Source organism: Akebia trifoliata, chromosome 6 (genome assembly GCF_017979445.1).
Source record: "Akebia trifoliata isolate Shusen 1 chromosome 6, ASM1797944v1, whole genome shotgun sequence".
In the NCBI taxonomy this organism is placed as follows: domain Eukaryota; kingdom Viridiplantae; phylum Streptophyta; class Magnoliopsida; order Ranunculales; family Lardizabalaceae; genus Akebia; species Akebia trifoliata.
The window spans coordinates 9,167,934-9,222,388 of NC_141380.1; the positions used below are offsets into that span (position 1 = coordinate 9,167,934).

The following is a 54,455-nucleotide window of genomic DNA, read 5'->3' on the forward strand; positions in this document are numbered from 1 at the left end:
ATTTATTACTTACAGCTAAGTCCAATTGCAGCCCACCCGAATTGAAAAGAAAGTACAAGTTGAACATGTATTAAGATGGCGAGAATAAATATAGTTGCTGCACAATTACAGCCCAAATTGAAAAGAAAGTACAAGTAAAGTTGAACATGTATTAAGATGGTGAGAATAAATTTAGTTAGGAGTGTTCTTAAAAATACATTTGTGGAAAGTAAAACATAAGCATACACGCACCAAACACAAATGAACATATATTAAGTAGGTTTAGAGAGTATCATATGTGTCTGTATGTGTGTATGTCAGAGGACTTGGTGTTAAACTTGACCATGGGAAGGGGATTGGCAGACAGCTCTCCCTAAAAAGGATGCCAAGACTTGTGAGGATTTTCACAAAGGAACATAAAAAATTGAGACCAATCATGCAAGGATTTAATTTCTTCTATAGAACTCCAATTGACGAATCATCAGTAGTATTGGACTTGTGTTGATATAAGTTCTAAGAAATGTGTGAAAAATTGCACAAAACACAAGGGATTGACGTGATTCTGTAGTGTACCTATGTCCACGTATCCACCGAAGAGAACAAAAACAATCACTATTTTCTCATAATTTTTTTACTATTCAAAAATCTCTATTTATATAATCAAGAGTTACCAAACCATGTAAAACTCCCCAAAATAAAAAACACCCAAAAATAGAAAATCCTTAAAAAAATATTACACGATTACCCTTTTCATACCCTGTAAATAAAATACAAGACATTTACACAACAAAACCCTCTTGATTAGCTCTCTACCTCATCAAGCCTATGGGCCCGGTCATAATTACAAATTGTATGGATTCCACTATTGAATACAGTTTTCTTGATCTCGTTAAATTAACCGTGTCACGATATAATAGAGAACATTAAAACAACCATGACACATCCAAGTGGACAAAATGACTTAAACAAGTTTAAGAAAATCATCAAAGGTCAATGTTGCATGTGCTTCTAATCATGGACAATAATGTAATAGGAGAGGAGACATACTACACATTCATGCTTATCTTTATTGTGTTGTTTTTGGTTGGATGAAAATTTTACCCATGATTAGGGAGCAACTTAAGCATCTCGATCTAAATATTCCGACACAAGAATCTCTGGATCCAAAGAACAAGTGACTCTTAAATTAAACATTTTATTAAAAACAATTATCAAAGAATGAAACCTTTAATTGTATTTGAATGATTCTATTTCCTGTGGTTCCTCTAAAAATGAATCAAAATAAGGGTGTACCTCATCCTTATTCCCTGTCAAGATGAGAATCAAACGATAAAAGAGATGCAAGTTGACTCCAAAACAAAGAACAAATCAATCCTACTTGATATCATGGTGCTTTACACTAAGTCCAGAAATACCCACAATTCTCTCTTCTTTAAAATGAGATTTCTGTTGGGGAATGCCAATGGTTGAAAGAAAAATTGAAGGGCATAATTGTCATTTGGCCCAACCCACCATTCCATATAACTTAATTATTAGCCTTTGGTGTGGACTCACATTAAACCAAATTATGGGTTCACCTTTAATAATCAAGAAAGCTGGTACAACAATACTAAGAAAATTAGCCAAATTTGATTGAAAATTCAGAAGAAATGTTGAAAAGGGGTTATACCAAAAATAAATTGCAATTAATTGACTGTTTGGGAAATACTCAGAATTTATTTTGAAAATGCAAAGAGTAAAATTTTCCCAAATTAATCAAACTAAACCCCAATCGAATCCGAACTTGATTATTATGGGTATAATATGTTGTATAAACTTTTTTCAAATTATATACATTATATCTTATTACAATATCAATTAGAACAAATATTTAAGTTGAAGGTCCTAAAAGATCGAAAAAGAGATCCATAAGAATGTAGATAAAGACAGTGAAAACAAATACAAAGTCGCTCTCAATAACAAAAGACTTAATTTTAAACATAATAGAATGAAGAAACATAATTCTTTTAATAAACCTCAAATCTTAAAGATAAGACTCTGTTGTTCCCGTAAAGATAAAACATGCTTTCTCAACAGATGTATTTGAAGTACTCAATAACACTTGAAAGAGAGAATATGAGATCGAAAAATGGGTCATATTTCCCTGGTAATTATAATCAAATTCACGGGTTGAAAGAATATCAGCACCACCAATCAAAATTGGACACTTGTCGTCGAGGGGTTTGATTTTGAGACGTTATGTTATCAAATATCATCAGTGTCCCTGTCTGCCTCTTAAATACTTAACAATTAACAATTTCCATCTCATAGGTAACTTCCTTAAAATAACAAATACATAATTTTTTTTTAACCAAAATAACGAAAACATGGTCAAAGCTGTAAGATGAGTCCAAGCCATTCTCACGGCCAAGCAAACACAAACTAAAAAACAAAACCAAAATATATTAAAAAATTGAAATCTTGATAACGACAAGAAGTAAGCGGGTTTGAACTAACTTATAAATCATTATAAATCAGATGTAAAAGTTGGTTGAGAGCATTATAAAATTATCTATAAAGAAAAGGTAATTTAGACATACCCCTTCAAGTTTAGTAAATATATAAGATACCCTATGTTTTCAAACAGATGATATAACTAACCCCTTGACCATGAGTTTCAATGAGAGACTTATAGAAAATGACTGAAACATTCTCATCTACGATAAATAAGACTTTTTTTTTTTCCTTAGAAACTTTAAATTTTTTATTTTCATGATTCGATTAACTATTCAATTTTACTTGTAACTGATTTATCAAATAAAAAGGTTCATGACTAAAAATCAAAATTTTTACCTTGAAGATCCAAGAGATTTTGTCAAGAGGTCACTGAAGATATAGGTATTTGGATAACTTTTTATTAGTTTCTTAAAGAAGACCAAGGTCAAGGGTATGTCATAATCATAAGTTTAAAAATGAAGGAGGGGTCTCTTTAATATTCAACAAAACATTAAGGGGTGATTTTTAAATTGAAATTTTTTCATGAAGAGAAGTACTGCAATATTGAATGGGGCTAGTGAACCACATTGAATTCTACATACCCTGCAATTAAATACTTCACAAGACAGACCCCATCTCTCACCTCCTATCCTTTAAAATCCCTATCTGACCCTCCATAAATGCTCAAAACAAATCTCATCACTCTATCTCTCTCTCTCTCTCTCTCAGATCCAAAAACCTTCTTAGAAATCAAAAACATTCAATGGGCAAGAAGATGAGACTCCCTCTTCTCTTCAAGAACAAAGAAACAACAAAACCTTCTTCATGGCAATGGCCTTCTTGTAAGCAACCAAAGACCCACTCTTTTAGAGCTAGTGATGATATATTCAAGACAGTTAACTCGGTTTACTTTGATCAAGGTCATGATGTAGTGGTCACTACACCAGAGTCTTGGTTTACAAACTCGTCCGAGTCAGGAAGCTTTTCAACCGAGTCGGTAGACTCGGGAGGTGGTGAGTCAGTAGAGATGGTTATTCGTGGGTTAAGGTCAGAGAGGCTGTTTTTCGAGCCGGGTTCGACGAATTCGATCTTGGAGGAGGTTAAGGTAAGTGGTTTTAGGTTCAAGGAGAGTGTGTTGTTGGCTATGGAGTCAGAAGACCCATATTTGGATTTTAAGAGGTCTATGGAAGAGATGGTGGAGGCTCATGGGTTGAAGGATTGGGAGTGTTTGGAGGAGTTGTTGGATTGGTATTTGAAGGTTAATGGGAAGAAGAATCATGGGTTTATTGTTAAAGCTTTTGTTGATTTGCTTGTTGGGCTTTGTTCTTCTTCTTATAGTTCTTCTTGTTGTATTTCTTTGTGTTCTTTAGAAGGTGTGGAGGAGAAAGATAGTAAGGTTTCAGGTTTAGAGACTTGATTTAGAAATATAGATAGTTATGTTTTTGTATACTTGTAGGTGAAAAACAAAATCAAATAGTGAAACATTCTCAATCTTCAATGTTCAATCTCTCTCTCTCTCTCTTTTGCACACTTGTGTGGGTGATACATGTGCGTAAATTTCAGGAAGTGTCGGTGAGTAATAAATTTCCCATGGTTTAATTTGAAACTTGTCAAATCAACTCGAAAATCCATCAATTCAACTCATCACCTAGACGGGATCGATAGAGTTATTTTGTTATATATCATAAAGTTTTTGCGAAAAACAAAACATGAACATTTTTATTAATTTCGAATATTAAAAATATTTTTCAATATTTTATTTACAAATTTAATACATTTTTATTCTAATCGACTCACAAGCTTTGGACTTGTCAACTTATTAGATTTCTTGATTTTTCTAATTTTAAAAATATGATTTCTATGTTAGGCTAGCATGATCTGAAATTTTTTTATGCTCAAATGAAAGTCAATTCAAAATTTCACAAAATTCTAATGAGCCCACATGTCTTGAGCACATTCCAAATTTATAAAACTATCCAAGGCGTCGTGCAATTGATCGATTGGGATTATGCGAAATCATGTATTGATTTTTTCGTGAGCAAAAAATTTCTTTCATTCAGGCACAATTTTTATGTCATATGGGCATGGTCTATGATATTGTTGGCCTACCCAAGAAGAACTTGCACAAAACACACACACACACACAAAGAAAAAAAAAATAATCGTGATAATCTAACTACCCCATGTGACATACTCAATCGACTACTTGATGTGACAAGTTCAAGAATCATAGATCTGCATTCCTTGGGATACACGATTCCCTCAAGATACACTTTTTTATAGGAAAGTGCAGCAATGCATCTCGAGAAACGTAGATATACGATTCCTAAACTTGTTAGGTCAAGATAGTCAATTGAGTTTGTCACATGAGATAATTGGAAAGGGGATCACCCTTTCCCTCACCGGACCGCTATTTCTTGTCAAAGGAATATGGTAAAGGTCCGACCTACTCTATTAGCAAAACGAGTTGTAAACCCATATTTGATATATCCATAATGCGAGTTCAAAATCCCATACGTGGGGCGCTACTTAAACGAGTGGAAACTCGATTATCACGATTTGAAAAAAAAAAATGAAGAAGTCTGATTGATGATTCCTAATCATTGATATGGACATTTTTTTTAAAACAGTAAGTAAGATTGTAAGATTGTTAAAAGATGTTTAAGTTATAAGGCCACATCGAAATTGGCTGATTCCAACGGCTAGTATATATTGTCAATCAAGTTGACCGTTGATGTGTAGATTTATTAAGGGTAGCTTTGCCTTTGCATACATGTGCTAAGAGAGCCCCACTTTTGTGCACCATGCGACAACATATAGCACGACGAACATTACGGAAAAAGAAAAAAAGACATGTATGCTAATTGTTAATAAAACTATAAATAAACTAATTAAAAAATAAAAATATTGTCAACTAGTGGCTTTGTGGCTGTGTGCTTAAACGGCTGCCTATTGTTATGGCCTTATGGGTGGCCGGTGGCAGTTTTTCTCTATTTAGATTACTAATATTTTACTTGCCAACTACTATAATAAACATTAATGATGATCTACCTCGAAAATTTTCACTTAGTCAACATGGCAAGTGCATAAAATCGTAAATCTTTTTTCTTGTGTATCTCGAAGAAAAAGTTTATGGTTCTGTGAACTTACCACATCGACCGAGAATATCACAACTCTTATTATGATGAAATAGATATATTATCTATTTCTTCTTTTTTTAATGCAAATAAATGTTGGTAAGTTAGGAAATAGATATATTATTTTAGTGAATGTATATCCGTTCATCAATCAAAATGAACTAGGATAAACCTCGAGGGGTTGGCTCAATGGCAATTTCAGACCGATAAATGGTTAATGCCCGTAGGTCCTAAGTTTGATACCTATTATGAGCATTAATTCATCAAGGGCCACCTGCGAGGGTGTGCCCTTACTTACTTGGTTTGTGTAATGTGCGTATGAGGCACGTGCCCCTGGACTAGTCCTTGGACAAGACCATGATCTATGGACTAGGTAAAGTCCAAATACAGTTCCGATCCATTATTTACAAGGATTCTCAATTATAAAAAAAATGAATTAGGGTTCGAATGCAATTTAATCAATTTTACAAATTTTCAATCTAATACTCATCTAAAATTTTAAAACAATGATTTCAATTTTCAAGGGTTGTTGATAAGTATCCATATCTTTAAAATTAATTTAATCACTTTCAATATAAAAAAATTCAATTGTAAAATAAAATGTCCAGCATGTCACCCATATATATATATATGGGGAGTGTTCGGAGGCCCTAAAGAGAGCCAAACGTTGTGCCAAACATTTTTGAAAACATGGGTTAGAAGCTTCAAAATCGGCTGATTTTTTGTGAGGATGATCTCTCATCCTCACCAAAAATCAACTCATTTCGAATTTTTTTACCTTAATTTACAAGTTGAAGAATCGTGGACCATCCAATTTTTGTTAATTACTTTTGATGAGGTTAGAAATTTTGGAATGGGCTGATGATCTCCTCATCGTAGAGATCATCCTCATAAAAAATCAGCTCAGTCTGAAGCTTCTAACCCACGTTTTGAAAAATGTTTGGCTCACTTTAAGGCCTCCAAACGCCACCCTCTATATATATAAACCGATGATAATCCAAGTCATTCACAATTGAAAACAAGATAATTATTCAAAAATTTAAAATAATTTCAGAATTTAAATACATGTGTTCTCCCTTTTGACGTGTATTTATTTGATTTCTCCGATTCCTTTAAGACCGATTAAGTATTTATCGCTCTCAATGTATCTTACTCACAAAAAAAAAATACAAAATACAAAATACACATTTTTAAGGTTTAAGGCTTAAAGTTCATGAGTATGTAAGTTATGAAAAATCAGATTTTGAAATTCAAAATCCTTAGTTATTTTTCAATCTCTACCACGTGAAAACGGTTATATAAAACCAAAAAGCTAACACCTTCATTGTCTGGGCTTCAAAAACCGAGCAAGATTCTTGTCTTTAAAGGGAAGCTTCTAAACTTTGTGTCATCATCATTAGTTTTGTTTAATCGTCTCACATTCAATAATGTCGTAGTTTTAACTAATTTATTATTAATTATTTTGTTTTTTAACAATAATTTTATTTTAGTTGTAAAATATTGATGATTGTCATTCTCATTGTACCCATTTATTTGTTCTAATCATAGTCATTCAAGTCTGCTCGAAACTCATCCAATTCGACTCAATTCGATTTCCTAGTTCGACTAAATATGATTTCAAGGTGATTCAGCTTCAAAACCTGATAACTAACTCACTCAATTAACTAAAAAATTGTATTTGAGTTGGACAAAATTTTAACTAAGTTATGAGGTTATATTTAATATTTTACAGAGAAAAAATAAACGAATATTATTGTTTGAATATATATTTTTTTAGAAAAAGTATTTTACAACTGCCTATGAACTTAATATACTATTATTTGACTCATCGTCCAAGTCAATTTACAACTCATCAACTTGTCTTGACACGATTCAATTCGATGGTCACTTGAGTCAAGTTGAGTTTTCGAGTTTTAAAATTAGAGTGATTTACTGGGCTGACCTATCTATTCGAATTTTATTACAAAAACTCCCTTACTTTATCAAGTTTGCTACCGAACAAAACTTAATTTTTTACATCAAACTAGGATTACTAACTTATTAAGATTTTAAATTATACTAAGAGTCATCAGACCAATGCGGATTATCAAATTGGCAAATTCAACACTATAGCCTTTTAGATTTCATGGAAAAACTCAGATTCAACGGAAAAAAATATATATATATATTTTGAAAAACGAAAGTTTTCTTAGACGGTTTCTCAGACGGCCCTTGAACCTGACCCATATATATATATATATATATATATATATAAATATATATATAATTTTGAGCTTAATCAAAGATATTGAAAATGGATAATTACCGAACTCTCAAATTTAAAATTAAAATTCAACGGTGAAAATTAACTCTTTTTTTTTTAAGTTCTTAGAGTTTTATCCTTTAGAACCCTGTGGCATCATATCGTGTTTTTTTATATAATACAAATTGATGTTATTAGGATGCACTCCAAGGTATGTTAAATAACAAATTAACCCATGAATTTGAATTTTATGACATGAATCTTCACTTCAAGATTTGTTGGGTAACAAACTTGATAATGTAAGGTTTGGTGAGTTACAAATTTCATAAAATAAAGTTTCCTTGGAATTGTCAGAACTACAAGGGAGTTTTTTTTAATAAATATACAACTAGGTCTGACCAGTAAATATCTCTTAAAATTATGGTGTTAACTTTTAAGTATGTTTTAATTTATTTGAGTTATGAGTTTTGAGGTGGTGGAGTAGGTGGGAGTGGGAATTAGGTTTTGTAGCATTAGTAATGGATGGGGGTAGTTGCAGGGCTACTATTTATTGCTGCTTTTATCTCACTCAAAATTTTGAAAACTTTTAAGGGTCTGGACTGAGATCACAAATCTTTAATATAAGCTAACGTTAAAATCAAGAAATGATGTTAACAAGGTTGGACATTTTTGAAACTTTCACATGCATTAATTCATTTCATGTGTATCTCGATGGTTGATGGTATATATATATATATAGGTTATGGATCAAGGGATATATGTAAAAACAATGTAACATTAATAAATTTTTAAAATATGGTTTAGAAGTTTCGGATTGAACTGATTTTTTGTGAGGATGATCTCTATGTTGGGAAGATCATCCGAAAATAAAAATCAGTCCAATCTGAAATTTCTAATTCCATTAAAAGTGATTTAGAATGTGGACCGTTGATTTTTTGACAATTTTTACCCATAATTTGTAAATCACTTTTGATAGATTTAGAAGTTTCAGATTGAGCTGATTTTTTGTGATGATGATCTTCTCGTCATAGTGACCATCCTCGCAAAAAATCAGCTCAATCCAAAACCTCTAACCCATATTTTGAAAAACTATTATTTTTACATATGTCCCACGAACCGCCTCCATATATATATAAGGATTTTGGATCAACTATGTTCCAATCCGAAAAAAATATGAGACTTATGTGATTGTTTAAATGTATGAAGTTTATTTATAATTTGAATGTAAACTAGATTTGATCCAAACCAAATCCGATTCAATGACTCATATTTTCAGAGTAAAAAATTTGATCTGATTTTAATAAAAATAAAAAATTGACAAGGGTTAATTTTGATTCAATTCTCATATGATGCTTATCTGATTGGTCCCATAATCAAACAATACTTCGGCATTGTTAGGCCCTAGCTTTTGGTCCATATTTGACGGGTTAAATTTTGTACTTTTGCGGACTCAAGATTAAGGATTTTTTTTTATATGACGGGAGTGTTTGAACTTACATTCAACTGGGGGATCAAAAGAGTTAGGACCGGAGCCATAGCCAATGGGTCCCTCCCCTAGGCACGTGTAACGTCCACACATCACACGCATCAGGTGAGTGAGGATGTGCCCTCGCAGGTAGCCCTGAGGAAATACTATTCATATTGGGTATCTAACTCACAATCTACGGACTCTCGCCGCTTATTAGATTCGAAATTGTGATTGAGCCATCTCCTCAAGGTTTCAAGATCAAGGTCTAAACCATTCTTTTTCGGGACAGGTCAGGTTAGTGAGCCTACGGGCTCAATTGACATCGCAACAACTGGTATCATGTGGTAGCAACATTGTATCGTAATATGGTTAGCTACATTATTAGTGGTGTATCTCAAAAGGCACATAAACAAACAAACCATCACTCCCTTGGCATCTTTTTGTCAATATATTGTAGGAAATCAATACAGTTTTGGTTAATAAATTAAATATCTATGTTTTTTTTCTTGTTTTTGGAGTGAGTTGACTCATTAATTAATGACCTTCTGGTTTTCGAGACGTTAGTACCATTGAACATTGAAGATTGTATTTTATGTGTTTGTCCAATTTCTGAATCTCGACATGTGGGTCCACTCCTCCTTCTTATGAGCCAAATATCATTACTTCTACGGTGTTTTATAGACATACCCCCTCCATGTTTTTGAACTAATTACAAGTCCCTTGAACTCATTCGCTTTAACCTTTTAGGCCAAGTACGCTTGATTTATCTTCCCAAAATTAGTAATCTTCAATCCTCCAACCTCGAGAAAAAACAGAAAAAAGAAAAGGATTAAAGGTTTCTACGAAGGACTAAGTCAAGATTAAAAAGTAAATTGAGGTTAAAAAGCACAAAGATGTGAGTTTTGAATTTCGTTCATGCCCTTACATTTCCTATCTAAATTTGAAACACTTCCGTGAAAATGCCACGTGTAATCCAATGAAAAGGGTTCCTTCAAAATTTTGAAGTGGGCCGACCGCTTCAAAGTTTTTTCCAAAAATTGAAGATGACACATTTAGATCAATTTACATTAATTTATATAAATATAGTTAATATATTATTAGCTGACCATGAATAATCACTCAAGTCAACTCAAGTTTTAAAATCTATGGTTTAAGTACGATTTGTAATTTAAATTTGACTTACTTGTATTGTGAGTTGGTCGAGGCTTGTGGGAGTTAGTTTTTGTTGCATTGGTGATGAGTGGTGTTATTAGATACAAGAACCAGTATTTATTGTTGCTTTATAGCTCATTGGAATCTTTGAAAACTTTGATTAATGGTCTTGAAATCACAAATCTTTAATGGAAAGTTGACGTGAACATCAAGAAATGATGTTAACAAGGATAGACATTTTTGAAACTATCACATGCATTAATTCATTGATGAGTAGCATCTCGATGATAGATAATCTATCATAGTTACCATAAAAATATATAACATGGCTTTAGACACACCATCCAACCCATCACTCCGCAGGCATCTTTTTGTCCAAAATATTGTAGGAATCAAAGGTATGTTTTCTTCTTGTGTTTGGAGTGAGTTGACTTATTCATTAATGACCTTTTGGTTTTCGAGACGTAATTAGTATCATTTGAGATTGAAGATTGTTTTTTTTTTCTCTTAAGTACGTCTGTATGTGTCAAATTTCTCAATCTAAGGAGTGTTGTACACCTACTTATGGGCTAAATATAATTATTTTTAGGGAGATTTAGACATACCCCTCCATGTTATGGTAAATGTTTCAAATATCCCATGTTTTTTAACTTATGAAATGCCCCCCTTACCTTTGTAAATTAATAACAAATGACATAGATTAGTATCCTCGCTAATCGATCCCTATCAATTTAGTGAAGGTTCGAAACATTGGTACTATTTAAAAATAAATGACCTAGTTATCATCGTCTTCTTCCTTTAGCCAAAAACACTTGATTTGTCTTCCCAAAATCTATCATCTTCAATCTTCCAACCTCCAGAACAAGATAGATTTTTCGAGAAGTAGAGGACAATGTATTTTTGGATTAAAAATTTATGATTTTCTACAAGAGGTTAAGGCAAGATTGAAATCAGGGAATTAAAGATGATTGGCAATGAGATTGAACAAAATAAAAATAATAACCATTAGAGTTCGAAAAGCATACAAAAGACAAAATTTTGGAAAAAAAAACATAAAGATGATACAATTTGAAAGAAAAATCAAGGGTTTTTGTAGGGGTGGAGCCAGGACTTTGTCTACATGGGGGCAACTGAGACCCTTGCATGTTTTAAAACTTCTTGTAAGGCAATAGCAGTGGATTTACTCATCCGTCCATTTGCAATAGCATATACATCTTTGTAATTTTAAAACTTATTGTGGGGGCAAGTGCCCCCACCCTAAATTCATCCTTGGTTTTGGCTAAAGGTTGAAGATGAGGGTATTTATATCATTTTGCATTAATCTATTGGAAAAAATTGATGGTAAGGGGGGGTGCATATCATCAGTTTGGAATTGCAGGGGAGGGGGAATCCCCAATGTTCACCAAAATGTGAGGTGTGTCTGTGAGCTTTCTTGCCCAAATCCGAGTTTGGTGTGTGCTGTTTTTGACTTGACCCAATGGATATATGAGCCGAGTTTTTAAAATATGGCTCAAACCATGGTTGCAAATCTTGTTCGAGACCAAGATGGTTCGCCCAAGTTATCTCGCATCATTTGTGAATGAGACAAATTTTCAATGTGAATCATTTCGCACAATATCTTTTTATTTATTTATGGGTAAACTGGACTTGAACCCATGACCTCAAAAGGTTTTTTTATGCAATGTGTCAAACCAACTAAACTATGGGTCAAGCTCAATTTCACACAACATCGTATATTCGCATTTGACAACCGAGATGACTCAGACAATATTTTTAAAATCTCAACTAAGTTAATTGGGATTTTGTATTTTTTATTCAAATAATTAATAATTTAAATATTTATTATTTAAGTAAAATATGTTCTTGTTACTATGAACTTTATAATCTACAATATTTTATAAATAAATACATAAATAAAAAAATTATAATTTTTATAAGTCATGCAATAAACCACTTAAATTCTTAAGAAATTATTTGATTTGAATCTCTCTCTCTGTCTCTCGCTCATATAAATCATTTGGGTCATGCACATTGGCAAAAGGACGATAGAGTATGAATCAAGTAAAGTGGTATTATAAATGGTGGAAAAATTGTTCACAAATCTAACATAGATAGTTAAAAGAAATCTAAAGATTTAGAGATGGTCCTTCGTATCTAATGAACTCAGACTCCTAAACGCTTCTTCTTGTGGTGACATTTACATTGGCTAGAATGGATTGCAATCAAAGCCTCTTTTAAGGCTTTAAAATTGGTTGGTAAAATAGATGATAGAAGATATTTTTTTGTGGCTTTCTAAAACATGATCCGATGCCACATCCACAAGGATGTAGAGGAAAAATATTTAAGAATTTTGGAAAATATATATTATTTTTCACCATTTAATTTTAATTCAGCAACTGTCTATTTTCAACGCTTACGATGAACTCAAAACAGTTTTTTTATTTTTTATTTTTTTTCTTTTTGTAATACATTTATCCAAGGACTTGGCCATCCAAACATCATGTTGGAGTTCAACTGCAAGTGCCGAGTTGAAACTCCAACTCCCACCAATTCCTATTGTCAAACAGACCCCTAACTCATTCCCATTTGAAAGGCTCACTCACTGCCTCGCCCTTGGTAAAACACACCCATGGGTACACTTAGGGATGCAACTTGGGCGGGCTAACCCAAACTCAATCCAATTGATGAGTGAGCCTAAGTTGGGTTATATGAAAAACAAGTTGAGCATAGGCTTGAAAATCTTAACCCAAATTGAATTTGGATTTACATATAAATATTTTTATTTATTTTAAAAAATATATATTAGTTCTCTTCTTAAATATATTTGTAAAATTAAGAAAATTTTTTTATGGATTTAAAGGTTGTGTGCAAATTTATTTACTAGTGATTTTATTTTTCATATTGTATTTCTTTTTTAAAATATAAAACAAAATTTATTGATAATCAAAATGAAATTAGGCTTGCTCAACAAGTTGAACCCCTCCAAAGTTACTTAACTTGGGCTAACCCGAGCTCAACCTGATTTTAGAAGGTCAATCTCGGGTTGAGCTTGGGTTAGGGTTCTACAACCTGCCCAGATTGTAGCCCTAAGTCCGTTCGACATCCAATTACCAAACCCATTTATAGTATATTGGCAACCCATTACCAATGTGCTATAAGCCGACTCATGCTGCATGTTTCTTTTTTTCTTTTTTCTTTGTTCTTTTTTCTTTTTTTTTTTTTCTTTTTTTTTTTTTTTTTTTTTGAAGTTGGGGCGCATTTTGTCAAGGGCAGGGTCAAGAATGCTAGCCCATTTTGAATTCTCGGAAATTCATGGGTCAGGCACATTGTATCTTATTAAAATTTTAGGTCCAAATGGGGGAAATCTGAACCAACTAATTGGGAATATTTGGGTGACAACATTGACAACCCCAAAATGTGAACCAAATGTCCATTACTTGAACAACTGTGATGTAATATATCCAAAATACAAAATACAACCACTGAGAGCAACTAAAGGCAAACAACTCGATCAAAAGTAGAAGAGCCCAGTCCAGATATCTGTGAAAGCTTGAACAATGATCTCATGGTGGTAAGGAGAATTCAAAGATAAGAAACAATGCAGAAGCTCTTTCAGATCATCACTGGAGTACATTTCCTTCTCCAAAATCATTTGAAGCATTGAATTCCTAAAATCGAGATATGGATCTTCAGAATCCTTCACAACTGCAAGACTCTCACCAATTCTACTGAACCTGTTAATCGTCTTCTTCAGATTTGAAGTAATCAGGATTAGGGACATGTGGGAAGAGATTTGGACGCTTTTCTATCCAACGACCATATATAATATAAAAAGCTTGCAACAGTTATGATCTTTTCTTGGGATCTCAGATTCGGATATGAGATATGTTGGCTTTTTATTAATGGGTTTAGTTAACGTGTGCCCTAAGTGCACATGTTAATGTTAAGATGCATTTAAAACATCTTCGAAATAATCATTTGAAGGTACTTTTGGTATAAAAATAATTTTGCAAGTGTATTTAATGCATCTTAACTTGTGCCCTAAGAGTACAAGTTAACAGCTCCCTGTGTTAACCAGCCAAAAGTCCAAAACATTGAAAACTAAACCTGAGCCGTTGATCACATGTGGCATAATCTTTAAACCCACCCACTTCTTCAACTCTTTGCCTGCATTAGGGCTGTCAATGGATTATCAGACCCAAAATCTGATTCAATACCTTTGGACCAAGATCGAAAATCCAATTTTATAACCTATCAGATTAGTTATGGATCAGCCACATCTCAATCTGATGGTCCCCGATCTCCTAAAACGCAAGAAGGCTTGTAAATTACAGTATACATTTAAGTTGAGCAAGTTAAAAGGAATGTGCAAGTTGGGATCACATTCCCAATTCGAAGAAATGTGCAAGCTGAAAGCTCTAAAAGAGTAAAAAGAACCCAAAAGAACATGTATCGTAGTAGTCGGTGTGGATATGAACATAGTTGCAATGACAAAATGTGGCTTTGGATATAATTAAGTACCCCAATTTTTGGGATGAGGCTTCGATGATGATGCACCTTTTCCAGTTTAGGGTGCACCTAGTAATTACGAACTCGCCACTAAAGAGTACAGTAAGCAGAGCAGTTTTGGGATTTCATGAACCAATATTTGCAGTTGATAAGAAGACAAGAGGAGAGAGAGTAACACAACCAAAACTTTAGAATAAATATAACCAAGAATGTGGAGTGCAACTTTAGTAACCGACACCTGTGGATAAGAATGTCGAGTGAAATTGATAGAAAATACCCTCAAAAAAACCGTTTTCGTTGCATCAATTAAAATATACACAATGACACAGAGAAGAAGATGGACATAGAATTAGAGCTTCGTGGCACTAGTGCAAGTGAGATCAGGAAGTTTTATAGGAGCAATGCATACCAATCAAATTAAAAGTATAATTTTATAAGTTGATGGGACAATCAAGAATCAAGAAGGCGCTAATAGTCCGAGCATAACAAAGACCAGGATGCTGAAATAGACAAGTGAAAAGATTAAGAATAGATTGGAGGTACAGGATTAGTTCAACTGACCCCAAATTTTTGGGATAAAGCTTCAACGAAGATCTCTTTTCCAGTTTAGGGTGACCTAGTAATTGGAAACTCAATAAAAAAAAGAGTACATTAATTAAAGCAGTTCTGGATTTTCAGAAACCAATATGATATATCCTACTTCATGGTCATCAAGAGTTCAGGTTTTCCCTTCTTTTTTTTCTTTTTTTCATAGATGACTATGCAATTCATGTTCAGAAACTAGAGTGTGAATGAAGGTAAAAACAATTATACAAAGAATATATATTGTTCATATCAATATCATTGACCATAGTTCAATTTCCATCTCTGTATTATTTTCAGTTATCAAATATAATCATCATGGAAGTTTTAATCAATAGTTTCAAAATCACGAATGTCCCTACCTTGCAATGACCTATATAAACTTCGGATGAGCTCTTCTCTTCACTAAAGGCCCTGCATCAACATCACACACAAATCCATCACCCTTGTTTACGTCAAGACAGTAAAACCATAGTTGCTATTTAACATGAATTCTAGTTTTATGAACTCGATCTAGGGCATTTAGGTTTTTAGCATCCTTACCAAATATAAAGGGTTAAACAGAGCAAAATACTAGAAACCAACATTGCTTACTAATCAAAGAAAGTGGATGTTATCGTAATACTGAAAGGGTCAGAAGGCCGGAACCTGACCTTACCAGCTTTTACTTGAAATTTTGATACTTGATCAAGTTTACTACATGGTTGGCAACCCATTCTGAGCCAGCCGCAGAGCAGGAGAAGGAATGAGTGTGGCCCTCCCTTTCAATTGATAAAGCAACACCTGTGACCTGCTTGGAAATCTGCAAATGCACAAGAAAATGAATAAATTAAAAATTAAAAAAATCAGTGGGAACTGGGAAGGCAACTCGAATTCAAACAAGCTTTGTGATCATGATGTTGAACATGCCCAGAGTTGATGTCTGTGTCCATGTATCAGATTTGTGCAAATCCCCGTCTTTTATGTGATTAGTAAAGTACAATGTCACAAGATTGGAATTTATCAATTTATCAACCATACAAGTGATAGCTCATCTCAGGAGTCTGGACCAGGCAACTAAAAGGCAGGCAAGCTCATTAAATTGTGATATATACCAAAGATCAGATGTTCCTAAACCAATGAATGATATTTTTTGTTTTAGCAGTGCACAACAATTTGGAAACCCTTTTTTTTTTTTTTATTGGTAACAAACCAAAGTTTATTAAAGAGAATAGTGGTAACTTGCCGAAGGAGATATAGAAAATAACAAACTAAGAAGCTAGATATCATCATGAGTTCCATGCTAGTAGAGAAGATGATTTTTCTAGAATCCAGCAATCAGCTATGGCTCAAGAGAAATTAACAGTGTGTTTGGATAGAGCTTCTTGACGACTTCTGCTCCTGCGAAGAGCTAACAAACGTTTGGATAGGTTTTTGCTCTTACGCGGAGAGGTTTTTACTCTTGCGGGGAGAGATTGAGCTTTTGCTCTTGCGCGGAGAGGTGCATCCACACAGGGCCAAAAATTCAACATGACACATCATCCCTGGTTTTTTTGTGAGAAAATCTCCATACACCATCCTTCCATATCCCAACCCAATCACATTACTAATTCCCCTCCACAACTATTGCGTTAAGTGTATCTCCTGGACTTCCTCAGCTCTTCAACGACCTGCAATGCTTTGCCTTTATTAGCATCACAATCCCCTTCCATGATAGATGAAGGATTCTCAATTCTGTCTGCTTCCACTCCCATAAGATATTCCCCCTTCTAACAACAAAGCCTTAACCCAAATATTTGGCACAGCTAAACAAATCTTGTTCCTCCCAAATGCTTGTAAAATAGCTACCAGAGAACTCTTCAAAAGACCAACTCCAACTACCAATACTGCCCCATGCGCCAACATGATATCAACTCCAAACTGCCGAGAGGGACAACTTCAAGATCGAAAGGTTGATACATTGATTGTGTATCTAACTACCCCCCTTGCAGTAAAATGATTATTCAACATCCTATCTTCCTTAAATATTATTTAAATGTATGTAGACACGACTTTGTTCTTTCTCCTTCATTAAAACATATTGCATGCATTTATCTTATCAAGAGACTACCAATAAAATGCTTTGACCTTTGGAGGAGTGATCGAGCCCATTCTTGTGCAAAAGAGATAAGGTGCCGGTGGTGGGGAAATTTAAGACGTAAACAAACAGATTTAGAGGAAAGAAAATAATTCAGATCAAGATGCCGTATAAAACAGAAAGAAAGTAAGTAAGCTTCAACTAATATTTCCAGTTTTCAAAATTCAGTAATAAACCAGTTGAACATGTAAGACAGCAAAGTTATCATACAAACAAATCAATTTTGGTCCAAGAGGTCCCCAAGGTGAGTCCCCTAAACCCACCATCCACCCCTTGTTAGTTGTTACACAAAGTATAAGCATGCGAGCACACGCTCACTCAGAAGTATGAGTACATATTTTAATTTAATATTTCAATCCCCTAAATAGATAATAGTAAAATCTAGCACTCACCTCTTCAAACATAGACAATGGGCCCCAGTGATCTTCACTGCCAAACAAAAAGCTGATTTGGTCTTGTTTTTCTCTTATGAAAGTCCAATCTGGCACTTCTGCAAGCTAATTTTGAAGTACAATGGTCAGCACAAGGTTGTTCTACTCCACGAGGCCCTTATGAGCAATGGAACTACATCCTAAATGGTAATATATAGATCTCTTGTTGATACAGATAGCCAGCTAAAAACTTGTAAGCCATTAAATTCTACAAGAAACACCTCAATCATTTATGTGATTGTGTGCAGAAACTTGAACTCAAGTAAATAATAGATACAATACAAGTAAATGGCACAGCATATACATTGTTATATGAGAAGGACGGAGATTACAAAAATGATCAAAGCAACCGTTATTGAAGAAACCCAAACCGATACCCATAAAAAGCATTTGCCATGCTCAATTGCGAGAAATCCCTGAATATATGCATATATACAAGAACAGACAAGAAAAATAGAATCACAAAAGGTATTAGAAAGGATTCAAATGAATAGGGGAAAAAATCAAGGGCTTATTTGGTATTATCCTTATTATTATTTGTTTTATAGATAAAATCAAATTTTATTAAGAAAAAGGAAAATAAAAGAGGGGAGGCAGAGCGAGCCACCCAGATACAGAAGGCAAAGAAGAAGAAAAGGAAAAAAACAAAAAAACTCGATAGCAAACCACATCTTTTTAACTCTAAGAAAAGCATCAAGATAATTGTTAGAATCATGCTTAGTCATTATTTTATGTTGAGTAGAGTGGTTTTGGCATTTTAGTATGCAATGGGTATAGTCTCACACTTCCTACAAGTTACTTTTGTACTTTGGCGATCCTTGTCACACCCTCGCCAGTGTGCTACTGGTTGGACTCGTGGTAGATTGGGCACGTGTGGCTGAGCTTGTGGTTGTGGGGTAGAATAGCGGGAAGAGGGTGAAGTTGGTGTCTGGGGAACGTTAGAGATTCTGAGCTATAGGTAATCCAACTCCCTTGCCTTGAAATGACACTTTTAAATCCGTGAGGGAAAATCCAAAGCAAACAATATTGTTACCTAGTCAAGGCTAGGGGTGTTACAATGGTATCAGAGCTAAAGATGTCTCTCCTTTTAGGTGTGGAGTGTTGTCACAACCTCATCAGTACGCCATTGACTGGACCCGTGGCTGATCGGGCACGTGTGGTTAGGCTCATGGTTGCAAGGTGGAATAGCAGGGAGGGGGTGAAGTTAATCCCACATTGATGTGAATTTAGTCCCACATTGACCAGGAAATGTCCGAGATTCTGGACTATAGGTAGTCCAACTCCCTTTACCTTGTAACAACATGTTGTGAAGCTGTGAGGAAAAACCCAAAGAGGACAATATTGTTACTTGGTAACAATAGAAGGTTTAGGTGATGAGGGACACCAGAGCAATCAACTTAAGACCCCAATGGTAGCTTCAGTGCAGAAAAGAAAATGGAAACACTTGGAAAAAGAAGTTGAAAGTATGGTGAAAGACATTTGTGGGTGTAAGGCTTGAGGCGAAAAAAATAAGGGAGCTGGCAGAAGTTCTCAATGATTAAGGTCCTCTCTTGGAATATTAGATGACTGGGGAGTAAAAGGAAAAGAGCGGCAGTTAAGGCTGTGATAAGATTAAACAAACCCCTTTTGGTAACGTTGCAAGAATCAAAATTGGAGATGTGTAATGAGGAGATTATCAAGGAGTTGTGGGGGTTTCAAATATTGGGTGGACTTGGCTTCCGACGTTAGGAGCCTCTAGGGGGATTGTGGTGTTGGGGCAAAAAGATAGGTTCAAAGTCTTAGATTCCCTTTTAGGTGCTTTCTCGGTTACAATTTTGTACCAAGAGTTGGATAATGCTTTTCAATGGGTGATTCCAGGAGTCTATGGACCTAGTAAAAATAGAGAAAAAGGACAACTTTGGGAAGAGTTGAATGAAGTAGTCGGCTATTGGGATAAACCTTGGTGTATTGGGGGAGATTTTAACGTGGTGCGACTTTCTCATGAAAATAAGGGTGTAGGAGCCATTTCAAAAGGTATGACGAATATTGGGGATTTCGTAAATTGTTTCTCTTTAATTGATCTTCTTTTGGAAGGAAAGGTTTCCACCTGGTCTAATAATCAAGAAGCTCAAAAATGTCAAGGTTGGATAGAGTTCTAATTTCAAGAAAATGGGAGGATCATTTTGGGACTGTTAGTCAATTCTCTGTCAAGGCCTCAGACCATTCTCCAATCATTCTAGAGGCTGGAGTGCAAACAAGTAGACCAAGACCATTCAGATTTGAAAACATGTGGTTGTGGCATGAGGATTTCAAATAGAGAGTAGATGTTGGTAGAAGGAATTCATATTTGTTGGAGATTCCGAGTCAATCTCTAGAAGGAAACTCAAGGCCCTTAAGAAGAAAATAAAATTTTGAAATGTCGAGGTTTTTAGAAGAGTTGACATAAACAAGATATCCATTTTAGAGGAAATTGATAGCCTAGACAAAAAGCAAAAGGGGCAAAAAATTTCTTTTGAAGAAAAAGTTAAAAGAGTCAATCTCTGAAGGGATTTTCAAAAGATTTCCTTTCTTGAAGAGGTGAGTTGGGAGCAAAAAACCAAAGGTGAAGTGGGCTCAAAGAGGGTGACAACAACACCAAATTTTTTCACAAGATGGCCAATGCTTGAAGGAGGTTTAACAACATAAGAAGGGCGGTTATCAATGGGGAGGTTCTAGAGGGGGGGAGAGGATTAGGGATGGTATAGTGGACTTTTATAGAATTTTTTATAAAGAAAATCATGAGCATCAACCCCTTCCTAAGCCGCTAAAGTTTGATTCGATTTCCAAGGAGCAACAAATTTTGCTTGAGAGGTCGTTCGAGATTAAGGTCCAAAAGGCTGTAGGTGATTTAAGTGGAGATGAAGCTCCAAAACCAGATGATTTTTCTTTGGAGTTTTTCAAAGCTTATTGAAACACAGTTGGGTCTAATCTTTTCGAAGTGATTAGAGACCATCAGATGTCAAACTTTTTGGACTTTGGGTTAAATAATTCTTGTGGTCTTGATTCCGAAGAAGGAATGGGTTGAAGATTTGAGAGATTTTAGACCAATTAGCTTGCTTAACTCCAATAAAATCATTGCCAAAGTGTTAGTGTCTAGTTTAAAAGAAGTGATATCAACAGTGGTAGGTTTGGAACAAGGTGCTTTTATTAAGGGTAGACAAATTTTGGAAAGGTGTTAGTTGCAAATGAGTTGATTGATTTGAGATTGAGAGAGGGTGTTTCGGGTTTAGTGTGCAAGATTGATATCCACAAGGCGTAGGATCATGTGAATTGGGGTTTTTTTAAGTTTTTAATGCAACGATGGGCTTTGGAGATAAATGGATTGGGTGGATCATGAAGTGTGTTTCGTCTGCATCTTTCTCAATTTTGGTCGATGGGAGCCCAACTAGTCATTTTAGGAGTTCGAGAGGTTTGAGACAAGTGGATCTGCAGTCTCCGCTTTTATTTGCTTTAGTGGGCAAGGCCTTGAGTAGATTGTTTAAGAGAGTAGTAATGTTGGGGGAGTTAGACGGTTTCGGTGTTTCAATAAAGGATACTAGGGTTACCCATCTTCAATTTGCGGATAACACTCTCGTATTCTAGGGAGGCTCGACTAACCAAATGCGTTTTTTGAGGGGTATTCTTTGTTGCTTTGAACTAGTGTTGAAGCTATGGATCAATTTTAGGAAAATCAAATTCTTGGGGGTTCACAAGTGGGCAGCAATGCTTGGGTTTCAACCGGAGTCGTTTCCTTCCTTTTAACTTAGGCCCTCCTTTAGGAGCTTCTTATAGAAGACAATTTGGGAACTGGTTCTTGAATGAATGGCAAAAAAATTAACTTCTTGGAAAGTAAAATATTTGTCAAAATGAGAAAAGTTAACTCTCATAAGGAGTACTTTGGAGAGCATTCCGGTGTACCACTTAACTTTATTTTTCATTCCTAACAGTGTGAAAACAGTTAGAAAGGATGGTCAGGGAGTTTCTGTGGAATGAAAAAGAGGGGGGGAAAAGGCAATATCATCTAGTCAATTGGAAACTGGTGTGTACTCCTAAAAAGGTAGGAGGTTTGGGAGTAAAGGGTTTCAGGATTTTTTTTTTTATAAGCTAGGGTTTCAGGCTTTGGAGGTTTGGGGAGGAGAAGAATAGTTTGTGGAGAAAAGTTGTTAAGGCTAAATTTGGGGAGAAGATGCTAAGATGGGATTGCGGGGATGTGAAAACTACGTTTGGTTGTGGTCTGTGGAAAGGAATCACAAAAGGATATCAAGAGTTTCATAAGTAGATTGTTTTTAAAGTGGGAATAGGAGATTGTGTTCGTTTCTGGGAGGACATTTGGTGCAGTGAGATGGCATTATCTCTGCAATTTCCCTTGATTTACGAGCTTTTCTCTAAAAAAATATAAGCAAGTTTCAATTTTCTTGAACTTCTGGGTCTTAGAAGGTCTCTTAACGATTGGAAAATTTGGGAGCTAGTCGACCTATCTGCGATTCTAGATCTTTAATGCTTGGATTAATTAGGGACTGACAATTGGGAATGGACCTAAAACAAGGAGAGAAGATTCTCAATAAGTTCTTTCCGAGCTACTCATGAACCCCAAATTCTAGCTTCATTTCCTTATAAAATCATTTGGGATTCTAAAATTTCCTTCTTTGCTTGGTTAGCGGCTTCCAATAAACTATTAGCCTTAGATCACCTTATTTGTATAGGCTTTATTACTCCTAACTTTTGTCCCTTGTGCAAGGCTAGTGGAGAGTCTGTTGATCACTTGCTTTTACAATGTTCCTTTGCCTCTACAATTTGATCTCATTTTTGGGGCCTGTTCAATGTGTGTTGGGTCCTCCCCGCTTCCTCAAAGAACTTGTTCCTCAGTTGGAGTTTTAATTTGTTCACTAGAAGGAAAAGAAGTCTTTGGGCTTTACTCCCTTTTGCTATTAACTGGAGCATTTGGAAGGAGAGAAATGGGAGAATTTTCCAAGGGTGGAGAGTTCATTGCACGAGATGATTTTGATGGTCTTAGGTTTTTCGTACTATTAGTACAAGACGGATGTCTCTTTTAGAGGAGTTTTCTTTGAGGAATTTGTTTTTAAGTGGGACTCTAAGTGTGTTGTTTAATTTTCCTTTTTTTTTTTTTTGTAGTTTTTGCTTCTCTTTGTACTCTTTTCTAGGTTGGTCACGTCGACCTCCTTTCTAATATTTTTTTTTTTACCTATTAAAGGGGCGTTATATCCTTTATATAAATGAGCTTAGATCTATTTGTAATACATAATCATCATCAAAGACTTATCCTAAAGCTTTGGGTTCAACTAAACAAATCATGTTCTTCCATTCAATTCTACCCAGAGCCATGTCTTTAAGTATTAAATTTACACTCAACCATACTAAATTTAAGTACTTCAATTTTTACTGGACATTCCTCATTTCCCTAAAATACATCAAATTCATAAAACCACTATTCCTGTATTAGTAGAAGAGCTCTTGATCTTTGGATCAAGCTCTAACTTCATACACCTCTATTCTGGCAATCTATTTTGATGTCATCCACCGAGCTTCAACATCTTTTCCCTATTTCTTCAATCTCATCATCTGTGGGCATTTTTCATCATTATTGGTAATCATTATACAATTTATCAAGGTCATTATAAATCACAGACATAGTTCATTATCGTATAGTTTATCAATTATCACTATAACTATTCATGGCAAGTATTATTCAAATGGGGTACTATTCCATGGCCTATGCATGTTGGTCACCTTCAGAACAATTACTAAACTTCTATCCAGGTTGATTTTTTAAGAGAAAAAACAGAAGAAAAAAAAGTCCGATGAACATAATGGTGGTTGTTGTAGCCTTGTAGGTGATGGTAGGTATTCATCAAGTAATCCAACCAGTTCACTAATTTGTAACAATATGGTATAATCCTCCGTTGGTGGTACAGGTGGGTTTTGGGCACCTTTGTGTGTTCAGTTGCCACATATGGTACGAGATTCATGCCCTTTCCTACTAATCTTGATGCATCATTTGTGCTATGCATTTATAGTTGCTCATACACTATCAATGTGTGGTGGATGTTTGATCATCTCTAATTAATGCAATTTGGAATCGATCAAGTGTATATGTTGCTGCACTATTCTAAGTGCTTCTATGTGCACCATATATTGTGTTGTGCAGGCGTACCATTTTCAATGATTGGTCTTGGTACAAGCACTTAATTTCCTACAACTCTAATTGCACCAAAAGTATAATCAATTGTAGAAATCGAAAAAAAAAATTAAGAAAAGTATAATATTTGTGCAATTGTTGCGGCGATGACCTACGAGGGAGCATCTCCTTTGTTTGATCATTTATATGACATATGTGCAGTTTTGTTACCATGTACATCATGTCGTGTTTCCATAGTGTGGATATTGGTGTGTATGAAGAACAATTAAACATTGTTGTGAACAATACGTTGTGCCCGTTTGTATATGTTCCTCAGGATTGTTCATGTTCATCCAATCTGTAGAGAACTAATTTGTTATGATCATTGAGTTGCACCAAAACAAAGTGAACACGATCAATTTCACAGGAGTGCTCAAGTGTACAAGGCTAGAAGACTTTTGAATGAAAAGAGGTTACAAGCAATTTGGAGCATCAACATCATTTATGCTCCAACTTGAGGGGATTTGTAGAAGACATGTTAGAATCATGTTTAGTCCTTATTTTATGCTGAATAGGATAGTTTTGGCGTTTTTTATATCAATTTACTACCACTTATTGCCTACAAGTTACATTTGTACTCAGTTGTTCTTCTATATAAAAGAGCTTAGGTCTGTTTCTAAATACATTCAAGGTAGTAGAACTAATTGTATTAATAGAAAGAATTTTGTGGAGAATAGTTCTATTTGCAATTTGTTGGGGCTTGTGGAACTGGAGGAACTTCACAAGGCAATTGTACCAGATCTATAAGTGATTCTCAACATTAAAGCTCTCTTCTTCTTTCGGTCTAAGCTTTACAAAGAATTTACTTTTAAGCAAACAACTACTTGCAGATCACAAGTAGCACCTTGCACAGAAACCTTTAAAAAAATACATATGTTTTGTTGGGCTGCAAGGGGTGACTTGTAATCTCCAACTAGTTGCTCCCTAAGTTGCACTCCATCTTCTTCTTCCCTTAAAAAAATACAAAGAGAGAGAGAGACTCCTCTTATGCCCTTCAAAAAATGAGAGAGAGTGAATCATTTTCTTCTTACTTTTTTCTTGTTTATTTGGGAGCGCAATCATACCAATCGAGCATAAGGGGGATTTTTTTAAGTGATTGGATGGAATAAGTTCTAGGTAGTCTGTAAGTAGTCATTCTCATTTTTTATGATTACATGTTTTAGATGAGAACTAGAAGATCATGTTGAGAGCTAGTATTTCATTTGCCCTTTGTCTTTCTCTTTAAGTGTTTGTTCGTCGGATCTCATCAACCTCCTTTTGTAGTTTATTCCTCCTTGGTTCTATTATAGCTATAAAAAAAATTACACTAATCATAACAAGACTGTCTGGATTGTCATTAACGGAAAACATTCTTTCCACCATCCATTTGTGGAATGAAAAGTATAAAATCATGCTTGCAAAATGAAAAGACCTTTTTGACTTGAAAAACAACTCTACTGTATATTTATAGCAATATTCTTGGCCTAAAAATAATTTTATTATGAAATAAATATGTTTTAATGGATGATCATCCAAACTTTTAGTTTAAAGAAAAAAAAATTGTGTTGCTGAAAAAAGGACTTTCTTATGCAACAACAACAAAAAAAAAAATGGCAACCAAATGGATCCTGAAAGTTCAGCAAAAGTTCACTCCAACAAAAAAAAAAAAAAAACATTAACATGCAAGAATGAAGTGGTAAAAACAACCAAGAAAATTAAAAAAGTCCGACGGACTTACATATATAACTGTAACTATACTCAGTGTTTTAAAAGTCATACGCCTCAAGACTTAAGCCTTAGCAGAAATTAATGAGGCTTACGCCTCAAAGGTGTAAGGCGTACGCCTCACGCCTCATGCCTCAAGAATAACTGAGGCTTAGCATCAGTTTGTTCAGCAGACCCTGATGTCGTGGGTCAAAATTTCAATTTTTTTTTAATTTTTCTTGCTATATTTTACACAAATACTCCCCCCCCCCCCCCCCCAATCTTTTATGCACTAAAGACTACTAAATAAAAGTGTATTTTGTCCTCTAAACATAGGTCATCAAGAGACATCTCAAAATCACTCTTTCAAACCCTAAAATCTCCCTACACCATGATTTCTTCATAAATGTTCCAACACTCATCCGATTTTGAATCCGTCGGTTCTTATAACTTTCTTATGACGATTGTGGTCAAATAGAACCAACAAATCAAGGATTTTCTTAGGTCATGTGGTTTTTCTATGCACTTGAACTTTTTACCCTTTTTTTTCTCAAAATCTCATATTTCTCTCTTATTTTTTTTAAATTATTCTCTAGTGTATAATAGGGTCTAAAACTTCATTCCTAGGCCTAGACTAGTTGTTTATTTGATGTTTGATACTCTATGACTTTATGAGTGATGGTACATTGCTACTTCCCAAAAATTTTATTTTTTAATGTTTATTTGATGCTTGAAGGTTGTTTACTTATTTTTATTATTTTTTGAATTTATTCTAATTTTATATATTTTGTATGATTTTTTTTATAAAATTAATTGAGGCTTACGCCTCAAGTATGCCTTAGGCACTTTAAAAGACTGACTATACTCTTGCTTTACAAGAAAACCAAACTAATTCCACGATTCAAGGATATTAAAAAAAATTAAAAAAAAAAAAAGAAAGAAAGAAACAAGAAACAGAGGATCCCGAGTTAAAAATAAGGGAAAATTATAAAAAAAAAATCAAATATAATAATTATTTAACAAAAAAGTACAAATTTAGTGAAAATTACGAAAAAGGTAATAAACCGGCCATGCAAGGGCCGGTTTTTTTCTCTCCATTTTTTTCTCCCTTTTATTTTTTTAATTTAAAAAAATCGAATTTTTTACACTCTAACCGGCCATTCAATGTCCTCTACATTTCTCTCTCCTCTTTCTCTCTCTTTTTGTTTTTTTAATTAAAAAAATCATTCTAACCGGTCATTCAATGTCCTCTAAATTTTTCTCTCCTCTTTCTCCCTCTCTTTTTGTTTTTTTAATTAAAAAAATCAAATGTTTACATTGCCATTCCATGTCCTCTCTCTCTCTCTCCTCTCTCTCTCTCTCTCTCTCTCTCTCTTTTAAATTAAAAAAAAAACGAATTTTTATATTTTAAACGGCATTCAATGTTCGCTAAATTTCTCTCTATTTATTTTTTAAATTAAAAAAAATGGATTTTTACATTTTAAACAACCAATCAATGTCCGTTGAATTTCTCTCTTCTCTTTCTCTTTCTCTCTCTATTTTTTAAATTTAAAAAAAAAAAGAATTTTTACATTCTAAACAGCTATTCAATGCCCGTTGAATTTCTCTCATAATTTTTTTTAAATGTAACGACCATTATTCAATGTCCGATGAATTTTTCTCTTCACTTTTTTAAATAAAAAAAATCGGTTAGAATGTAAAAATTTGATCTTTTTAATTTAAAAAAAAAAAAAAGAGAAAGAGGAGAGAGAAATTTAGAGGACATTGAATGGTAATGTAAACATTTGATTTTTTTAATTAAAAAAAAAACAAAAAGAGAGTGAGAAAAAGGAGAGAAATTTAGAGGACATTGAATGGCCGGTTGGAATGAAATTTTTTTTATTTTTTTAATTAAAAAAACAAAAAGAGAGAGAGAAATGTAGAGGACATTGAATGGCAATGTAAACATTTGATTTTTTTAATTAAAAAAATAAAACGAGAGTGAGAAAGAGGAGAGAGAAATTTAGAGGACATTGAATGACCAGTTGGAATGAAATTTTTTTTATTTTTTTAATTAAAAAAACAAAAGAGAGAGAAAGAGGAGAGAGAAATGTAGAGGACATTGAATGGCCGGTTAGAGTGTAAAAAATTCGATTTTTTTAATTAAAAAAATAAAAAGGGAGAATAAAATGGAGAGAGAAAAAAACCGGCCCTTGCATGGCCGGTTTATTACCTTTTTCGTAATTTTCACTAAATTTGTACTTTTTTATTAAATAATTATTATATTTGATTTTATTTTTTAATTTTCCCTAAAAATAAATATACGAGAAAGAGAATTTTTTACTAGGTCTAGTTAAAAGTAGAAAATACATATAAAAAAGATCTAGAAAACTTGATAACGTTACAAAGTTTTGTAATAGAGATTGAAAAAGTAAATATAAAATATCTTAACTATCACTCCAAAACATTTATTTAATTCAGTAACTTAGTTTTAAAACATATACTTCTGTCATTGCAAGACATATAGGATAATTTGTCAAAATGTGTCTTTCACAAACACTTGGACTACTAAATAACTAGAAAAAGACATCCTCAGATATTAGTAGTATCATTGGATGCATAAAGACATGGGACAAAGTACACAAAGGCAATGTTAAGTCGTGAGTATAGAACACATGCACCCTTTTAAGGGGCCCATCTCCTTTAAAATAAAGTACAATAAAAGGAATTTTGCATTTCTGACGTAGCAGAAACCTCTCATATAATTTGGACACCTTTTTCTTTTCTTTTCTTTTCTTTTCTTTTTTCCATATATGTTTCCCTTTTTACTTTCTCTTAATAACTATGGTATCTTTATAAGTATAATTATTAATGTAACAGATGGATATGGAATATTTAAATGCTAGCATCCAAGTGAGTCATGAATGATACCATGAGTCTCTCATACTATAAGATGTGATTTCGATATAAAAATTGTACATGAAGTCAAGTAACAATCACCTTTTTGAATTCTGTCATTGCCATAAAGAGGACATTCCGCATTGTATGGTACTGTAGATCATCAAAAACTACTATAAAAGTTAGTACAGTAAATCTACATCCATAACAAACCAAATGTTTTGGTACAATATATGAGGCACTCCTTAGATCTCGCAGGACTATTGTGTAGAAAATACTCTAAAGATCAGTGTTGTTATATGTATGGATTGATTAACTGTGTTGTAGGGGAAAATGCGGATCAAGTTAATGAACTCCATAAATAATTTCTGAGGCATGAAAGATTTTACAGGACTATTGCATATAAAATATTCAGAAAAAAAAATATGCACTAAGATGTATAGTCCACTATATCTTTTATAGGGAAATCTACCACTTAACAAGTAAATTTTAGAAATAGATGAGATGCATCAGAAAATAAAGGCCAGCTTTGCAAGAGAGTCTGCATTACTCCATCAGCAACATACCGTCGACATATATATATATATATATATATAGCCAACATGTTTTATCCTATATGGGCTAGAAATTTTGGAATGGGCTGATTTTTTGTGAGTATGATCTTTATGTGAGGAGATCATCCTCACAAAAAATCAGCCCATTCTAAAACTTCTAACCCCAGTATAAAAGTTGAAGAATCATGGACCAGAAATTTTTACCATTAATTTGTAAACCACTTTCAATGGGGTTAGAAGTTTTCTGAATGAGCTAACTTTTTGTGAGGATGATCTCTATGGTGAGAAGATCATCCTCAAAAAAAAAAAAATTAGCCCATTCCGAAACTTCTAGCCCATATAGGACAAAACACGCTGGCTATGTTATTGTCTCATGAACCTGACCCTATATATATATATATATATATATATTTGATAAGTACAGTCAATTTCATATATAACTTATATGAAAGCATAAATGTCATTCCTAAGCACTTGTAAGAAAAGAGATGAAAAAACTCATAGTGAAGATGCTTATATAAAAATCAGCAGTAAATGGAATAATGCCAGACGATAAAAGATACTTCTTTCAAGGATAGTTAATGAAGGGTACATGAATGACAGCCCCTCAATTTCAGCTTTCTTGGATTTTAGGATACATGAATTTTGGAATTAGCATCATGGTTTTATCATATGACACCATATTTGAAACTGTAACTATTGGATTGAGCCTACCTAGGATAATAAAAATAATAATAATAATAAAAGGATTTTTTTAGATTTTCAAGAAAAGATAACACACCGGGAAATATGCCAGATAATAGTGGCAAGGGATAAGGCATTTTACAATTGATGAAGTAAGAACACATAAAATGCATTCACAATAAATGCAAGAAAAAAGTATTATTTTATAAAGATAAACGCCCTGAAATGCTTATATAATAAATTATCAAATATCATATAAAACATGTAGAGGTAACAACATTTTGATGGATGTAGGGTGCTAATTGTTAGTATCTTAGGGGAAAAAACAGGAAAAAAAGGTTCCAACAAAATGGATAATGACCTCAAGCCATGCCCATCTCCGCATGCTTATGGCTAGGCCAAACAACCAAGCACACATGACAAAGTCCTAGTTTGAGATTGATTCTGGCCATTCTCCAAACTCTATGTATGTTACCTCTAACTCTCTGTTTATACAACTATAGCCACAAGACAAGTTTTTAAAAGAACAGATAGTTCAGTTATAAAAATAAAATTAGAACAAAATTACTAGTTCTTGTGTAAAAATCCCCAAGGAATCCAATTGAGTAAAATGAAAATAAAATACTATACAAAAATTAAAAAAAAAAAAAACAAAAAGAAGTAATTACTATTCTTGGTTTGCCACTCCTCTTATAGAATGCAATGATGGTATAGGGATGACCGAGGGGGTAAAATACTCTACAAAGTGAAATAAAAATAAATAAAAAGAGAGAGTAATTTCTTTTCTTGGTTTGCCACTCCTCTACTTGAATGCAATGATGGTATAGGGACAAGGGGGGAGTTTCAAGTTTTATGGCTCATTGGGCAATGTGTGTTCCACAAAAGAGAATCAGCCCCTACTATATGGCTATAAGAATGGTAGGGATAGAAGTTTGATCACTGAGAAAATTTCTTAAAGAACAAGGCGCGGGGATGGGGAACCCTCTTGTATATAATATGCCAATCCTAGAAAACCTACAATCTCCAAGAGGAACTAAAATCTAAAGGTAAAGTTTCATTCAATAACTCCAATTAGAAGCCACATTTCCCAAGAAATTTTAAAGGAAGCACGATCTCAATGTTAAAGAGTTGGGGAAGTTTATCATCTTATTGATAGCATCCTCACCTATTAACATTGTCGTCAAAATATGGCCCTAGATTTATGCTACCTTCTTAGCTCATTTTCAATATCTAAAAAATGATCCACGCCCATACTTTGAATCACAACATCCAGATCAAATTGCTTGAATCAATAACAAGCAAATCATGATAGATCATCACCATCATCATCAAAGCCTCATCCCAAAAAAATTGGGATCGATTGAACAAATCTTATTCCCCCATTCACGTAGTCCCTGCCCATCAATAATGTTGTTTCTAGTGAGTTTATATATACTCTCATTACATCAATCCACATTCTTTTTTTATTTTTGTATAGCTCTTTTAAAACCTTCAACTTGCACATTCCTTAATCAACCTTCGTTCCACAAAACCAAACCCTCTCAACTAAATCTCATTTAATTTGTCACCTATTAGGACTAGTACTATATTTTCATGTACACATTTCGTAGGTGTAAATTTCCTTCCAACACCTCAAGATGTGTGGTGCAAGATTAAAGGAGCTTTTTATTTTCTTTTCCAGTTGCATTCACTCTAGCAAGGTGCCTGTCAATTATACTTTGAGCCTCAAGTTTATTTTTAGTCAATAAAATATTAGCTTGGGTCAGAAAGAATTGCATACCTTAAATATTCATTAGTCCCTTTTTTATAGCCAATTTGGAGTGATGACGTGGTTAACAACTTGTAATGTGATTAATAAAAATTGCATCAAACTTGTCACATTTGACAAACGTGTGGCGACAGTTATCACCTTTTGAGACCATTTGAGGAGGACATGCTCTGATAGTCGTTCTTTCCAACCACGGTTAGGTGACACGATCTGTATGTCAATAGATTATATAGTACTAGGGTGGATGGTTGAATATACGAGATTTGGAGGCTCCTTATGAGCAAGTGAAAATTTTAGTATATGCCCATCACTTAATGCGTCTAAAATTTTATTTGTCTCCCACCTTAACTGTTGAGAATAGAAGAGGTTGTACTCGATAACTTCCAAAAGAAAGGAGGAGCGAAGAAAGATGGGGAGAGCAAAATAGGCATCGAGCATACAGTTAAAAGCGACTAAAAGGATCGTGCAGATAGTTCGGCCAAAATACTTGAAGGACACAATTGAATGGTGACAAAGTAGGGGAAAAAAGCAACTACATAATTGAATGATCCACCTTCAAGCACCATTCAGAACGAGGAACCTCCTTTGAAGGCAAAGGCAAGGACAAGAACAATTCAAATGGGTCAAAGCGTTGCAAGAGGACTTGAAAAGGCAAGGGAAACACCAACTCAATTTCCTCATCATGAACCAACATGTCTTCAAGCAACAACACTTTGTCGGAGGGTAGGAAAAGCAGAATTGAGAGTCTAATGCATGTGTAGTCAACCTAACCCATGTTGAAGGGAGTCTTTTTAGGACCTAATCACATCCCACCTCGAACAACAAGGTATTCCTTGAGCGACTTATAATTTTCATGTATGGTTGTTTTTTTAATGCCTTTGCCACACTAGATAGCTTGCAAAAAATGCAAAGAAATGCAAGGAGATGAAATCACGTTAGTCGATGCGATTTTTCATCTTACTATACGGAATCATTAAACCTTGAATGTTGAAATGAGCCACAAACAGTAGCCTAGAACTGCATAACCCTCGGACATACAAATTGTGTCTCGTGATCGTGGTTAGAAAAAGACAACTATTAGAACAAGTATCACTGACATGACCCCAAAAGGTGATAATCGTCGCTACATATTCATCGAACGTGGCAGGTTAATGTGATAACTGTCAACTTCACAAGCTGTCAACCATATAACCACTCCAAATTTTGTTATAAAAGAGGGACTAATAAATGACTAAGATACACAATTCTCTCTAACCTAAGCCAATACTCTATTGAACTGAAAACAAATGTGAGCGATGACCATAATTGCCAAACATCACATATCTCACACCATGCACCTCATGGTATTGGACGAGATTTTTAACCCCAGACATTATTCCTAATTTTATTTTTTCTTAATTTTTCTACTCAATCTCTTCATATCTAACGTGGTCAATCTATGCACGGGTTGTCTTTTGATTGCTAAAAAATCAACTCCATAAAACATAGCTAGCCTTCTACCTTACAATAAAATTTCTTATTAGTTGATGATTGGGATGTGTTAGTCAAATAGCACCACCTCCACTTTAACCATCCATCAATAATAGTATGGACAACATCCTCCTCAATATCTCCATCATTATGAATAATAGAACCAAGGTAATGAAAACGATGAATTTGAATCTTTTATATAAGTGAAACATTTCATTAAGGATCACAAAAATAAATACAAGGATAATTGTTCAAGGGAACCAACCAAGAAAACATTGTCCAAAAACAAATTATCAAAATGTCCTACGACTTGCAATATTATATTGTCATAGTAGATATATCAATGAAGTAAGGCCTCATCCCACCTAAACATAAAGTCCTCAACATACACCCCAACGTGGCAACGTTCCTTGTGTAATTTGGACCAGTAAAATAAGGTGTTTTGAAACTAAAAATGATCTCCTGCCCCAAAATTCCCTACCATCAAAGATCCTCCTATCTCTCCTTCTAGATACCCTAATAAATCATGAATAGTAAAGAATGCTACATAATCCTACCACTTAACAAAACTTTGATGTCGGCCAACTACAAAACAAGAATGCTAATAATTTGGGAAAAATCTAATTCAAGCCAAAAAGTAATGGAAATGAGATCGGGCATCTGGAGCCAACTTACAATGTAATAGAAGATAATAGATTGTTTCCCCCATTAGATCTACACATTGAGCAATAATCCACCATAATGATTCTACAAGATTTAATATGGCAAATTGCCAAGAATTTTTCTAGAGCCGGAGTCCAAAAAAATAAATAAGAAGCCATCAAGGACAGGGTTATATTCGTTTCAAGCCCCCTCCAATACTCATTTGTCCTCAATTCTCAAGGAAATGGAAAAGTCTTGCATATTGTTCATCAGGTTTGCTATGTAATATATCTCCCAGTCATTAATTCTTGGCCATCAATCTTAAATTGTTCTTCCTCTCCATAATGTCATTACTAAAGTTGAACTCCCATACTTTATGCTGGTTCTACTTATTCTAAACCCTTGGACTCCAAAGCAATGCTCCAGATTTCTAGTTTTCCATAGACACCCTTTCAAGTCTCATCAACTACTTCATCTGCAAAAGGATGATCCAGGAGTATATTCCCCATTGTGGGTCACCAATGATGTCTGTCATCTGCAAATACCCATTTTAGCCTGCAAGCAATTCCCTCCTCTCTAGTGTTGAACCATTTGTGATGCACCAGAATCTACACCTCAGAACATTCACATTAAACCAAATCAGACCTTTGAACTGAAAAGGTGGCTTACAAAAGAAGAAAGAAAAGTGCGACACAGACGCGCTAAACATCATGAATTCAGGATTTATCTATTTTCTTACTTCAAGTCTTTATTTATGATAAGAAATGATTAGAAGAACATTACAAAAAGATTACGAGCATATGAAGTGTAGTCGGATAATTTGTATTAGGCTAGATAGGTCTATAAATATAGGGTTTATTTGATGTAAAAGACAAGTTGATTTTAGTTCAAGAAAATAGAGTTTAGTTGAGAAGGGAATTGTAACCCAAGGTCAAATCCTTTGTATGGTCTTAAGATGACCCAATTGGACTTGTGCAAATGAACCCTAGGTTGTTCTGCACAACAGAGGTTGTCGTGCATATCTCCTATTTGAGTCTCCATTCAAAAAAAAAAAAATTTGCATTATATGCACCTAATTGATGATCTGGCCAATACTGCAAAGCTGAAACAAAAATATTTTACAAGTTCAGTTACCTAGCAAGAGAAAAGTCCCCAAACAATCTTAAATGCTAAGGTGGGAACCCTCAGCCTCAAAATTGTTCTCCCAATCTGTCAAGAGAAGCATATGGCATCAAGTACTATAAGAAGTTTATTCAGTTACTATACCCTCAGCAATGCTATTCTTTGAAAACAACATGAAAACATTATTATAATACCTTGTCACTAGAACTATAAGCACATTATGCTGCTAATAATATCACATATACGACTGTAAAAGACAAGTAGGCAACGGTGTTCATTGAAGCACAAAAGAAAACAGAGGATACTCAAAAATAAAGCTCAAGACAAGCATCATTTTTTTTCCCTTTTTTGATAGATAAAGCCAAGCATCAATTTGAAGTCACACAAAAAAACAGCAATATGAAGACTAGGTCAAGTTTAAAAAGGATTTCACAAGCCTTTCATTATTATGTCTTTTGGGTGAGTTGCTTTGCACCTTAATAATATCAACTCCATCAGTACAGTAAAAGAAGGGGGATTTTAACCTGCAGCAGGTGACTGCAAGCAGCCTCAATTGCCGTCGCAGACCACGATTTCCCAATAGATTTTCTCACAAGAAATTTGGAAACACGGCTTGGAAGTAAGCCCAACACTGCTACAATAGAACTAAGTGCAAAACTTTGAATCTGGGACCTGAAATTCAACTCATAGAAATAAGCACTATGGATGCCAGAGAAAATTTTTGCCAAAAACTGCGAGATAGGAACACAAATATTTTAAGAAATTACTTTCAGTACAACTACAATCAAAAGAATGCCAAATTCAGAAAAGCCATTTACGTGAACAACAGCTTAGCTAGATAATCGCTTTATGACCATCACTAGAGGAAGTATAATTAGGACCATGGTTTTAAAACTTGTTTCGACGTCTCGTCTCGTCCATGAACGAGACCGAGTCATCCGATTAATTACTGTCAGCTCATTCAACAATGAGAAAAAATGGACTGACCTTTGAGAAACACCAGGTTTGAGATAACTTGTCTATCTGTCTCGTTGGTGAACGATACCGAGACGAATCGGACGAGTTGTCTCGGTCTAGGACAAGTCGTCTCGGTATCTGACAAGATTTAAAACCATGATTAGGACTGACCACCCTCCCCAAAAAACAAAGGAACAGCAACTGAAACAAGGACCAACAGCTCTTACCTTTTTGGTCATAATTTATATTTATTTCTAGTACATACTAGCTTCGGAGGAAAGTATACCATTAATTCTATTCTATCTACAGAACAATAAATGGTACTAAATTCAACATATTTTCATAAACATATTATGAAATATTTCTGCTTCCATGGGGAACAAAAGAAACATTACTGGAATATTTCCTTTTATACCAAAAAAAAATGTATTTTATAAATGTACAAAAATAATTAATAATTACATATAATGTATGAAAATTGCTAAGTTAGTGGTAAATAAGGTATAAAATAGAGAACCCATTACATATAATTTTCAGTAATTAGTATATTTGAACACTTATTGGTTAGTTAATGTGTAATATAATTTTCATAATTAAAAATCATCTCTTAATTATTAAATAACTTTTATTGAAAATTTCGAAAAATAGGAGACCCATTGGTCATAAGTCCGAGTGACTATGACCTTCTTAGGTCATAAGTAATTTTGTTTTCTTGGTGGGTTAGTGGTTAACAGTTAACTTTAGTATAAGAAGGGGATCAAACGGTTTGAACCTAAGACCTTGGGAACAACCTCCACAAGGTCTTACCACTTAGCTAAGACTTGATCATGAATATATAAATGTTCGTCTCATATACACAAGTCAGTATGAACCGAGCGCAATTTCTATAGCTTTTGTCACTCCAAGTTTTATTAGAGGCCTTATATATTGGAAGGCTTATGTAGACCTACTCTTGATGAGTAGGATTTTCATCTTTGGACAAAGAAATGGTGGAGTGGCTTAAAAGGAAGTTTAAGGTGGAAATGGTTTCCTCCATGCTTCAAAGTTTCATGCTGTTTCGAAATGTTACGGCAGAACATTCCCGTTTCAGCCAAGATTGGAACAAAACATTGAATGTTTCGGGAATGTTTTGGATTGTCTCAAAAAGTTTAAAAATTCTTTATAATGTTCCAGTGGTTGAGACCGTCTAACCTGACCAAAACATTGAATCGAAATGATATTTTAAACCTTGGTTTCCGCTATCAAAGCCCCAAGTCTGGAAGGGTTCATTTTGACTTTCCACAAACCTTTTAGGGGTTACAATTGAAGATCTCATGAAAGTGTTTGAAAATGTTCACAAGAAGGATAAGTGTGATAAAGGGTCAAATGCAACATTCATCAATCATTCTCACCCTCCTCTTTCTCTAATCATTCAGCTACTAAGTATTTATCAAAGACACTTTATTTAGAAAAGATCAAACAAGGACATTTCACTTGCTAAGAATTTGTCGTGTCGGACACCAAGTTGAACCCACATGCCAAACTGGACACACTTTACCAAAGATATATTTAATTTATTCAAACATTCTGTTTTCAACTATTATTTACATTATTGCTTATGCGATTTTAACGTGTATCAACAGACGTAAAAAACATTCTTCATATATTGTATGCTTAACATGAACTAAAGTATTCAAAAAAAAAAAAAATTATCAGCATATAAAACAAAATATAGACATGATGGTGTATTACTAGTGTGCGCAGGTCAATTTGTCATACTCTTAACACTTCATACTAGTGTCTTCACCAACATGCATCTATGTCTATGTTATGTAGCATTCAAGGGATTTTCCTATCATGCTAATTTTTATTAAAGTTGTTGGATTGCAAAGAAATCTCAAGAGGGAAAAACTTTCTAACAGTAACTAGACTTCAATACCCTTGAAAATTGTGTTACAGGGGAAAAGGAAGTGCAAGTGTATATTAAATAAGCATAATGGAACACAAAGTTGTTAACAGCTTGGGAAAGGGAAGCTGAAATGGCATGTGCATATAGCCTACTACCCTAGTCGGCAAAGGAATAATGAATAAGGGGCCCTTCTCTTGACCAAAAAAAGTAAAAAAGGAAAAAGGGCCGGACAGCAAGAGAGGTGATGTTACTCGTAAACAAGAAAGAACTATACGCTGCAATCTTCCCAATCTTAGTTTGCACCAAGGATTCCTTGTTCAAACTTAAAAATGGATAAAGCCCTATGCAATATTTCACCTGTAAATTCAGAAAAAAGGCAATTTTAACTAGAATGGATATTCTAAAAACTGAGCAAATGAAAGATGGCACAATAAAACCAAGAATATTAAATTACAATAAAGCAGTAGTCACCTGTTCTGGAAATCTTTTAAAAATTTCCAGAGAAATATATGACCCAATAGAGTGCCCAACCTTCAGCAAAGGAAATGAAAGTCAGCTGTTAAAATGGACAAGAAACTAAAATTCAAGCTTCATTAAGATTTAAACAATGTCCAAGGTCTCACATGTAATACCCGGAGGATTAAATATGTCCTAGCCAATCTAGAAGATTGATCGGTTTACTTCATATAAACAAATCCAACATAGACATTCCCCAAAAACATATGGTAGGATGAAAGCAATTATAGTACTCTGGAAATCACAAAGCATAAACAAAGAATTTTTTATACTTTTACCATGTCCCCCCTTCTAATTCAGTGAAAAAGATGGACATCATTGCCAGCATTGAGCATCTTTTATCCAGGCCCATTGTTTTCACAACACAAATGGTAGAACATGATACCAGGATCAACATGGTGATGATCATGAGAATATTTCATGGTTATAATTCCACATAAAGATAAACGCATTTATGCTGTTTTGATGCTAGCAGGAATTTAGAATTCTTATTTATTTGGAAAACTTTAAAATTGTCAAGAAATAACAAGATAAAAATATTTTCAAAATCATTGTGAACCCAATATACATTATTATGCCATTTTGATATAAGCAAAGCTTTTTTATGACCACAAGAAGCCAAAACAAAGCCAGAAGTGCATGAGGAAAAGAAACACGATATTTTTTTTAAGTTGTCTAAGTTTCATTCATCCTTTCAATCACTACAAAATAAATATATTAAACAAAGAAGAGAATTTGAAGATCTCTACTAGTTGTTAACCAACCAACTACTTCCAAAGACCGATCTGTTGGAGAAGGGGAGAACAATGAATATAAGAGAGTCACGCGGCTTGATTGGGGTATGACACACCCGAGAGTGGAGGAAAATATACACTCAACACTCCCCCTCACCCATAAAGGTGGAAAGATTTGAACCCATGACCCCTACGAACCTAGAGCTCAGATACCATGTTAACCTACCAACTACTCTAAAAGACCAATCTGTTGGAGAAGGGGAGAATAATGAACATAAGAGGGTCACGCGGCTTGATTGGGGTATGACACACCCGAGAGTAGAGGAAAATATACACTCAACACTCCCCCTCACCCATAAGAGTGGAAAGATTTGAACCCATGACCTATACGAACTTAGCACTCAGATACCATGCTAACCTACCAACTACTCCAAAAGATCGATCTGCTGGAGAAGGGGAGAACAATGAATATAAGAGGGTCACGCAGCTTGATTGAGGTATGACACGCCTGAGAGTGGAGAAAAATATACACTCAACACTAGTGTCATTGAAAGCGCCCTCGATCCGCGGGGTGCGCGGATCCGTTTTTGACCCTTGAGGTTTGGGAGTCGCCACCTAGTTATTGTGGTCTAGGAACCAAACTGACTCTAACATGGATAAAAAGAACTAATCTACCACAAAAAATCTGAATTTGAGGATCATGTTACGGGGTTGGAAGGTGTTAGGCACCAACCCCGCCCGGCCAAAGCCGGTCTCTACTAACTTCCCAAATATATCACATTGCTAAAAACCTAGATAAAAATAAAAAAATTACATACCTTTCCGATAGCAAGGATTTTGTTCCCTCAGATCTGACAAAAAGAGCTCCTTGTACTGTACTCCCTGCTTCGTTCTATCTCCGGATTTGACTTCGGATCTCCTAGATCAAGGTATCTCCTTGTTTTTGGATCTGAACTCTTCAAGTTTGTTGCGGATGTGGGGGTGTTTTTGGAGAGATTTTAGGTGTTTTCTAGACTAAAATTGAAGGAGGGATGTTAGGTAAGGAGTTGGGACTCCAAAACTAGGGTTTATGGGGGGCTAGGGGAGCTTCTAGACCTACTTCTCTTAGGGTTTATGATTTGACGAAAATAGGGTGTGAGCACCTCTATTTATAGAATTTTTTTAAGGTTGATTTGGATAGAGTTAGTGTTTAATTAGAGATCTTTTAATTAGAGTTGTGTTTTAGTTAAAATTGTTTTAGGTAGAATTGTGTTTTAATTAGAATTGTTTTAGGTAGAATTGTTTTTAAGTTAGAACTCTATTAAATAGAGTTATTATTTAATTAGAATTCTATTATGACTTTTGGTCTTATTGATTGACTTTTAATGTTTTGACTTTAGTCTTAATTGATTGACTTTTAATATTTTAACTTCAGTCTTGCTTAATTGACTTTAATTTTGACTTTAGTCTCACTTGATTGACTTTAATACTTTGACTACAGTCTTGCTTGATTGACTTTAAATTTTGGAGAACCCCCTTCCATTATTTCTTTAATTCTTTGGACCCCCAAATGGAGGGGTCCTTAAAGAAATATCCCACGAACCCTCAACAATTTTACCCGAAAGTCCGATTGATCGATTTTTTAGGTTCAAATTTTTAAATTAATTTCATCAATGTTTCACTTTAATTATTTAATATTTTATTTATTAATTCGAATTTTTTAATTATGAAAATTGTGAAATTACCGTTTTGCCCCCGGAGAGGACTTTTCACGTTTCAAGTCGATTTTTAATGTTCTAGGATGTTTTAGAATCGGTTTTTCGTAAGGAATTCAATGAGAATGTTGGTTTGTGTCATTTATGAAAATTTTTATGTGAAATGATTGTGAACTTTATGAGGGGCATTTTCGTAATTTTGTCAAATTCTGTTAAAATTAGTTAAATGATTTATTTGGTTCCGATTTGTTATTTTATGTGTTCGAGAGAGTTTTCCTAAGCGTAACGTAGGCTCTAGGGTTGTTTTGAGATTAGGGGTATTTTGGTAATTTGGTAATTTTTTAGTGATTTTTATCGTGAAGTTTCTTTTTGGTCTGCAAGATGATGATTTCTATGTTTCTGGGGTCGTATTTTCCTAGCGTAGCGTGGTTTCTAAGGTTTTGTCAATTCGAGATACCTCATCCGGATTTCTGAAACACATCTGGTAACAAAATAAAGCAATGGAATACACATCCATCATTGGGAATCATTGCAATCGGATTGACGAGTTGATTAATCAGGCGAGTGCAAAAATGGGGTGTCTACAGTCATCTTTGGCAATGACACAGCATCTTCATTGGCACGTCTATGTGCATGAGTGTACAACTCAAACTCTAAGCAAAATATCTCTAATATTGTTTGACAATCTTCCGTTTTGGTCCAAATCATCCACTCACTTCTAAGATGTCGTTGCAATGGATTGATGAACATAACGAATATTGTTGACAACCATTTACCCCAAAAGGCCAATCTGATGGGAAGGTGCAACTACGAATATAAGAGGGTCATGAGTCAAACTGGGGCACAATATGTGAGCACGTTACACCCAGGAGGTGGATAACACGACACTCAACACTCCTCCTCACCCATAAGGATGGAAAATTCTTTCGAGGAGACTTGAACCCTTGACCTATACAAACCTAATGCTATAATAACATGTTGACAACCATTTACCCCAAAAGACCAGTCTGATGGGGAAGATGCAACTATAAATATAAGAGGGTCACGAGTCGAACTGGAGCACGATACGCGAGCACGTGACACTCGGGAGCGGAGGCAGATAACACAATACTCAACATGGGTGAGGGGGAGTGGTTAGTGTTGTGTTATCCGCCTCCGTTCCCGAGTGTCATGTGCTCATGTATCATGCCCCACTTCGACCCGTGACCCTTTATATTCATAGTTGTGCCTTCCCCATTAAAGGGGTCTTTTGGGGTAAATGGTTGTCAACAAATATAAATTAGACTTAATGAGTAAATAGAAAAATTCTTACCAATAACAAAGGAACTTTTGTATCTTGAAAGTCTTGCTTGATAAAGTACACCTGAAATTGTGAGATTGAGTGGACATCATTATTTTATATAAAACATCGGTGTTATGGTAGAATGAAGTCCAACCATTACATATGGATGAAAGTTGGTAGCGTTATGGTAGAAGCAGAGCCCCTACAAAGCGTCTAAAAAACGTGGTGTCCAAAGGAGAGGGGGTGGTAAGTGGAGAGACGTAAATGTACCAAATAAATAGAGGGTGTCTTTGCTCAGACATGTTGCCATTTTTCGAAGCCACAAGTCAATTCTAGAAAATGTCCTGAAAAAGGAGGGCAACTTTGTAGTTTTGAAGATGAGAAAGGACATTATACATGTCCAAACCTTGGAAAGCATGACTCTAGGTCTATTCTTTGTCTAGCATGATGATGTAAACAATTTCCAAAATTGTAGTGTCCTGTTAAATAGTTTCTAAGTAGCTTTCAAGGGAGGAAAAAAATGAGTATCCTTATGTCCATTGGGTATATAAACAAGTCCATAGTTTTCTTTTAACAGGTACAATGACGCATAAAAGATAAGAGCTGATACCTTATGAGCAATCTGGTCTTGTAATGAGAATAACCGCCCATTCTCCCAATTCTAACAGCAATGATAAAACTTTATATTAGCATGATAGACATGTCATCTATTAAGTACAAGCATAATCAGATAGGTGTGTAAGATGACAAGGAATGAGGATAGCACAACCTCCACAAAGTAACAACAAGAAGGGTGCAAAGCAACAAGAAACCCATAAAAGTGTGCTCATTCATGATAAATGAAGAAAAAAGACAGTCTCAAAAAAATATAAAATAAACCCAAAAAAAAACAAGGAAAGAAAAAGGACATAGGGTGTGAGGAATTTAATTGATAGTAAACAAGAGGGCACATATATTCTTCATCAAAATCAGAAACCCATTAGTTGAAATGTTAGTTAGTTCTAAGGGCATTACAATTTACAGCCATTTTAATTTCAGAAACAAACAATTATTCTATTTATGCTTTAACTAATAGCTTATATGGGTGCAACATGAGTACCTTTGTTGTTTGGGTAATGTGTCCAATTGCTGAAGATCACAACAGAAATACAAGTAATTAGTATAAAAAAAATTCTAAATTTCCAACTCTAAAGAGCCAAAAAGAGAATCTAAAAAAGCACCCATTTCTTGCCTGTCACAGATGCACATCCTCCAAGCTGCTCATACACTGATTCCAGAAAATCTTTGTAGAAAGAAACAATCCCTTCAACAATAAACAACCACCCCCAACTACTAAGACTCATATAAATAAAAATTAAAAAAGGGGAATAAATCAAGTCCGTACACCCTTCATCATCTAACCTGGATTTCCGGGGATAAATAGAACATGGTATGAAGGATTTTCTGCTCGCAATTCGAGTAATTCTGTCACAAAACTACAAACAAGAAAAGTCAAAGACGAAAAAATCATCACCAGTTCAATCTTTAAAAAAAAAAATTATTAAAGAGTGGATTAGATTAGATAACAACCTTGACACATTGCATAATCGAAGAGTGGCGTGTTTTCTCCCTTTTGACAGTAAATTATCTTCAGCCATCTTACTAATTGTACACTTCGTTATAGTAGAAATCTTGAACCTTTCGTCATAATTTGCAGATAAAGACAGATCCGATAAATGAGATCGAAACTTTAAAGAGAAATTTGGGTACAAAGATGTAATAATATGGATCATGGATCACAAAAAAAATTATAACAAATCTACCAGATCTAGTAAAGCTACATCAATTAACAACCTTAAATCAGTAATGGAGCACAAAAGAACTGAATTTTAGGGCAAATTTTGAGAGAGAAAATGGAAGAATCTTACCTGGTCCTGGAGTGGCAGAACGATAGTGGGAGAGAGAGGAGAGAGGGAGTAATGGGAGACGAAAGGCGAAGCATTTTGAGTGCGATTTTGGAGGTCGTATTAATCCACGTGTATCGTCATGGGTATTTTTGAGTATTTTTTACTCACAACCAACAGCAGTTTGACATGTGGCACCAAGACATCGGCCAGAGAAATTCTCACTTGCCCGCACGTCCTCTACCCAGATTTATGTTTTAATATTTCAAATCTTAAAAAAGGTCGTTCGCGACATTGATTACCACATTAAAGAACACTGCTTTCTAGATTCCAAGAAAATATTCATAATAAAAAGAAATTATTTTTGAGCATGATTAAAAGTGTTAAAAATGAATGATCACCAATCCCTCAAATTTAAAAATAAAATTTACTTGTAAAAATTAATTTTTTAACTATTTATTTTAGAAATTTATATAATTTTGTCACCTACAACCCCATTGCATGAGATCATATTCTTTTTTTTTTTCATTATGGATGGGAGAGAGAAATTTTTTCTCTCATTGTTGATGCATCTGCACCACATGTCAAACTATCATTGGGCTATGAGTAAAATGTGATCAGATAAAAAAAATTTCTTTTTTTTCACTATGGGAAAGAGAGAGTATGGGTGTCAATGGGTCAATTCCGGTTCAATTCTTAAGAAACTTAAAACCATAATCATTATATTAGTTTGATTCTGATTATTGTCGATTCTAGGTTCGATTCCAAAATAAATGAAATCGGAATCAGAATCGTCAAAAATCACGAGTACCCATCGGTTCTAGTTCTCAAAAATCAAATGCGAAAAAAGGTATTTCAAATCATTATAATAAAAAAAATTAACATATTATGAACAAAATTGTTAACTTAGTCATAATTTGTTATACTTAATATACAAATTAATTATTTTTTTCAAAAATAAAAATTTATCATGTTAAAAGTAATAATTTTTTAGAAGAGTAACTCATTTTAAGATTCAATCGATAATTTATATGAAAAAAATTGAAGAATTTTCATATAACATGCATTTATTTTTTTAAAATAAAAAATACCTTATATCATCTATAATATGGGAAAAAATGACAAAATAAATCAATTCCAGGTACCTGCGGGTACCCATTGGATAGAACCTAACTGTTCTGGTAGTTCAATTCCATTTTAGGCTCGATTCTAATCGATTCGAATAAAAAGGGATCCAGAATCAAGGTATTCGATTTCGGCTCCGGTTTAGGTTTAGTTAAACAAGTGCCCATTGACACCCTTAAGAGAGAAACTTTATATCTCATTGCCAATGTCATTCGCGCCACATGTCAAATTATTGTTTCGCTATGAGTAAAAAATCACTTGATATTTTTAGAGTGCTTTTTTTTGCCTACAACCCAACAGTCATTTGACATGTGGTACGAATGACACTAGCAATGAGAGTTTCTCTCTCCAACCCATACTTAAAAAAAGAAAAAAAAAACTTTTTTATAAGATCAACTTGTTTCATTCAAAAATAGGATCTAATGTAATGGGGTGGTAGAGGACAAAATTAAATGTAATTTTTTAGAATTAATTCTTTTTCTCCATTGACTTTCATTTTAAATTTAGGTATTTGATAGTTGTCCATTGTCAACACATGGGATCAAGCTCAAAATTTTTTTTTTTTAATATAAATATTTTCATGAAATCTAGAAGGTTGTGTTGTTGGATTGTCAATGTGATAATCAATGTGAGCCCAACAACCCTTTTTAAGATTTAAAATCTTAAAATTTAAATATGTGGGCAAATGACGTCTGGACAAGAAAGAGAAACTTTCTCTTTATTACTGATGTCATTTATGCCACATGTCAAATGACTCTCGGGTTGTGAGCAAAAAATCACTCATATTTTTGTAGACTCTATCCAATACAATGTCATGTTCCTATAACATAGGTTAGGTGTCTACGTGACACATTCTAGGTGGTGTTTAAAACACCTTGACTCCTAATGAGCCCATTGTGTTTATTTCCTAATCAAATTGTGCCACGTAGACGTCGTTCGTATCTATATAAACAAGACACCGTATGGGATCTCGACTCATTTTTGTAAGGAAAATGTTGAACAGACTTCGTTCAAACACTGCGCGTCAACAGAGTGTTGAATGCAGCGTGAACCAAATCATTGTAGCATGACTCTTTTTGTAATTTTATATAACTGATAATAAAAATGACTCGAAAATAGTCACTTGAAAATCACTTGCTAACGTGGCATGTGCATAGAACCAGAGATCTTTTTCTTTGGGAGGGTAAGAAGAAATCTATATTCTCTGGCGATGGTGGCTGATCATTCCATTTCCAGGAAGGTAAATCTCTCTCTCTCTCTCTCTCTCTCTCTCTCTCTCTCATCATTAAGTTTGCTCAAGATTTCATATATCACCAAATCCTCTCTCGCCTTAAGAGGTTTGAGATTGAAGATGGCTGGTTTTGATGAAAGGGTTCAAGATGGGTTTGTGAAAATAGCAAGGATGAAGATGAATGGGTTTATTTGAGATCAAAGATGGTTGGTTTTGATGGAATGGTTTTGATGGGCTTGAGAAAATGGAAAGGATGAAAATGAACAGGTTTCAAAAAAGTGGAAGAGTTTTTTTATACCGACGAAGATGAGGGTTTTTGGGGAGGATGATCTTCTAATCATAGAGATCATCCTCACCAAAAATCAGCCCATTCCAAAACTTCTAACCCATGTAGGACAAAAAACGTTTGTTAAAGTGTGTGGTAAAACTTAGGGTGCTGAACATTTCCCATATATATATATATATAATGAAAAATCAAAATTTAAAGAAAAAAGTGAGATTTTTTTTTTCTATACAGATTATTCAAAATCGAATAGGATATTATCCGATATTCTATAGGATAATTGGATTCGAATTCGAATGGTGTTTTAAAATATCTTTCGGATTCGGATATCAAATAAAATTTTCGAACTCGAATGTAATTATATCTAAATCGATAAGTATCCATTGACAGGCCTGAATACCCATTCTTACAAGATTATGAGAAAGTTACAAATGCTCTCTTTAACATAAAGTACCCCTGGTGTTAATCTGTCAAAGTGAAGTTGAAGGGCTAGCATCAAAAGCAAGGATCTTAATAGAATCATCTTCATTGTATAAATCAAACTTTCCTGGACTGGATCAATTTTCTCCGTATCTTCTCAGAGAGATAAACAAGTGTCAGAGAGTCAATTTCTCCCTATAACACATAGTTAGGTTCTCGATCTTGCAAAGGCATCTAGGGCATATCACATGGAATGAGACCTAACTGTGGACTATGGTTGCTTATTTGGCAGGTGGTAAACATTCATTATAATTGTGTTTTCCATTTCCCTCCACATGATGCACCCAAAAGCCGTAGAAAGGATTCTAGCTTGACAAATTAGTTAGACTTTCTAATAAAAAATTAGTCATGGTGTATTAATCTATTATCATTTTGAAAAACAGTGGATTGTGCTCCTTGTTTGGAATTTTGTTGATACATAGATTTTGAGAACTATTATTGGCACCCCAACGTTTACTTATAATAGTTCAATTTCTTAATTATTTGTCACGCCACAATTAAATATTAAAACACACTCTTCAAACATTATCAAGGTTTGACTTCAATTATAATCTCAACATTACAAAATATTATCATTCTTGCTCAAACAATTTCAATAGTTATTTATAATTATGATTAGGCTCAGATAAAATCCTAAACCCAAAAATAGAAATCTAGCAACAAAAAAATGAGAGAACTTCTATTAGCACCCCAACTTTTACTTATTTCCAACCATTTATTTATTTTCTTTATTTTTACTTTGGGTGTAATAAGTAAAAGTTGGGGTGCCAATAGCAGCTATTTAGATTTTTTAGGTTGTGATGGACAAAGCTCAATCCCAAGTACTAGTTACGCATTCTCCCCTAAGGTTCAAACATCTCTCTCCAAATCTTACTTTTTGAGCTTTATTGCAAATTATCCCTTAATAAAATAATTTTTTTTAAATAAATAGTAAAAAACCTAAAAATCAAATTTCTAAGCAAAATGTCTTAAGAAGGACCACAATACATTTTTTTTTATTACAGCAAATTTTCCCAACAAGCAAAATAGGCTCTCGTGATTTCTAGACAAGGTGTAATCCACAAGAGTGATTAGGTCAACTTAATTGGATGACAAACCACAATTAATACACTATGTTTACAAAATTTGAAAAAGACTGAAATGTAATAATTGGTAGAGTGATACGTATTCAGATTATTATGGCATCAATTACATTCAAAGTAATGAGGCTAATGGCTTATTCCTTCCTAGTAGGTTATCAGATCATAGCTCTTGCTTAGTGAATTTGAATTCCCACTCAACTGGAGGAAAAAAAAACCTTTCAGATTTTTCAGTTTTTGGGTTGAAGACAGGGAGTTCCTTGATGTTATTAGGGAGGCTTGGAACCTCAGGACTCGTGGCCACCCTCTGTTCAGGTTTACTATAAAGCTCAAGGCCATCAAAGATAATATGAAATCTTGGAGTAGAGACAAGAGTGCAGCCAAGAACATTAACCACAGAGAAGCTAGAAGTAGGCTTGCTTTGGTTCAGGTCTCTGCGCAAGCCAATCCTATTTCTGTTGACCATGCTTATGAGGAGAGAAGATTGTTCGCAGCCTATGCTAACTCTTTGAGAATCCAAGAGTCCGAACTCCAATAGAAGTCCAGAATCAATTGGTTAAAGCTTGGAGACAGGAACGATGCCTTCTTCCATTACTCGATCAAATCCAGAAGATCTAGGAACACAATCACTAATATTGTGGACAGGGATGGCAGGTTGCTTATTGAAGACAAAGATGTAGAAGAAGAAGTGATCAGACATTTCAAAAATTTCATGGGGACTTCCAATTATTCTAGCTCTCATAGTATATGGGCTAATTTCAAATTTGCTAACCATCTTGATAGGATAAATCAAGACATGCTAGATACTGAAGTTCATGACAATGAAATTCATAGTGCTCTCTTTAGCATGGATCCCTTCAAGGCCCCTGGTCCGGATGGCTTTAATGCGTGTTTCTTTCAAAAGCATGGGATATCATCAAATATGATTTGTTTATGGTTGTCAAGTACTTCGTTAGTGGCAACCTTCTTAAGGAATCAATTGCCATGACTATATCCTTAATTCCCAAGGTGGACATGCCTTCTGAGCTATCCGACTTCAGACCTATTTCTTGTTGTAATGTGATTTATAAGATTATTTCTAAAGTCCTTAGTAACAGACTTAGACAACTGACTTATAAGTTGGTATGATTGAATCCATCAACATTCATCAAAGGTCGAGACATTGCAGACAACATTCTCTTAGCTCATGAGTTGGTTAGAAACTATCATAAAAAGGACACCAGGACTCGAGGAGTAGTTAAAGTAGACTTGAGAAAAGTATATGAAACAATGGAATGGGGAGCCATCGAATCTTCCTTACATGCCTTCAAATTCCCCTAGAAGTTTGTTGATTGGATTGTAAAGTGCATCTCGAGTGTCTCCTACACAATTTCCCTTTATGGTTTTTTCGTGGGTTGGTTTGAATGGAAGAAAGGTCTAAGACAAGGGGACCCCCTATCTCCCTACCTTTTTGTTCTGATCATAGAAGTATTGAATTCGTTGTTCCAGGAATAGGTTAAGTGTAGTAAGTTCGAGTATTACCCAAGGTGCAAAAATTAGGGTATTTCCCACCTCTATTTTGTTAATGATCTTATAATCTTCTCTAAAGGGAGTTGCAAGAATGCCTCTGCTATCCAAACTATTCTTAAGGAATTCAAGGAGCTCACTGGCTTAGAAGTTAATCGAGATAAAAGTGTCATCTTCTTAACTGGGAACGATAGAAGGTTGGAAGAAGTTTTTTCCTCTACTCTTGGAATTAGGAACGACAATTTGCCAGTCAAATACTTGGGTCTTCCTCTTATTTCTTCAAGACTCTCTTCTAGAAACTGCACTTTATTGGTTGAAAAGATGGCTGAGAGGATCAACTCTTGGAAGGGGAGATATTTATCATATGTGAGAAGGTTGGAGCTAATTACATATGTCCTACTAAGCATTAAAGTTTATTGGTGCAACTAATTTGTTCTTCCCTCCAAGGTTGCCAAGGAGCTACTTCCAAGAAGCTTCAGTTCTTCATGTCTTCAGGGAAACTAACAAGGTGGCGGATCATCTTGCATTGTCTATTAGTACTATGAGTTGTTTAAAAATTGATTGTAGGACTTTATCCTGCTCTCTAGCTTCTCTTATTTCTTATGATCAAAAAGATTTCCTCTTCCTTAGGTTGTAGCTGGTCTGGGTCTGCCTTAACCCTGTTGACCTTTCAAAAAAACAAAATGTGGGCCCATTTATGTATTTGATTTGATAGTGTAGGTAAAATTAAGTATGCTTGAATGTTAGTCAGAGCTAAAAAAAGTGGGGTTCGATCCCTTGGAAAGGTTCAAGACACCTACATAACCCATAATCTCAAATGTTCCACCTTTCTTCTCCCATTATCCTTTCTTTCCCCCTCTGGCCTCATGTTTTAACTTTCAGGTTTAGAAGATTTGGTAATCAAATTTGAAAAATTATATATGATAAGTAAGACGATGATGTAGGATACCACGATCTAGGGTATAAAATGGATCAGGTTTGGGCCAGATGTGAGTACATCTTTATCCAGATCCAAATTTTTTATTCAGATCCAGATAAGTATTTGAATCTGACTTGGATACAAAAAAGTATTTGAATCTAATTTGGATCTAGATAAGTATTTAATCCTAGTGATTAGATCCATATGCTTATTCCGAGAGGAAATAATCAAATGATTATTCATCGAATGACTATTCATCTATTGTATTTTCATTCAAATTATCTTAATCGGATCCTATTAGCTAAAATCATATCCAAAACATTTTACTTTCACTAAACCTATATCCAGATTTGATTTGACTAAATTACTTGATTCGGGTTGGATAATTTCGAACCATTCAACAATTTTTTGCTATATTTATTTTCTAATTAATATACTATTCTATTTTACCATTATGATTATTTTATTTTATAAGAATTCATGTTATATTAAAATAGTAGAAGAAAGACATCTTGAAAATATAAAATATAATTTTCAAAGGAATATATAATTTGGATCTATGCGGATAAAGGGAAGGGTCTATATCAGATTCGAATCTAACTCAGGTTAAGAGACATCAACCCCATCCGACCTATTTTCTTATTCGGATATACTCCACGGAACCAAACCCGCTAAATTTGGATTTTGGATAATATCTGACCCATTTTATTCCCTACGATAATCTATATTGTGTCAATAGCTTCACTTAGGATGAGAAACACACAAAAATTCTTGTGGAAGCAAAGATTGCTCCAATCATATGGTAAAAAGCCTAGAAGAACAATATTATATTTGAATGTCTACCTAGTGAAATGGTGATCAACATTTGGGATGTCCCATTACTTAAGTAACCTAAGCACTTGTCAAGAAACCAAAAAATATTTAAGGATATTTATCGTGGGTAACATCGAGAAAGGGTGCAATACACATTATATATATGTGAGAGTTTAATGAGTTTAAATCTCATCTACTTGAATTCGGGAATTGCCACCATTAAAAGAGTTAAGGTGTAAATGGACACCATAAAATAGATTTTGAAAATCTATTTTTCAAAGAGTTAGTTACTCAAATACAATATAAGCGTAGAGGTTCAAATAAGGAGGTTTGGTTGTGAGACAAGGAAAATGTTAGATACCTCCTCTCACCCATCAATTTGATGATTATCGAGCATTAGCCAAAACTAAAAAAACTAAAATCATTTGTTAAGGGTTTTAAATTATAAAAAAGAGCAATGCATGTATGCATGGGGTAAAAAAAAATGTGAGTGGGTGCAAAGGTGTTTAGAATGTGTCCTTAAGGGACTTTTTGTGTATGCTTAGAGTTTTAAGTGTTAATCTATGAAGATTGTCTTCTTTGACTCTTTGAATTTTTTAAATAAGAGTAGTGTGGTGTGTTCAAAAGTGTATGCATGCAAGTGTTCTTTGAGGAATTTATTATGGTCTTATAAAGGGGAGATTACCTATTATAGAGGAATTACTCTCTTCCTCCTTAATCATTAAAAGTGCTTACACTATGTAGACACCCCAATTTACCCGAATTGAGCCCGAAAGCTAATCGAAATCCAATGAGAATGGTAAACCCAAAAGAAGTTCAATCAATCAAGTGGGACCCGCTCTAATCATAACCAAAATTTTATTTTTATTTTTATTTTTTAAGTTTTAGCTTGTCTTTTAGTGACCAACGACCAAGCTTACCCATACCTTGGCCGTTAGTCACCTAATGGCCATCACTCATGTATTGGCTTTTACTCCTCTAACATGGATGTTGCATTTTACCTTGGCTTTTACTCAATTATTGTCCAAGCTATTCTTGCTCTTACATTTACTCACCTAAAGTCAATTTGGTTAAACAGATGTGTTGGGAATGAGAACACTTGAGTGCTCAAGATTTGTTTGAGGAAATTACCTCTTAAACCTTTAATTAGTTGTTTATTCCTCAAGAAAATCTCATCATTTTCCCACTATGTCTTTGTATTAGGTTTCACATAATTCATTCACCTATTCTTTCTAGTAATTCTCATATTCTTTCAATTTTGACCCCTAGTCTCATTTGGTCCCCACAAAGTGTCAATTACTTTTTTATCTCTAATTTGTTGAGACTCAATTAGTAAGATTGACACTTAATCCCATTTTTCTAATCCTTAACTTAAGACCTTATGTACATAATTCTTTGCAAATTGACTAGAATTAATGGATCTTAACATTTTTTGCTCACTCAATAGAGTTTTCTATAATCTATAGGTCTTTTATACTTCTACCTTCAAGTTGTTAGGAGTCTAGCTAGTGCAATTGTCCTAAAAACCCAAAATCCCTATCTCAAATTACATGCCATTGCAACAAGTTTCTCTAAAGATTGATCCTATTCAAGGGACTTAGACACTTATATCCCTCAATTAAAATTCTTTAAAACTTTGAGTGTTGTGATACTTCTATCATTTGACAAACATGATTTGTAAGTCTCAAAGAGGTGTAAAAACAATCAATGATAAGTTGATAAAGTATATTTGAAATCATTCATTGAGGTACTATTAGAAATATTTGAAAATTAAGAAAATTGGACAATTATATCCTTAAGAGTCTCCTTAGAGCCTATAAATAGATGATCCATCTAAGGCAAATGGAAGAGGCAGGTCTAAGATCAAATTTTTTGCCTTTTTTTTTCTTTTAGAAGCCTTCTAGTACCCCAAAACTTGATCCAAGTGTTGTCTTATACATCCTAAAAGTCTAAATCAAGAAAAAGAAGAAAATAAGTCTAAAGTGGGGTATGGACTTTAAATTTATGTTTTACTGTAATTATTCCTCTAAATTCCTTCTACATTATCTTCCTTCATTTAAATTTCAAGTACATTTACTTTCTTGGAATAATGTAAATGTTTACTTTCAATGGCATAGAGTGAAAGAGAGTAAATATTTACTGTGTGAAGTGATCTTCTTCTTCTAAATCCATAATAATCTCTTCAAAAGCATTTAATTCTATGCAATTTGTTTCAATTCCATTTAATTTTCAAGTACTTTAAATTTATAATTTAGCTTATTATTTTCTAACGGCTTAAAGAGGAGAGATTAAGTCTTGATCAAGGCATAAAAAGTCATTTCTAAGGCTCTAATTACAAAGACTTTAAGGTTTAATCATACACTAAATCTCCTAAATAGACATAATTCATTAATAGTCCATGTTTATTATTATTTTTGAATAATTTATGATTCTTGACCTAATTTAGATTATTTATTTATGATAGGTCAAAGTTACAAGATCCAAAAGGATGAGTCAAGACAATCGAAGAAGTACATTGTACTCCAAGGCCCAAGCCAAATCTAGACTCATTGGCCCACAAGAGTCGCGATGCGGTGAAGTTGATAGAGAATGCCTTAAAATTTGTGCAATGTAGTGGCAGTTTAATTTGTAACCTAAGAGATTCAGATTTAGACTTTTTGTAAAACATGAAGTGTTCCGAATACACGAAACCCTAATCTGGTCTTTATAAATAAGAGACCAGACCAGAGTCATAGATCATCTTCTCCTATCTTCTTATTTTACCTCATTTCTCCTATTTTTCAGTTTTTAAATTTTTAGTTATATTTTATGTTCAAGCTTTGTAAACAGAATGAGTTTTATGTCAATTACAGGTTAAGATTAATTAAAAAAAAACATCATTATCTTCTATATCCCCTCTCTCTTTGTTTTCTTATTGTATCTTTTTTTTTTGTACTTGTGATGACCTGTGATTAGACATCCATTAAAGATGTCGATGAAAT

The 54,455-nt window shown here is 34.2% G+C and overlaps 1 protein-coding gene and 1 pseudogene across 8 annotated transcripts; one reads left to right on the forward strand and one right to left on the reverse strand.

The window, feature by feature from the left end:
- The first annotated feature begins 3,080 nt into the window (after positions 1-3,080).
- Positions 3,081-3,956, forward strand: LOC147400128 (transcription repressor OFP13 pseudogene; annotated as a pseudogene).
- Positions 3,957-15,754: 11,798 nt separating this feature from the next.
- On the reverse strand, positions 15,755-44,218 carry LOC147400129 (alpha/beta-Hydrolases superfamily protein). Of its 8 annotated transcripts, none has more exons than XM_086445729.1 (14): positions 44,063-44,217; positions 43,725-43,832; positions 43,557-43,630; positions 43,387-43,458; positions 43,255-43,283; positions 42,766-42,816; positions 42,186-42,236; positions 38,401-38,460; positions 38,204-38,286; positions 35,609-35,756; positions 28,947-28,997; positions 18,053-18,157; positions 16,203-16,346; positions 15,755-15,958 (listed from the first exon to the last, which is right to left on the reverse strand). In XM_086445729.1, exons 1-13 carry the CDS (start codon positions 44,134-44,136, stop codon positions 16,209-16,211), a joined length of 1,044 nt encoding a protein of 347 aa, XP_086301855.1. In that variant the 5' UTR covers positions 44,137-44,217; the 3' UTR covers positions 15,755-15,958; positions 16,203-16,208. The 8 variants fall into 8 exon arrangements, 6 of the variants coding, with proteins under 6 accessions (XP_086301855.1, XP_086301856.1, XP_086301857.1 ...); XM_086445730.1 differs by having other exon boundaries at positions 16,198-16,346; XM_086445731.1 differs by lacking the exon at positions 42,186-42,236 and having other exon boundaries at positions 44,063-44,218.
- Between the last annotated feature and the right edge of the window lie 10,237 nt (positions 44,219-54,455).

Coding starts and splice junctions, on each gene's coding strand:
- LOC147400129 (XM_086445729.1), bottom strand. CDS start 44,136: ATGCTTCGCCTTTCGTCTCCCATTACTCCCTCTCTCCTCTCTCTCCCA. Junction 43,631..43,724: donor CGATTATGCAATGTGTCAAG/GTTGTTATCTAA, acceptor TCTTGTTTGTAG/TTTTGTGACAGAATTACTCG. Junction 28,998..35,608: donor CTTGCAGTCACCTGCTGCAG/GTTAAAATCCCC, acceptor GATGATCTACAG/TACCATACAATGCGGAATGT.